At 48.5% G+C, this 70,782-nt stretch overlaps 2 protein-coding genes across 2 annotated transcripts; one reads left to right on the forward strand and one right to left on the reverse strand.

Moving 5' to 3' along the window:
* Nucleotides 1-37,701: 37,701 nt before the first annotated feature.
* Nucleotides 37,702-41,182, forward strand: DLX6 (distal-less homeobox 6; the record flags this gene model as incomplete). Its single annotated transcript, XM_082755059.1, has 3 exons — nt 37,702-38,059; nt 38,904-39,097; nt 40,931-41,182. 3 exons carry the CDS (start codon nt 37,702-37,704, stop codon nt 41,180-41,182), a joined length of 804 nt encoding a protein of 267 aa, XP_082611185.1.
* A 7,555-nt stretch (nt 41,183-48,737) lies between these two features.
* Nucleotides 48,738-52,116, reverse strand: DLX5 (distal-less homeobox 5). Its single transcript, XM_082752307.1, has 3 exons — nt 51,111-52,116; nt 49,655-49,839; nt 48,738-49,445 (listed from the first exon to the last, which is right to left on the reverse strand). Exons 1-3 carry the CDS (start codon nt 51,463-51,465, stop codon nt 49,113-49,115), a joined length of 873 nt encoding a protein of 290 aa, XP_082608433.1. The 5' UTR covers nt 51,466-52,116; the 3' UTR covers nt 48,738-49,112.
* Nucleotides 52,117-70,782: the final 18,666 nt, after the last annotated feature.

The raw sequence follows: 70,782 nt of genomic DNA on the forward strand, positions 1-70,782 counted from the left end.
CTCAGTCACCTGCCCAAGGCTGAACATCATTGTCACAGGACACAGACCTGCAACCCTCCTCCTGCAAGCATTGCACACCAGCACTGAATAACAAGGAGGAATTTCAGTCAGTTATGCCTGAAGAGAAACCCATTCACACAGGCAAAGCCATTCCCCTGCTATTAGTTGGCACAGCTCCTGGACACCCCTCTGCCTGCACATGGGACAAAGCTGGGGGGAAGCACTGAGCGCTGAGTGTACAGATGTTTGGGGTGCCAGGGGGTCGCAGAGCTCTGCCTCAGGGAGCCAGGGGGCTGAAATGTTTCTTGGGATAGAGCTAGCCGAGGGACACCATGAACTCCTCTGGCCTGCTGGAGCTGCTCTTGCGAGAACCAGGGTTTGGCCTCAGTACAGCCGGGAAGCAGAGGTGGTGACAGGGTGCTTTGGGAAATGGCACCGTGCTGTTGCATGGCCCTGAGGACGCAATCAGTGACTTACTTGCAGCCTAGTGAGACAATGACAAGAGACAATACCTGAGCCTGCTCCGCTACAGCTCCAGTGCACGAAAGCCCACTTTTTTAAGATCTGAAGGATTTCTTTTTTTTCCCTTCCCTGCCCTCACTGAGCTCTCTGTGAATTGAGCATTACAGTGGCTTTGACTGTAACCATTATAATCATTTTCCAGTGCTAATGTTGTGGTTTTAATGAAAGGAAACAGCAAATGGGGTATCGACTCATATACACAAATCTGCACTTCATTTGCACAAAATAGCTTCTGGATGGCTTTCCTCCATGTTTTTGGTCAACACCACTCTTTTTGAGAAATGATCAATGTCTACAACTGTTTGCTCTTCCACAGATAAAGCAGATGCTATTCATTACTGCCTTTGCCATGCATATACTGCTCCTTTCCCCAGAGCAGCCACAGTGGGTCATGTGTTTATTTTTCTTTAAATCCTTTTGTTCTTAAATCACTACACTTTTGCTTTCGGGATATGATGAATGATTAATACTGTAGTAGCAGCATTATTGAATTAGGAAAGTCACTGGCAGCTTCCAAAATTATTGAGACACCCAACAAATAAATATAAACCACTTCTTTAGCGCTAGATATAGTGTGACGATGCAGAGATAAGCAGAGGCGATGCTGACATGAGCGCTTTTAGAGCTCACGGGCAGACTTGCAGCTACTGAAATTTAAATCATAACATAATAACAATGCAGATGCCTCAAACAATCCTGCATCAAAGTAACACAACTGCAATGAAAACAACGTCAAGGCAAACTCAGAGCTAACGTGGGCATTTGGAGGGAATTATTTTCTCTAAGTTATACGATCATAAAGAAAACAATTATTGGTGGTTTTATGGTCTGTATGTATTTAAAGAATAGCGATTTGGAGTCAGATGCTGAAAGGTAGGTGTTCAGCACCTCCCAGGGATTAGAGCCAACAGCATGAGCAGCAACACACCAGGAAAGAAGAGAGATTATGGATTGCTGGAGTAACCCTTTGTAGTCATCACTGGAATAGGGCTGGCTTGCAGGCAGAGTTGGCCCACTGTTTGCAGTGCTAGAGGAGCATATAACATGGTAAAAATCCAGTTAGATGAGAGTTTGTGTGAAATGGGAAAGCAGGATTAAGTTGTTTTCCTACATCTGTGCACTGAAGGTTCTCCTCAGGCTTCCTAATGAAGCCCATCAGGTTTATTCTGTGGCCCTGTCCCACGTGTGCTGCTTCTTCACAGCACCTTCATGTTGAGCAGAGAAGGGGGGTAGGGAAGACCAGTAACACCAGGTTCTTGGGTTAACTGGATGTGGCACCTCAATCCTGGTACCAGCCTTGAATTCCCAGGCAGCAATGGCCCTCTAGTTGCACCCCTCACATTAGAGCATCACCAGTGAAGTGATGGAAGCAGAGCCCAGAGCAGCCAACTTCCCACTGCCCCCATCAAAGTGACCATAGACACAGGAGGCATGACCACTCAGTGGCACAAGCAGTTGCCTTTAAACCTCCTGTAAGCAGAATATGCAGAAGTGGATGGCTGAATGGGCTTTGGGACAGTGAGGAACAAGCCCTGTATCTCCAGCTGTCTCAGTTTGTGGTCTGAAGGGAGAAACCTCTGTGGATATGGTACTGCGTGTTGTTTGACAGCAGTAACAATCACAGCTTTCCTCACCTGGGGCTGGCTCCAAGTGCACTGCAAAGCTCCGTCCCTGACTAACTCTTTTCCCTGAGGCTCTGTTTAGCATTTCTACGGGTATCACGAGACTCGGTTACTTAAGCGTACTCCTGAAAATATAGGGCCACTTTATTGAGTGATACAGTGCTATACACTTCCCTGGCCTTATTTATTTTATTTATTTTTTCAGCTACTTGTTCCATGTTAGAGCTGGGTAGAAAAAATGGTTCCTTTGAAGGGGGAAAGTTCTCATGGCTTCAGGAAGGTCCCTGTGCCTGTTCTACTTCAGCGTGCTACCAAGGCCTTTCAAACAAGGCATGCTGCCAGCCATATTTTCTTTTCCTGCTCAGAGCAGTAAACAGCCTGGGATTAAGTCTCACCGGAGCTGTTGGAGAACTGGGTAAAATGATTTCTCTGTAGGAACAAGAATAAAAGGCTGCTGTAGCCCGGGATCAGCTCGGTGTGTTGGAGGAGGGTGTGGTGCTTTGCTCATCTCCCCAGCTGAAGGTGTTTCACTCTGTGCAAGTAATGGCACGTCAGTCTGAGAGGAGACAGGGACTTCCACCTGCTCCTCCCAGCATGCTGAGCTAATTCCTGGACTACCAGCCCAGGCTCTTTCACTCTCTTGCCTAATGTTGTGTTGTTATGTACATGAGCTGGAGCTGCTCCAACCGGAGAAATTCTCCTTTTGAAACAGTCAGCAATGCCAAACCCACCTGGGCTGTGGGGTGCTGACTCTCACCTCCCTGGGTCAACTCAAAGGGACTACAGCCATACATGCAGTGTGCTGTTTGGGATCTGATTATCCCACCCGGGAACTTCTGGCTGCCCTGAGACAGCAAACAAGGGTCTCTTATTTCAACCAGAAACTTACTGAACCAGTGTTCAACTTCCTGTTGAAAGTTACGGGTCTGGCAAATCAGCATTTTCTGATTAGAGGACATTTTTTTCAGAAAGTTCTCAGCCATTTGTGTTCCATCTCACCCTTACTTGCAGATCTCCAGTAGGTTCCTCCACCTGTGCATCTTTGTTTTTCTAAGTTATATATAGGAGACCACTTTGGCCTTTCCACAGCATAAGCTGTCCTTTTATTTTCACCATGTGAAGGGTCAGCTTGTAGCTATGCTAACCGAGCTGTCACCCTAAAGAGAAGGTCTCTCTTCGTTCCCCATCACCAGGAGGAAGCAAATTACTGAAACCATGAGCAGGTGTTACACATATGCTATATCTCACCATCTGAGTGGGGGTACCTGATGTAGTATGGGGAGAAAATTGAAGGTTCCTTCCATCTGATTAAGTGAATCTGAGATGTGGGCAGAGCATGGGAACTATCATGGGAAGGGGTGGTATATGGCCCTACCCCCTCTAAAACCACAAAATCCATAAGAGAATCAATCAAAATCTTGCCCCATAACAGACCCATCTGCCTTTCTTTTATTTCCTCCCTTCACGTGGCAGAGCTTGTCTTTGGAAATCTCTGCTCTTCTGATGCTTGTATCAGAAAGAGGGGGATGGGGGCTGTCAGAGCAGGCAGAGCTCGGCGACGTTCCCTCCTCAGGCTCACTGCTGTTTTGATGCTCCAGCTAAAGAAAATCTCCGCCGATTTTTTTTGTGCTCAGAATGAAGCTTCCCACTGCTAGCCTTGGTAGATACAGAACATCCTGACTGGGCAAGAGCTCTTTATGGATATTTCTAGTGCTCAGAGGGAGAAGAGAGAAAAAAAAAAAAAAAGCAACAAACTACAGCAAGTTTACAGTAATTGCTTTAATGAGGCAAAGCCCTTTAGAATGCAAACACGCTCAACAATACACAAAGAAACAATCAAAAAGCAAGTGTTTTATACAGGCTGTTTTATAAGAAGGTAATAAAAACAATTGTATGGCACACTCAGTTGCATAAACAGGCTCACCATGGAAGGTGTTTGTGTGAGAGCAGGACTATGAATACTTAATTGCTTCCATTATTCTTATTTTCAGTACAAAATACTGCAATCAAAACTTAATCTGCAGCTTGATTTTTAAATAAAAAGGTTATATTCCAGTTCCATTGTTGTAAATATAATAAAACACAGTCTTTCTGTAAATGCTCTTTCATTTCTTACTGCTTCTAAGGAGGTATAAGAGTGGTTAATATCTACATCCCTGTCAATTTTAAGTCATTTTTCAAAGGCAGGATCATTATTTCTCTTCACGTAGAAGGTAGAAGACCAAAACGTTCAAAAGGTCTTCATTAATGACGTGACTAGAAGTCATGGAAGCCTTGGTGAGATCCTTCTGTGGCTGCCAATCCTCTTTGAACCAAGCCCTATAAGCAACACAGAATTCAGATTTATTTTCATTCGCACATCTCTTCTGACAAGCCCAGAGGAATACACAGAAAAACAATATAAGGAAAGGTGTTTGGGGACTTTAGTAAGTAGCAAAGTACAAAACTGAAAAAACGCCACCTGTTTTCTAGTACTTCTCAAGAGGGTAAATTAATCAGACAACAGGTTCATATGAGCTTGAATACAATCCAGTGTGTCTGGAACATTGTATTCTACATCTAGTGATTTTTATTTATTTTTTTTTAACATGTGCTGTTACACTTCTGTTTTAGTAGCATCTAGACCAGAGTAATTTTCAAATACTTAGACATAAGACCTCCTCTTTTTTTTTTTTTTTTTTTTTTTTTCTCTGACTTTTCACTTCAGGAAGAGATGCAGAACAGTCAAAAACCTGTTGTGTACATAAACTGAGTGATACATCTGAAAAGATTTAGGAACCGAGATTTTCTTGTACGATAAAATGAGTATCTGGATTAAAAATATATATATATTCATTAATGACATGTGCTCTCCACACCGAGCACATTGCTGTAAAATAACATAACAGAGTAATACCACAAAGACCAGAGTCATTCTTGTTGCAAACTGCTGTCTCTAGGAAAACAAAGATGGCTTCCGTTTTAAAACTAATAGCAAAGCATGACCTTAAACTTGATATTTGTTACTCAGACACATCTTAATTTACACATTTAGTTAAAAGAATCCTTGATATTAAGAAGTACTGCCAGTAGGCCTACAATAATTTCTAGCTTAGAAATTTTCTGACTGTTGGACTTCTGTTAGTGCTACAGACCATCTGACAAATAGGAAATGTCATTTTTATTTTCACCTTTCTCATCATTACATATAGCATTGTGCTGTCAGGAATCAAACAGCTACCATTGCACATTTCCAGCTCACAATTTCATCATCACACTTCACATCATCACTCTACATTATTAACACACAAAACAAGTTCACATGAAGAAAAAAATAAATAAAAATTAATAACTCAGAAGTTCAGACATACAGTCTGATATTTGGATGGTCCTGTGCAGTCCCAGGAGTTGGACTTGGTGATCCTTGTGGGTCCCTTCGAACTCCAGATATTCTCTGATTCTGTGGTTCTAAGCTCTCATTCTCCCTATCCCAGGGAAAATAAGTATTTTTAACAACCTTTCAACTCACTACAGTAGAGCTACTGCCCAAGAGAACAGAGGACATGTAACTAAGTTGATGAACATTTCAAACTGCCTATGACTTGCATGTGGAATATAGCCCTCTCTATAACCCAAATTTGATCATCTCAGAAGTCTTATGGCAAGATCAGCCTTTCCAGCCACTTATCTTCAGGGTGTCAAGGACACCAAGAACTGCTTGTTGACCTTTCAGCAAGGTACCTTACCCTCTTATTAGACATCAATCATGCTGGCATCCATCAATCTTCAACAATTAAAGGCAAGAGGATATACTAAAGAGGAATGCATGTATATGTATGTGAATGTATATATAAGAAGGAATTTTACATATTTATATGAAGGCATGAATGTACAGATTATAACCATATATATATAAGGAATATATATATATTAGGATGAATGCCTACACATATTTTAATAACAGATATATAGGTGTGTATGTGCATCTGCTGGCCAAAACCGCTTTGATGATTTAAAGCAAATATCTTGATACACTGAACAGCTTTTTTTAAGCAAGGAAAATTACAATTTCTAACTTTCCAGTATGTGTATCTCCTTAGTTTCTTCATGAAAAGAACCAATTGCCAAACAAAAATTATAAGCATACCATGATCCTATTAATCTCATTTCTCCTAACAAACAGTTTAATGATGGTATTCATGACTAAGATTTAAAAATAAATAATAAAATAAAAATAATAATTAGATGGGTGTCTTGGTTTAGATTACATATTATGCAGAAAGATCTAGCACATTAATCAGAAGTTTTCAGAAGCAGTCCAGACCATGCTTTCCTCTTAGTGTCAAATTCTTCATGGTTCAGAAAGCAAATCTGCAATCCAAAATCCAAACATGCCAAGACGATCTATAATGTGCTGCAGAAGTGGAATTGAAAAGACAAGTCATTCAGTCCAATGAGCTAGACGGGTGTCTGGAAGCATGCTGAATGTCATCTGCTAGCAAGAGCCATCAAGATCAAGGAGCCTAGCAGAGGCATATTGAAATGCTTCCAAAGTTACTCATGAGCTAACATCTGCCTACAAGGACAAGTGAAGAACAGCCAGGAACTACAGTGAGGAACTTCCAATACAGAGGTGCAATACTAACCAGCCCCCAAACTAATAAGAGAGGCTTGATGAGATGCCACAGTATGATTATCTGACTGATCCTGAATGCTTTGGCAAATGCTTTGGCTCTAAGGTCCTGATGTAAAACTTTTACTAATGCATATTTTTCATCACAATGGATTTTTCAAGTTTTCCTCTTCAATCCCTTGCCAGAGGTTGCTCATTATAGAAATCAGGCTACAGTGAAAGTAGACCCAGATAAGCCACACACTCTAGCATTGGCCCCCTTCTCTGTGAGGAAGCTGTTTGTATTTGGAGCTCAGCTGAGTTCCTGCACTGGCCTCTCTACAACTGCAGGATATCCACCTCTGTCACAATGCTCCATTATTACTTTGGGAAGGTAATTAGATGGGGAGGTATTACCTGGGGAGGTGTTACTTTGGAGCAGCCTGCTGTGATGCTGAATTTTTATTAAGGGCCTCAGAATGGCAATATTCATGATTTGTCATGCACTTAGAGATTTTAGAGAGGCAGTCTTAGAGATCTTCATGCACTAGTTTGGGCTTGGTTTCCATTGCTGGTAATATACATTAAATAGTAGGTAAAATATCATTTCCTGGAGGGGAACACAAAGTCAAAACAGGGTGCCTGATTTGGCACTGTGTGATATATCATCCTAATGGCTACATCTCAGATCCAGGTAAGAACTCTTCCTTACTGAAAGAGTCTGCACACTGATCAAACCTGTAGTGAGCATTTCACAAAGCATAGTGATCCAAGTCTTTGGAAGGTGTAAATGGGCACAGTACCTATGGTCAATCCCCATTTCCAACATGTAAGGCTCTAGATCTCCATTTCTGTTTTTATAATACCTGCATCAGTGAAGTTGCTTACTGAAGAAAAAAAAAAATGCTTCTAAGGCTGCTTCCTTAGAAGAAATGTTGCCCAAGAGCAGTTTACATCATATGCTATCTGGAAGCTATTCTGTGAAACATTGTACTAATTGCTTTTCCTGGACTCACACACTTATTAGTAGCAGCTAAAGTTAACAGATTGGAAGACTGCCTGAAGATGATGGATGGGTTTTCTCAGATTGTAGATTTCTGGTCATTTTCCATGGCAGCTGTAAATTTTAAAATAATATAAAATTAAGCAGTGGTAGAATAGAATTCACAAATATTACACAGCTACTGACTTGATCATTAATCATCCTAAATTAACATTAAAGTGTTATATATGATGAGTGAGATTCTGCCCTGGGGTGTATACAGAAGTTTCTCATTGATTACAAATGGGAAATGGCACGTGTACATGGACAAAGAATTTAACTAGCTGCTTGTTTGTTTTGATGGATTTATCTTTATTACAATTTAAAGGAGGTGGAGATATTTCTGTTTTACAAATTCCTTTTCATACTAGTGATCTGGAAGAAAATGATCGAGAGCCGTCATCTGATTTGTAGTCAATATCCCAATATCATCCCTGCTTATTTTTGAAGTTGGAAGAGCATCAATGACCTCCAGAGTTCAGGATTCACTTGGTCTGCCTGATGTCCAACTTTGAGATTGCTGCAGTCAAAAAGGAATCTGTTAACAAACAGAGTGAAGATTTTTGTCAACTGATATTCCCTATAGGCTAAAATAGCATATTTTCCTAGACTTTGTCCTAATTTACTCTGTTATTGTTTTAATGAAATCATATCTGTCTTCTTCAAATGACTTACTAGAGAGGAGCTGCCAGAGATATGCATGTAAAAACAAACAAGCAAAAACAAGGTCCATCTCCTTGTCCAGCAACCAAATCAGATTCAGATGAAGTCTTGCACTCAGATATAATGATTCCTCACTCTGAGCAGAATCTGTTATAAAATTCTGTATTAATTACACTGTATGTAGGCATACTTATGTCATACATGCAGTTAGTATTAATATATACTAGCTACAGGACTGAGTTTTCCAGCATTACTTAGTCTGACATTTTATGTCTTTCAGTCTCTATGTACAATACTATGGAGTAGTAACACTGAAAACAACTTATTTGAATGCCAGCTACAGAATACTGTTATCACTAGGTTGTTTTTCAGGGCTGATTTACTTCTGTTTATCTACAGGGTTTGGTAACAAATACATGTATTTTGGGGCTCTAGGTACATTAAACATACTGAATAGTCAAAGCTTGTAGAAGCTAATTTCCCTGTCATTGCATTATAGTTAAACTGGTTACGCACGTCTCGTTCAATTATGTAACTTGAAGAATACCAACAACATAGGTTCCCAATTTCAATAGTACGTATGCTGGTTTTAGCACTTAACAATGGATCAGCTTTTAGCATGAGACACTACGTGCATCATACTTTGAAATTCGGAGCCACAATTTAAAATGTAACATTTACTCTGTGTGTTGTTAATGGCCTTTCTTTTTGTAGTTTCTGGATGTATACTGTAATATTTTGCTCAAATCAAGATGAAGACTGGAAGTTAATTCACAATACATATACACAGGTAAGCATTGACACCACAAGAACCTCTACTGTTACCAGCCTAATCCAGTCAGTATTTAAGCAGGGGAAAAAAATGCTTAATACAAAAATGAACTAATTGCTGTTAATGAACTAATGAAAATGAACTAATTGTTGTTTCCCCCCACACACTTCCACCCCCACCCCCCCAATGTGGGGGAAGTGCCAGCTATACTATGAAGTCTTCTTTAATGGTACTTCTTTAATGATATCTATTATTGTATTAGGCGTATGTGGCAAGATTTTGGTAGCAGGGGGCTGCAGGGATGGCTTCTGAAAGCAGAGCCCAGCAGCTGCCCAATGTTAGATCAGAGCCAGCTCCAGCCAGCTCCAAGAGCGACCTTCTGATGATCAGAGCTGACCAGAGCTGCTACAGCATCTAGGAGAGAGGAGTGAGAAGCAGCCCCGCAGACCCCCAGGTCAATGCAGCAGGAGGGCAGGAGGTGCTCCAGGCACACAGCAGCAGTTCCCCTGTGGCTTGTGGAGAGACCCCTGGTGGAGCAGGCTGTCCCCCTGCAGCCCATGGGTCCCACATGGAGCAGATCTCCACGCTGCAGCCAGTGGAGGAGCCCCCGGTGGAGCATGTGAATTTGGCCTGGAGGAGGCTGCAGCCCATGGAAGGCCTCCACAGAAGCAGGCCCCGGGCCGGAGCTGCAACCCATGGAGAGGAGCCCACGCAGGAGCAGGGGGTCTGGGGGGAGCTGCTGCCCGTGGGGGACCAGTGCTGGAGCAGTTTGCTCCCGGGGGATGGACCCCATGGTACAGAGCCATGTGGGAGCAGTACTTGAAGAGCTGCTGCCTGTGGGCAGCTGCTGTGCAATCACCCCACATGGAGCAGGGGCAGAGAGTGACCGTGAAGAAGCGGCAGAGACAAAGCATCAGGGACTGACCACAGCCCCCGTTCCCCATTCCCCTGAGATGCTCAAGGGGAGGATAGGTAGAAGAGGGTAGATAGAGGGAAGGTGTCTTTACTTCACTGTTAGTTCTCACTGCACTAGTCTGTTATTAGTGAGCAATAAATCACATTAATCTCCTTTATGCTGAGTCTGTCTCAGCTGTGATGGTAACTGGTGAGTGATCTCCCTGTCCTTATCTCAACCCATGAGCCTTTTTTCATAATATTTTCTCCCCCTGTTCAACTGAGGAATGGGAGTGAGAGAGCATGGTGGAGCTGAGCTGCCCATCGGTGTGAAACCACCACAACTCTATGTGGGAGTCACTCTGATACTGCAGTGGTATATAAGGAAAAAGGAGAAAGGAAGGGTTAAATTAATATCCACAGAAACTGACATACTATTATGATTTTAGCATTGTGCAATAGAAATAAAGCACATATCAAATGGATTAAAAACTAGCTGACAGATCTCAAAAAACTAAGCATCAGCTGGGATTTGAGACTGTCTGAATGTTCCCAATGTTCCCTTGGGCTCTGTACAAGGCCTAATATTCTTTAGCAATTTCACCAATGGTCATGTAAACATATCCCTGAATACAATCTGTGAATGACACAAGTTTGGCAGGATAGCATACAGTGATGGAGACTGGGCAGTCAAACAGAAATCAGGGATGGTACAGGAAGGAGCCACAAAAATATTCAAAGGATAATTCCTTGCAGTAAAAATGATAAATAAATACATACATACATACATACATAAGAGTTTCTTCTGGTTTTGTTTGTTTGTTTTGTTTTGTTTTGTTTTGTTTTATCAGAAAGAAGATGGGGAGAGGTGAGTTGTATATATAAGTAACTCACAGGGGGAAACACCAAAAAAAGACTCTTCCATCTAGCCAAATAACCAGCGGCTGGAAACTTAAGCCAGATACACCAAAATTGAAAGTAAGGTGCCTTTTTTATAATAAAAGAGCTTATATTTTGGAAAACATTTTCCACAGATATGCCAGATACACTGTATGATCTCTTAAAAACAAGAGGAAGAAATGCTTTAGCCAAAAATGGTTGTTTTGTTGTTGTTGTTTTAATATAAGAATAACAGGAGATAGTGTAAAGACATCTAGACAGACAAGTTGATCATATTCTGTGTGTATGGTTTTACACAAATTTACCAGAGTCAACATTTCCTCATCTGTATTTAGTATAAAGAATGGAAAATTATCAGAATTTCTTTCCTATCCGTCTATGTAAGAATTCAAGCAAAATTCTGCAAGCTTATTTTACATTTGAATTCTAGCCTTTATTTGTTTCTTAACTCATGTTCAGTTACTTAAGCACTGTCTTCTAAGGAGGCAGGTTATCATTGTTTAGTCTTACCTTCAGGAATTTTATAAAAGAAAAGTTTATGAGACATTTAGAATGTGTAACAAAGTCTACAACACAAATTGTCATGCAACATGGCAAGTTGCTAGAGAGAATAGCCCTTATTTGTTAGCGACAAACCTGAGATAAAATACAGGGAAGAAATGCAACTAATCTTAGTTTAGCAGATATTAATAGACTAAACATGAAAATTCTACAACCACGTATTTTCTGAAATGCATGATGACATTAAATTGTGCCTGTGTTAATTTTAAAATAGTTAGAACTTCAGATATTTTCTGCTTCTATCAAATAACACTAATTAAGAACTGTTAGCATCCTCCCCCCTCTTCCACGTTGTAGTATATTATATCTCCCAGAAACTTGCAGAGCCAGCTACATTAGCAGCAACAGAGAGTAAATCCATTCAAAACAATGTGACTAAAAGCAGATTCTGTGTGTTTGCTTTTACGTGACTAGAACAAAAGGTCCCACTGCTGCTTTTACATCTAGATAGCATTTTAAAATGCATTCTGAAATTTTGGGAAAGTCAGATTACAATGTTTGTTTAACATCAGACCCTCTATTGTTCAGATGTAAGGTCACTGCAATGTCCAATCTGTGAAAACTTCAGTTTTTCTTTAGATATTAAAAAACAAACAAACAACAATAGCAAAAAACGACACTGAAATAATCCAAAAAGAGCTCAGGCTGCAGGAAAGAAGTCTGAAAAACAAACACTGTTAAAGCTTGGTGAGACACGATTATGTGGCTGACAATTACATATGATAACAATTAAAATGATCTGATTCCAACCACATGGCATCTTAATACAGCAAATCTCCAAGCAAATAACGTGTCACATAATAGGTTTTGATTGATGTTGTCAGCAGCCTTTTGAATGTTACAGATACCTTCCCATCAATGCCTCAGGAATCAGTGGAGACTACTGACCTCATCCTAAACTGAAAGTATTTGCATGTACCTAAATAATGTTTCTGGCTTTAACTGTTCCCTAACCTAAAATTCTTGGCTGGATGGATGATTTGATACATGCATACACGGTGTCCAGCTGCTTACTTCCAGTTGCAAATAACTCAGCTAATATACGCATTAGTGGTTTTAGCAAAAACCCTCGATGTTTTCTGAGAGGTCTTTAAGTTACCTGCCAGTATAGCTCTGCTCGGGTAAGTCTGATTACAAGCCAGCTGAAGCACTCCAAACAATTGCTGAAGTCCATGTGTTGGTTGGCAAAGGGGACCTAACCAGAAAGCATAAGGAGCTGCCAAGGAGCTGCCACTGAGCAGCATGAGCCTACTCTACTGCCGACTTTAATTTGCGTTAAAAAAATAGGGATGAGTTAATGATTGCTAAACCAACAAATCATCCTCCTATTGGAGGAGCCCCAGAGGACATTCTGTCTCCAGTGGTGATATAACCAGTAAGCAAACACATTGTCACATTGCCTAGAATGGGCATACAAAAAGCAGAGGGGATCTGACCAGGAATTTGGAGTATTTTCATGGTGCCAGTCTCCACACATGTTCTTGGCTTGGCCTCCTGCTCCTTATTTTCCTCTAGACCAGCATGTGGGCACAGCCCAAAAGCTACTCTTCAGATCTGTGATGCAAGTTTTATTGTTTCCTTCTGTATACTGTTAAGTAGGAAGAGAAACATAATGTCTTGAAAACGAATTGAGGAATAATACCATACATTTGTTAGAAGGATAGTTTTTGCTACCATTGTTGTTAAAAAAAAAAAAAAAAAAAAAAAGCTTTGTGTTTTGGCATCTAAGTCATGATTGCAACATCTCAGCTGGAAAAACAGCTGTCTCTTCTAACCATGGCTGTAATGAATACAGTTGTCCTGCTGTAGGCTGTGGAGATCTAGATTAAGAATGAAGGTTTAGTTAAGATATTGCAACAATTTTTTCAGTATTGTTGGTGGTCAGCAAAAACTTTATGTGCATTTACACCAGTTTCACTCTTCTGACAGAGCATGTTATCCAGTCACAATGCAAGGTCTTGCCTGTGTTTTAAATGTATGGGGTTTTATATCCAGTGCATTGTAACTTTTCCCATTATTTATAAGAGATCACACTAAAAAATCAAGAATTATAACAAATCACCCTAGAGATCAAGAAATAAATGAAGCAATAATCCTCACGGGCAGACTGCAATGCAGCAGTTACTCATGACACCTCAGACATAAATGTATTTCTGTTCTGAGTTAACAGTTCTGCAGAATACAGCACAGCTTTACCTAAATGGCCTTTCCCGTGAGTACTGGTCATTCCAATGCACGATGGAAGTCATCTACTTATGAAGGAAATATATTGGTTTTCCGACAGTAATGAGAGGAATTATCTAGAGCTTCCATGTTAAATTAGAATCACATATTGCTCCTCTGCAAGGAGAATTATGTTCATTCTCTTTACGCACCAGAACTGGCTAGCATCGCAGAAGAACAGATTTTCCAGAACAGTGGTGAAGCATCAGCTCATTCCAACACACTGTAGAAGACAAAAACTCCATACCCATATAGGTCTAAACTTTCAGCATGAATAAAGCAACCACATGCCTTGTCCTCAATTGCAGAGAATTGTCTCAAAAAAAAAAAAAAAATCACTGATGTCAATCAAGTCATGTGATACTTAGATTTTATAGAGGAAAGATCTCAACTTTGTGCAAGAACACATTAGACAGAATGTGCCAGGTCATTAATAGGCCATCACTAGAGCAATCAATAGAGCAGGTAAAAAGTCCAATCTGTATAAATACGCACATATCCATTCATCTGTAGAGATCTAGCCATAGACATATTCTCCAAAGAGAACAGTATGACAGTAAATAGTTCAGCTGATATATAATTTCAATCTCTGATGTCCAACACTGTGCATTCAAAGGCTACTTTGTAACCAAAATGCACCTCTTTGGAAATTATCTGTGTTGCTGAACTCTATGAGACAAGACATGAAATCTCACCAGTCATAAAGGAATGGGCCTCAAGCAGAACAGTATGCCAGCACAACATGGTCAGTGACTTGTCTGCATGCTGCATATCAGTCCATGGACCCTGGCTTGCCATTGTGCAAGTTCTCCTCAATCACTTGAAATGTTTTAGAGAGAACGGGAAAGAAGGAGCATCGTATAGGCTTCACACATTGGTCCAACCGAGAAGGGTGCAAAGGAAATATTTTTGTTCTACATGGCACCGTAGCAACTCATCTTCCCTTGTGCTGCTGAAGCATAAGAGGTGATTAGCATGGGAACAAGGCCTCTCATTTTCTTCATGCAGATTCTAATACAGAGGGACTTTGATCTTTAGGGGGACCTCGACCACAGTGTGAAATAATAATGATGATAACACAACAGTAATAATAGGTACAGATAGCAATAATGAACCTTGAACATGTATCCATTATAGACACATAAATATTCAGCTGTCTACAAGAGAAGAAGAGCACAGGTCATAGACTCTTTAGCTTCATTCCCTTCCTACACAGCCAAAAGTAGACACAGAAATTATTGAAATACATTTATTAATGTATTTCGTTTATTACTGGTAAGTAGTGTCTTTTCAAATTGGTATGATAGGAATGTGGTGAGTCAGGCTGCTAATTTATATCTGGGAGTTTATATAATATTAGGACAAAAACAAAACAAACAAAAAAATGAGCTATGAAAGAATCTACAAAAACAGCCAGAACAGCAAGGACTTTCTTTCAAAATGGGACAATAGAGGTTGTGACACATCTCAGTTTTATGCAGTGCTTAACATGTACCTACAAATCAATTGCAGGCCTCAATTTCTTATTCAACTGATTCTATGTATGACTTTTTTTTTTTTTTATAATAAAGGAGAAATACCCAACAACCATAGGCTGGGTAGCCTCTAGTCCAGCTTCCAAAGGCCACAGTAACTTAACCAGCCAACAGCCACACTTTACTGACACGTCCTTCACTGCTGCCCTCAGTAACAGGGTGGCAATAAATTGCAAGCTGTTAAATTGGCAAAGGGTTGGCCAGCAGCTTAGTCTTAGCATCATTTTTGCACAGCGTCCTATGGCCTCTACACCACTGCAAGATAGGAGTTGCATCCGTCCTAGTCCAGGCATGTCCCTACCACATGATGAAAACAATCCTGTGACAAAAATGTGTGTAAATCTCAGCCTTGTGACAGGCCGTGCTTGAACCTCCTCATCTATTCCCAAAATAATCGTTTTGTGAAGGAAGCACTTGCATTTTGATTAATGGATGTTCTTATCATGCCAGAGGTTATAGTGTATTAATTCCTTCATAAAAGAAGATGTAATCTTCTAGACCAAAGGGCTGGGATTGACACAAGGTATGTGGAGTACATATTTATGGAGTAAACACAATTATAATGTGTTGCCAGATGTAATGCACCAGAACTTGGCTTTGGAGATAAGTAGCAAGTCTAGCATTTTCCTGAACATGAATAGTGCCTTTCTGTCACAATGATTCATTCATGATAGCAAAAACCTATGTGATTCAGGTGTATGCAGGAAAGGAGCAGCCTTGCTTTGGGAAGTCAGCACTCTGAGAACAGAGGGGCAAAAACATGTTTGGGGCTAAAATTTTCAAGGTCATCAACAGTGAGATTTTTTGTAGGCATCATAGGAAGGGAATAGATAGAATGAAAGCAGAGAAGGTAGTGGTCAGGAGAAAGAATTCAGGGAAACTGAAAATTACCAGTGGGACTGCATGGTAGAAGTGAAATATCTCTGTCATTTTCTGATCAAAAGGAATCAGTTGAACTCCAAACTCAGTGAAAAGCAATGAGCTAGTGCTTCCAAGAGGGGTTGAAAACAGGGAGGTGGGGCTACTTGTATAGTTTAGCTTGGCATAATTTCATTTTTCACAAAAACATGGGGAGAATAACAATATCCTAAAACACTTCCAGGCGCTTATTAATTATTTTTCTCCCTTGGATTACAACACACACAAACATAAACAACCCTTTCGGTTATGCTGGTCTGCCGTTCTGTGCCGGCTTCCCGTTTGGAGCTAGTATGGAGCTGTCCCACTCTGTGTGTTGAAAGTCTCTCCCCTTGGAAATGCACTTGGACTGATGCCTCGAAGTGACATTTGAAACCTGCCCATGCTGCTTTGCCTTTTTTTTTTTTTTCCCCATTCTTGTTGTCAGACTCATCATGCTGAGTCATATCTGCAGCTAGATCACAATGATTATACTGAAATGTCAGCAGCTGCTCTTTTCACCCCCATATGGTGCCAGATTTAGGATGAGGTTTCCCTAATGCATAAACAATGACTATAATTGTGGTTTTTGACAATCAAGGTATCACAGAGATGTTATTTTGTTGTAAAAAAAAATGCATTTCCACAGTTGTAATGAAGGGATGGGTCACACTGACCCACATGTTTCTTTGTAGTTCACCCCAAAGAAAGTCTGTGACGTAAGTGAATCCCTGTCAGCATCGCTGTTGGTCATCAGATGTTGTTTGACAGGGAAAACAGCTAAAAGCTTTCTCATTTAATATCTTCCTAACCATGAGAACATGATTTGCTTAATTCCAGAGATGAGTGATGGGAAAAAAACTGGCTTTAACTCCTGTTTAACTGCAATATAATTTCCTTGTGGTCCTCAGATAGCTCTGTCTTCTCCCTTAGTGCTCCTTAAAGTTATCCGCTCTCTTTAAAAGTCAATTAAAAACAGCTGAGGTATCAGAGAAATAATAAACAAACAAACAAACAAACAAATAAGCTGGCAGAAGCTGTCAAAAGTAATGAAAACCCAGGGCTCTGTCTCTTCTTTTATTCATAGATATGCATCAAATATACCTGCACTATCTAGCAATGGTGGAGACAGATGACTGTGGAACTGTTGTCAGTGAGAGGTGAATCCAGTCCCAGCACCTCCAGTCTGTATTTTAATGGCACACAAAGCAATACAGAGATAAACAAAAGATAAACAAGTAGAAAACCCTGTAAGGGCAAAGGCAGGGTGAATATGCTGTATTATTGTTGAGGACTGGGAGAAGAGTCATTGAGGCTGATGGAAGTAACCACCACCCTTCATTTAAGATAACAGAGTCAAGGTAGTTCTTTGATGAGGTAATACAGGTTTCCAAGACAAAGCAGAAGTACACCCTAAATCTTGAACAATGTGGGCAGATGGTACTGCTGGTTACTGCATTGAGTAAGGATGTATTTGTGTGTATGTAGGTGCAAGAGAACAAGCCAGCTGAAACAGAAAGAAATAAAGCTTTAAGCACAGCAGCTGAAAGGAAGCTACCTAGGCATAAACGCCTAAAGGGAAACCTTATCTGGGGTGCTGAATTTAAAAAAAAAAAAAAATATATATATATATTATAAGCAAATATAAGCAAAGTTTGGTGGTTTGATTGCATCTGCAGTCAGAGAAACAGGAGTCTGCATATTGTGTGTAAGTAGGTAGAGCTGCATTCAAGAAAGACCTGACTCTATCAACATCTTAGCTCCCTAACCAGAACAAGGCTTGTGGCCGTCTGCGTCAAAGGACGGAGCATTACAGGTAGTGAAACAGACTAAAATAAAGACTACAGACAAGCCTACGCTGACCTGGGAAAGCTAAGGATGTTGTAATGAATTAAATCTTGTAGTAATGAATTAAATTCATTATGCTGTAATGAATCAAAAGCCACATGTTCAGAAATTATTACAAATGCAAAATGCTTTCACAGATAGCAACACTGACACTAGCAATATTTTTTCAGTAAAAGGAACTGTTCTGAAGGTTAAGCCAGCCCTCAGAAATGAGTCTGGGAAGATGCTAGTACTTTGCAGGATGAGAGGTTCAGGTCCAATGAGGCCAAATTGGGATGCCAGTTCCAGAGCGAGGTCCTTCTGAGATAACCATCTCCAGGCTCACTACGTGGGTGCTTAGGCCTTGTCCTTAAAAGTGGCTCACACAGCTAACACATAACTAGGTGCCTGCAGTCCTATCCTCTTCTTCCCCTAAAACAACCAAGGAGACTGGATTTTATGTACCCAGCGGTACATAAAATAGTAGATGGGTCTGAATATTTTGCTGGTTTCAGCCTTTCCTGGACAAGCCTCTCTTCTGAAACCCTCAGATGAGATGAAAACTAGTTGGACACATGATCACTGTGATGACCTCTGCAGTAACCCAAAGTGTACGTGCCCATGTACACTTATACTGTGTATAAATTACACAGTTATACTGCCCGTGTAGCATCAGGTAGTGCACATCCCCTCCTGGGCAGGAGTTCATCTGGATCTCTGTTGCTAAAACCATACAGCCCTTCTGCAGCTGTTACTGAAAAGCAACATTGCTCTTAATGGAAATTATCCTGATCCTTCAGAGCCTAGGCATGGAAGAAAATATGTAGGATGCCAAACATAAGTCTCAGCTGATTTTATTTATTTATTTTTTTTTACACACCTTTATTTTACCTGTGTGGCTGTTCTCTAGGTATCTTGTTTCATCCACTTGGATAAGATTCATCTGCTTAGATCAAGCTGTCAAAGAGATAGGCATCTAGGATGACTCCGTTTCATAGACTTCCCTTACAGTTATGGAGATACATGCTTATTTCCAGGAAACAACTCACCATATCTGAACAAATAAATCTGTTAGGTATCTCTGATAAATAGTACGGCCCATCTTTCTACCACCATTGACTGCAGTGGGGGCCTAGACTGCGAGTCAGTCTAAATGCTCTTCTTTGGGACAGCAGAAGTCAAGTGACACAAATACTGGTTCCTGTGTACTGGGACATGGTGCACCATCAAACCAGCATCTGTGGTATCCCAGATATGACTTTTCTTTGCCTGCCCACCATCACCTGCTTTTGCATTTGCATCTGTGTCACCATGGCTAGTGCAGACTTGGAGGGCCATTTGTTTGGATGCTGCTTGTGGAACTTTTCTTATGTGTGTCAAAAAGACGCTGCCAAAGGTAGTGAGCTTATAGGAGCAGAACATCGGAGAGCTCTCAGCAATGAGAGTGCTTCAGGGTCTGTTCTGCTTCAGTCTCATCTGCCTCAGTGTTTCATCTGGGGAGCAAACCTCACCTGGCTTCTTTCCATGAAGCAGCACAATGTGTCATTTGGTATTCCTCCACTGCAAAATGTGTCTGGTGGGGAAAAAAAAAATGCACTTGTGTCAGAAAGGTGTGGCTTGTTCTGGAGGTTAGAGTTGAGCACCATGGTTGTCTGAAAGAGGAGAAGTAAAAAATGAGAGCATTTTGAGCTGTCTGCCAGTCTATAAGGGGTAATAGAAGGTTGGTTTATTGTTCCTCCAGCATAATGTGCAAGGACGATTTGTAATGAGGTAGAATCCAGGGTAAATAGCTCTTGCTATAATACTTTGCCTTCAGATATCTTAAGAGGTAATCTGTGGCAGGTATGCCTGCTGCAAATCAGAGTCTATGTCTTTGCATTTAGAAGTCACTATTATTATGCTAAAGGGTGTATGCTTACATAGTTCAAGTATGGCATTTGGAAAGAAGTAATTTCACCTCAGAGTGGAAGTTGCCCTGAGGCACAAATCCTCAACAGTGAAATTTTGTACGTGTACTTTGACAAACGCATGCCCAGGGGGCAGGTGCCAAATTATGCCTTTGAAGCCATGGAAGCCTGGCTGTGGGAACCTAGAACCTTGAAGAGTTTCTCAAGAGAGAGGAAGCAGAGCCAGCTGGACTCATTTTCTATAGACAGAGATTTAATTGCTAGCTAGTAGCTACTGCATCAGAAAAGAAACCGTTTCGGGAACCTGGAACATGCTGCTGTGAAGCTCTTGTTAGAGAAGTCAGGTGGCAGCCTGACTGTGACCCATACATATCCCACTCTTTGCACGTTATTTTTAACACCAATATTTACTGTCACAGTAAAATGTGATCATCATTATAAGAAACAACACATAGCTGTCATTAATCAGCACCTAAGAACAAACTGCAAATATTCTGCTTTTGAGTGCAAGCCAGCTGAGCAAAGAACAATTTCTCTAGAGCTAATGCACATCAATTCAGCAGAATTCCAGAGATGAAATTAAATCTATGTAGTAAAATTGATGTACAGCTTCTTACGCAATAAGTGTTTTTGTATTTGTTTTTGTTTTTCCCAGCCTGGTGGTGGCTGGGCTCCATCCTCCCCATTCTCTGAGAGAGAACCTTGCAACCCCCAAGAGGCTGGCTCCTCTCTGTGGTGCCAGATACCCGTCTTCTGCTCCATAAACTCTTTTTTGACTTCATCCTTCTTCAGTGCTCACAGGTAGGTCCTACAAATTCCTTAACTCACACAGACAATACATGTGTTATTTTGTCTGTACACCAAAAGAGGTAGAAAATTGGACTAAAACATTGACCTAAGAATAGGAAGCATAGTGTGAAATAATAACTCAACATTACCGTGCTACTAAGATAAATGTTTCTGTAGCAAATTCATTACTCTATAAAAATAGCACTTATGATAATAATAAAAAAGTCCTACTGAGGGAAATTAACCTATGAAAGGGGGCTCAGGAGGGGTTGGATTATACCTTTATCACTACTCTGAGGTCAGAGCTAATTGGCAGACAACAAAGCTTATGAACCTGTAGTTGATTGCTGCCTTCTGCCTTTCTCCACTGACAGATGAGCACACCGCTCCCTCTATTACTCTTGTGATTTATTTTTACTTGTATGCAGATAAGATCAGTGCATCATTATGTTGGATTCTGTACCAACATGGAGCAAGAGCACCTCCACTATATAGCTTAGGATCTGGGCAGAGAATAGGGGTGGGGGTGAATAAAGGAAACATTTGTTCCTTCCCTTTTACATGGGGAATAAATGCTTTAATCCATAGAATATGCAGGTGCTTTGCTGATTTGGATCTAATAGATCAGACTCACAACCACGTTAATATATCTTCAAGCAACAGCCCTGCCATTGCATGCCAGACATTTTTTACTTCCCAAAATAACTGTTCCTGCAGAGTGCCCTGCATTGGGGAGCTGGTGATGGTTAAAAGCAATCCAGAAAAAAAGCAAAACCAAAAACCTCCCACATTTTGAATCAGATCAGTTCCCCTGCCAAGGATACAGTCTCATGGCAGCAGAGTTGGTTGTACTGGCTTGGTTTGCTGGTATAACTACGCTTTGGATCACATCGGCCTGTGTTTGCCCTGGGTAAGAGTGCACACAAGGACAGTCACTGCTGTTCAACTGAGACACAATAGCTTGTTAAATTGTCATAAACTGATCATAAGTCTGAGTCCCAACTGGCTTACCCGAGGTCACCCAGCAGTTTGAGACACACCCAGCGACTGAACAACATCTCCGGAGTCCAGCCTAGTGTCAAATACAATGGCACTTTTCCTCTCTAATTGCAACCAATTGTCACTGTCTTCTGGTGGGTGTAACCAGGAGAAAATGGACATGGGAATGAACTGGGACTGTCCAGTGGGACCTTCCAGCTTCAGCAGTGGCATGCTGGCAGAGCTTCACCAGGAAAACTGCCTGGTTCCACCAGGTCCCATCTCCCCAAAGACAACAAGCTGTTAGATATTGGTGAGTAACTCCAAGAAAGCTCCTGCGATCCATACAGGAATTGCTGCCACACCACACATTTCGAGGAGAGCGGACATGAGCTGCAGAAACAAGCAGCGTTTTTCACCCTAGGGAAGCTCACTCAATTCAATGCCTTCCTCTCCCGTGCAGCGGAGGGGCTGCGTGGTTAGCGCTATGCAGCGCGTAGCTCATTGCCATTCTAGAGCCAACATGGGAGATGTAAAAATGAAGTAGTGGGGCAAAGGGATGGAGTGCTGGAGGAACGCTGCTTTCCACAAGCTGTGTAAACCCTAATTAATAGACAAAGGGCTCTATTCTTTTCCTGTGTTTAACTCCACCCCTCTCTTCTCTTCCCTTTAACCATACCCTTTCTCACCCTCCAGTTTACAGTAGCATATACAGGGCCTGACGAAAGCCCACACAAATCAATGCCAACACTCCCATTGACTTCAATGGGCTTTGTAACAAGCAAAGAGAGAAGAGAATAGGTGATTATTTTTCCTTTCCAAATGACAAGTCCCTCCCCAAACAAAACAATCCATATAGTAGTCATAAGGGTTTTATATTGTGCAGTGCATGGGCATAATTACTCCAACCCTTTAAACAGCTAACAGCAGTTGGTCTCTTTTAATGCTTGGAAAATTATTTTAGACTTCATATCTACAAAACCAGATTTTTTTAGACTGTAAGTAGCTCGGGTCAGATCTCAGCAGTTGTTACCACCATACCTGCACTGACTTCCAAAAGGACAGTCAGTTTGCACATATAAAAGAACTGTCCCAGACTAGTACTTGCTGCACAGTCAAAATCATTTTGCTATCCACAAGTGGCTCTCTCAGAGCCATAAACCAACCCTGCTGTAGATGTTCAGCCAGTTATCTAGGCATGATCTTGATTAATGACTCACCTGGCACTTTGAATTCAAGCAGACTTCTGCCTACATAATCCTCATTGAACATGATTGCATGGGCACTGCGAGCACTGGGTGACTGTTCCCACTTCAGCACGTAGGTACCTTGTGGTCTCTGAGCCATGCATCTCTACAACACCCCTCAGAGGAGAGTGTGCCACCCTCCCACCTAGCAGCTGGGGAACCGAGCCATATGATTTCAAAGGTATCACCTCTCGAATCAAGTAACATGAGTCTGAAGGCCTAAGTGACTTCACAAAGTCATGCAAATGGAAAACCCAGTACAGAACCGGCCACTGAGCCCAGATCTCAGTCTTGCCTGGGGACTTCCCAGACTTTCTGTCCGTGTCTCCATAACATCCCCCTTTATCTTCCCTACCCTACAGCAGGGCAAGCAAAGATTTCTCCACCTCTTCTACTTGATTCATTGGTGTAAGGGCTTTACTGTGAAGTATAAAAGTCCTGAGGGTATTTTAAGAGTTATTTTCTTTTCCCTCATAGTTGCCTCCACAGTTTGTCTGCTTAACAAAAGGCTATGATATGGGAAAAAAAATCTAAGTTAGTGTGCTCTGTGCATCCAAATATCCTCATTCCAAAAAGCTGCATACTTCTTTGGCAACACTTGGACAGAAACGATCCAACTGTATTGAAGTTTAGGTAATATGCAAATTGCTCTTATTCAACATGGTGCATGGAATTCTATTTTTCTAATCCTTCAACTAAAATACAATTTGCGGCTGTTCTTCTTCTGTCTGCCTGATTAAACATCCTTGAAAAAACAAGCATGGGACTGCAATAAAGAAAAATAAAAAGGTTTCTTTTAATCAGTAATTAAGTAGCAATTAAGTACAATTATTACAATTTGTATCTAATTTCTAATATCTGTAGAAAGAACAGATGTAATTTATCCTCCAATAGTCAACAGTGTTTGGCTTAAGCAAAGCCACCTTACACTTTCTTTCCCATTTACAACAGGGAAGGACACTGCAGATGGTGAGCTAATGTGCCCTAGCCGAGGGGTGGGAATGTTCAGCTAAGGGGTAGGAGCTGCCCATGAAGATTTAAGTCAGTCGTCTGGGAGCATGTGAAAACACCCACATGGACAACATAAGGTTTTCTGATTGTCTTCAGTAGAGGAACCCTCCCTGTAGGTCAAGTGACAAAATTCTTCAGGATTTTAACTTGAAGTATGAGCTCTCACTTTGGGGTAGTTGGCACAGTAACCGTGTTCCGTGTTGCAAGAGACCTTTGCAGAATGCCCCCCACATGCATTTTGATATAAAATATGAAGAAAATTTGTCATTTTCACTTATGGTTATGGGAGGAGGATTCTTCATTAACAGGCCAGGAAAAATTACTTAGCTTACTGAGCTACTTAGTAAGTCACAGGAAAAAATACTCATCATAGACTCTAGATTAATTTCTTTAACTCCACAGTCTTTACATACTTAGGAAATACAAGCATCAGTTTGGACTGTCTGGAGTCAGCCAAAGCCAACATGACAACTTTCTGCCACAGATGCTTTCAAATAAAACTGTTACAAAATTTTATTTGGTGTCTAACCTTGTTTACAGTTCATCTGAGCCATGCATGACTTGATTGTAAAAAAATCGGTCTTCAGATACAGGCGATTACCACAGAGCTGTGTTCAGGTGATGGATGGCTATAAAAGCACCTTATAAAGTTGGGTGGTTTTTTTTGGAATCACACAGTGTAAAACAGACACTCTAACAGACCAGAAGCTTTACCATTTGTGTAACAATGGCAACTGCATACAACAGGCCTCTTGCAAAGGTAGCCTTGTCAATTTGGGTCAAGGAGAAGTAGTTACTGCACGTGGATGGGTCTAGAATGTCCTTCAAGCTCACCAGGCTGAACGTGTGCCCCGGCCTTATCCTGATGCCATCCCAGGGTAAGAGTCGCTCTTCCAAACATCGCTGCCACCTGGGGAAGGACATACCCAAGGGGATCTGCAATACCTTCCAGACAGGTCCCAGACCCGACAAATGAGGGCCAGGAAGCACTGTGGTGTGCACACAGCCCTCCCTCAATTCATGACCTACAAACACTTTGAAGTTCTACATGGTGCTAGTGTTAGCTCTGACCAGCTGACTCTAGAATGGCTTGGGACTTAAAAGGGCAAAAGAACCTGTTGGGATATTAAAACCTAGCTCGTTCAAGCAAGTGTTACTTCAGAGGACTAAACAGTTCTGTAGTTTCATGGCTGACAGACGCTGCATGCAGTACGTGGGATTAAGATTTCTTGCCCCTTGCATGAACAATGTAAATCTGTTGAAAAAAAATAAAAATGTTATGCAACAAAAGCCTTATGGTTTAAAACTGAAAATGATGGGGTTTGGGTGGAATGTACCACTAAAACCTGCCCATTTTAAAGTGGTAGCAAGGAGACAGATGCATATTCGAATGTTTCTCTTTTTAATTTTTCCAACACCTAATCTCTTAAATGACAGTAATCAGAAAAGAGGCATTCGAATTCTCTTGTGGGGAAGAGAAGGCGCCAGAGATGAAGCGATAACCATGCTGTGTCTCAAGCCGTTCTCATGAGACTTCGGCTATGTGTGAACCCAAATCAGAGAGGAGAATTGTAGGCGCTGAGTCTGCCAGAATCCAAACAGCAGACACACTTCTGCTCTCGTGGCACGAACCCAAACTGTGGACAACCTCAGTTTCAGAAAGCTTTGCACAATGTCGGGCTTGCTTATTCTGCTTTAGTTTACATAAAAAAATCTTTCTCACACACATATCCCTCAAAGCTAAAAGAACAATAAGATTGAGAAGTTAGTCATTCAAAAGGTAGAAAGTGCCAGACATGAGGTTACATATGCAACCCAAATTGAGTTCCTCATATGAGCTCATGATTAGACATGCTTTAATTACATGGACACATACACTTTTTTCCATGAGGACAACGATAACATAGGCTACATTTATTAGAGGAGCAAAGTCATAAGGAACAGCAGAATCGTATCATGTGCTGTGCTGGACAGTCTTAACAAAAGACACTTGGAGCAGTTTGTGTGACTGCTAAAGGAATGGACAGAGCAGCCCAGCTCTGCCCTGGATGCTGTGGAACTGCCCTGCTGAGGTGGCAACAGGTCCCTTCCCTCCACCGTGCAGTGAACTCTTGTACGGGCAGGTGAGGAGGAAAGGAGAAAGGGAAGGCAGCGGGCTGCGGCTGCAGCTGTGTGGTGGGTACCGCACCAAGGGAATCACTGACAAAAAGGGCTAGACTGCAGCCAAGGTTGCTCCCTAGCCTATGACCCGTTTTATTTTCTGTGGCAATCTGGTTCACATTATGAGTACAGTACTGACAAAGTTGGGTGGTTTTTTTTTCCTGATATTTTTGTTGGGGTGGGAGGGGAGGGCTGGTGGCAATTCCGTGGCTTTTGCCACCTCCTCTCTAAATATTTCTTTGTTCAGCCTTGCGCCTTTGAAACTTTACACCCAGGTCTAGCAATCTTTGCTTGTCTAGCCCTCTGAACAACATAGCCACTTGTCAGCCAGCGGGGACTCATCTAGGCCTAAATCTTTCTCCAGCAGAAGCCTCCCAAGCAGTCCTCACGACACCAGCGCCCCGAGTGCCGCAGCCCCTTTGGGCTGAGTTTTGCAGCCGCCCGCTGCCGAGCTCCGGGGCCGGGGCCGGTCGGTGGCGGGGCCAGGCTGAGGCGGGGCGGCCGCGGGCGAGGGAGGCGGCTCCCTCCCTGCCTCCCTGCCTCCCTGCCTCCCTCCTTCCCTGCCTCCTTCCCTGCTTCCCTCCCTCCCTCCCCGCCGCCTTGGCGGGCCGCCGCCGCCCGCCCGGCGCCAGGGGCGCGGGGCCGGGCCGTGCCCCCAGGTGCGCCTCTCGCCCGGCCCCGGCCGCGGGGTGCGGGCGCTGCCTTCCCCCCGGAGCCCTCCGGGAGCCCCCCGGGAGCCCCCCGGGCCGGGCACAGCCCCAGCCCCGGGTTTAAGCTCCTCGCAGCGGGATTAGGCTCTATCGGTGTCCGCCCGGCGGTGCTTTCGGCTGAGGGGGGATTCGTGAATCGATAAGGCGGCCGCACGCCTGGCTGCCCATGGAGAAGCCAAAAAATCCGTCCTCCCCCTCCTGCCCCCGTCCCCTTCGTTTCTCCTCCGTCCCCGGAGTTGTCTCGCCCTCCTCTAGCAAGGTGCCGCCGCGAAACGCATCGTTCCCGAAGCCAAACTGCTAATTGTAGGTTCATAAGGGGTAAAACCCCGTTGAAACGACGCGGTGAAAGAGCCCGAGCTGCCCGAATTTAGCGTGCCACCAAACGCGGCAGGGTCACCCCAAATGCGGTGTCCGGGGCGCGCTGCACAACCTGCCAGCCCCCGGCACTCGCCGGCCCCGGCTCTTCCTCAGCTAAAGTCAGCGAAATTAGGACTCATTTAAAGTTCCTGTGGCTGCCCGGCTCTCGGACCTGGGGGGTGTTGGCGGCCCCGGCCCCGTGTGCCCGATATCTCTGGCCTGACACGGCTGCAGGAGACCGAGGGGCGTGAAATGAGAGCTGGGAGAGCCCCGCACCTCGCATTCCCTCGGGCTGGAGCCGAGGAGCTGAGCGCAGCCTCGAATCACCATTCATTCCGATTTATAAATAATGTTTCTGGCTTTATTTTATTCAACGTTTAATTTTTTAAAAAATAACAATGATTAAAAATTAGGCTACGTGCTGGGTTATAGCCAGGCGCGTTGTCACTTCTCCTCGGGACCCCGGAAATATCTGAATGGACCAGGAGGGAAAATGAAGCGTTGCCCCTCGGTTAGTTAGGACGGCAGGACGGTGCCGTGGCTTCAGCATTTCAGGTTTTTAATTGCTCTGAAACGAGGAGCTGTTTCGCCAGAACCGACGCCTAAATGTTGGGAGCGATCACAGCGAGAGAGGATTTCGTCTGCCTTTTGGTATCCCCTCTGCCTCTCACAAGCACCGCGTTCCTGCGTCTGTCTGCACACACACACACACACACACACACACAAGGAAATTGTAGGTGGCTGCATATCTGCACACACGCGCACGTACATAAATTTCTCTAATATGTTTATATGTTCGGGGGCTGGAACCGCAGCAAAAGAAGTGTTCCCTGATTTAGAACACTTCCCAGGTGCTGCAAACACTGATGAACCAAAATCCTGATGGAGGAAATGAATAGTTCCTCCGCGCATACACACACACACACCCAAAAAAAAGAGGGAGAAAAAGAGAGAGAGAGAGAGGAAGAAAGGAGAGGAAAGGGGAACTCGATTTATTCTCATTTGTTTATCTCTAGATTTTTCCCCCTTTCTGCAAATTCATTTGAATAGCTTTCAAGCTGCAAAATGGAAATGTGGCTCCTGCCCTCTATTTCAGCAGCAGCGTCCTGGCAACAGAGCAATTTTCTATCATCAAGGATAAATGGCATCGAACAGAACATTCTGATAAAAAAGAAAAAAAGCTTTAGCCCAAGAAGCCCATGATTGCTGCCCTTCCTGTCTGTCATCCCTTTACAAAATCCTCTCCTCCAAACCTGAGCTGCATGCTGTCAGAGCTAATAATGTCTTCTAAAGAAAAGGGGAAGAAACAGCATTCATGCACAATGTTCCCATTTATTACATGGAGCGCTTATTTAAAAAAAAAAAAAAAAAAAATTGCAAATATCTTTGTTTGGTTCGCTGCAAATTAAAACCGAGCTGTGGGAAGTTACACGATGCAACAATTATTGGTGTCACAGCAGCGCATCAAACCCCGCGCCTCCATTGGTTGCTGCGCGCCTCTGTGTGTGTGCGTGCCACGCGGGGAATATCCCTGGCTATGGAAATAAATAAAAAATAAAATAATAATAATAAAAAAAATGAAATAAAAATCCCCTCGGCCCTCCAGGTAAGCCGGCGTCGTTCTGTCAGCGCACAGAGCGCGGCGCCACCGTCGGGGGGGGCAGCCCGGGCAGGGGGCCGCAGGTGGCGCGGGCGGCTCCTCGGGGAGGACGTTTCGAGGGGCTTCTTTATCAATTTATTTCATTATTTTTATTTATTTATTTATTTATTTATTTATTTATTTATTTTCCCGCGGGGGGCCGTTGGGGCCGTTAGGGCCGTTGGGGCGGTTGAGGCCCGGCGCCGCGCGCGCATGCCCCGCGCCGCGGTCACGTGCCGCGCGCCAAGGGCCCTGAGGAGAGGAGAGGCAACCGCCGCCCCCCCCCCCCCCCCCCATTCCCTCACACGCACCCCGCCGGGGGGGGGGCTCGCGGCGCTCCCGCTCCGCTCCCTCAGGGCAGGGGCCCCGCAGCCCCGGCCCGGGGCTCACCAAACCCAGCCCCCGAGTACAAACAGCGCCGTGGGGGCCCGGTGTTGTGCCCCCCTCGCTTTGGGCTCGGGGATTTTGAGCCCTCCCCCCCCCAGGCTCAGCCAGGGAGCCCAGCGCGGGGTCTGTGTGAAACTCGCCCTCCTCACGGGCCGTGGGTGAGAAATAGGCGAGGCACAAAGCACCAAGCACACAGACACTCGCTGGAAAGCAGCAGAGCCCTTTAAAACCCGGTTTAAAACCCGGTTTCCTATCGGAAACCACTCGAGCCCCTTACACCTCACCGTCCACGACGCGCTTTTTGCCCCGCTCTGGCACGCAGGCCGTTTGGTTTCCTTTTTCTCTCTTTTATTTTTATTATTTTTTTCTTCCAGAGGAACACAGCGAGCCGTGCCACCAGCAGTGGCACCGTTGCCATCCCCAGCCCGGGAAGCCCCCTTGGAAACAGCCGGCTCCTTCTCCCAGCCCGCTTCCCACCGCCGCTCGGCACTGACTGGAAGATTAATGAGGCTTTTTTAGCAACGCCTGTCATTTTGAGCTGTCGACACAACCAATTAATACTTTTAATTACCCCTACAAGGAAACTAACCAGAGCCTTCCTGATTCGATTTGGCCAACGCGTTTCGCCTCCCGTGAAACGAAGCGGGGGGGGGGGGGCTCCTTTGGGCGCCTTTACCTCGGTTTGGGCTTCCCCTGGAGGACGGGGAGATATTTATTTGGGGAGAGAAAAGAAGGAAATAAATTTGTTTTCGGTCCTTTAGCAACATTCGCCGCTGCCTCGGAGAAGCAGAGCCCCGGCTCGGGGCAGATCTCAGCGCTCCCCAGGTGGAAGTGGCCAAAAGCTGGGGGGGGAGCAGGGCGAAAAGAGGGGTTCAGCCCCAGCCTTCCCCCTCTGCACGAGTTTGCCAGGGCAATAAATGAGCACCCAGCCCCGGCAGCTTCCCCCTGACCCAGCTTCCGTGGGTGTCCCCCCCCTCCCCAGCTCCCAAAGCGGGCGGTGGGACGCAGGGAGCGGGGATTTGGGGTCCCACGGGCACCTCTCCGCCGGGAGAAGCCCCCCGAGCTGTGCCTCCTCTGCTCTCCTTTGTGTTATCTCTCGTGCTGCCCAGGCCTCGCCGAGTTCTGCCATAAAGGCGATGTCCCACATTAAAACAATATGAATTCGCGGATGGATCCTGAATATGAATGAGGTATGTGGTCGTACGGCTGCTTTTAAGCTGTACTTCTCCGAATATGGCTTTAATTAAATGTCTTCCGGCTCTAAAAGATTACATGTTGTGCAAAATATATCCTAGCATGAAATTTACTTCCACGATACGAAATTAGGTTACTTATAAATGTCTTCATTTAAAAAGGAAAATCGCTTCTCCTCGTTCTGGTTTCTGTTTTGTTGAGCAGAGAGCTCCAACGAGGAGAGAGGGCTGGGATAATATATTTATAGAGGCACGTGTAACAAAACCTGCCAGAAGCGGAGTGGGTGAGGGCTGCTCGCTCAAATGCAGACAATTCACAAAACAGGCAAGTTAATCCAGATCTGATTTGTTTCAGATCCAGCTGTCAGAAGCCCGGGATACCTCCCGCGTCTCAGGCTGCCCGTGCTGCCCCCTTCTCCCCCCCGCATGTGTGCAGGGCACCGGGGCTGGGGGCAAGCAGGTGGACGGCGGCGACCATCTCCACCCGCAAAAAAAAAAAAAAAAAAAAAATTAAAAATATAATAATAATAATAATAAATAAAATGAAATCGGTTCTTGGCAGGGCGGAGGTGGAGGGCAGAGCCGTGGTGAGCCTGGGATGAGCAAAGCGGGCTCCGCGGTTTGGCGGTGCCGGGGACATCGCGCTGGGTGCCAGGAGCTCTGCCCCTCCGGCCGCTGGGCGCAGGAGGAATTCAGGGCGCTGGAGGCGATGCTCTCTGCTCGCCTGCTCCTCTTTGCGCCCTCAGATACGGGATCTCGCCTAGATGAGTTTCTACAGGGAGATCAGATAATGGATCCCTCCGGATTACCTCTCTAAATTAACTTTTAGATTTGTTTTTATAGTCTGTTGAGACCCTGACAAAAGAGGCTATAGCTCGATGGAGATAGGAGATAAACATTTAAAGCAATCTCATTACACGGGAACGACTGAGGAACTCTCCTTGCAATCTACTCTAGATAACGAGGCTGCCTGAAGGAACAAGTAAAGCCGAGATATTTACTTCTTTTCCTATTAAATAAACCTCAATAACTGCATTGACTTTGCGCAGTGTTTACTACATTTCTATTCAATGCTTGGGTAAATGCATCCCTAAAGGTAGAGTAAATAATTGCACTGATCTCAACAAGGGAAATGTGTAGGCATCTGAAGTGTACTAAAAATAAACGGAGGCGAAACAGCCTGAAGAGAGGACATCGCGCTCGTTCGCTGCGATTAAAGCCTCTGCTTTCACTCGCCCGCACCGGGGGCTGCCGAGCGCGGCCGGGTGACACCGGGAGCCGGCTGCGGCTCGGCCCGGCACGGCTCGGCTCGGCTCGGCATGGCACGGCTCGGCATGGCACGGCTCGGCATGGCACGGCGTTTGGCTCGGGAGAGAAGGCGGCCGCGACCGCAGGAGAAATTGCAGCCTCTGTCCTGACTTAAAAGAGCCTCGAGTTTCCATCCGCCTCTCAGCCCTTCCAAGATGGGCACTTGAGAGCGGTGTTTTTTTTTTTTTATTTTTTTTCCTCTTTTTATGTTTTTGTTTAACTGGATGGCGTCTTCTTCTTCTGCCAGAAGCAAGGGGTTTTATTGTTGTTGTTGTTTTTTCTTCTTTCATTTGAAAAGAAAACAAAACAACAAAAGTCCCCGCTAAAACCAACATCTCTATTGCAGCAGCGCCCGAGCGGCCGGGGAAGCACGCCAGATAAAAGCCCGGCGGGCAGAGCTCTGCAAACCTGCGGCTGCCTTTAGGGGAGGCTCCCCCCGACCCCAAAAGGGGACGGGCCCCCGGCGGGCCCCGGCTGGCACGGGCAGGGCAGCAGCCCCCCGCGGAGGGGCGCGGAGCTCAAACCCAGCCCCTCGGGCTGCTCCCGGGGACCCCGAGTGAAGGGGACGGGGCTGGCCGTGTGCGCAGGGCGTGTGTAGGGGGACCCTTCCCCAATTTTTGGCTCAGGGATGTGGTTTGGGTGCGCACCTGGCCAGGTGCAGGGGGAGGCGGCCGGCCAGGCCCCCTGCCCCGGCTGCCGGGCTCCCGTCCCCAGCCGAGCAGCCCGAAGCCTAATTGCGTGTCAAGGCAGATATCTGCCCCCCCACCTCACCCCCCAAAACACACAGCTCCCCATCCCATCGGGGCGAGCAACCAACGACAACAACCAAACAAAACATTGCCCAAACAAAAAGCCCCGAGCCCCGGCTCTCCGCAGAGCCACACATTGAATGAATCTGCCTGTAAGGTTTTAATTACAGCGAAGCCTTCGCTACAAATCTGTACAAGAGACAGTGGCTGGTTCCCTCTGGATCCTTCCCCTTCTGACTCCCATTATTTTGACCCACGCTACAGCACAGAGAGCGGCGTGTGTGATCCAGCTGCGGGGCTGGGCTGGGGTTTACCCCCCCGCCCCCGCCTCCCTGCCACTTCCTTCACACTCGCGGTACGGAAAAGCCATCGACGCCTGCCTGTCTGTTATAATCCAGCGGCTGGAAAGCCGGAGGAGCCTCCGCTCCCGCTCTCTGCGCTGGCAGCGCTCTTATTCCCCAGCCTCTCCTCCAAACAGCTCGCTCGCAGCCTGGGGAGGTGCTCTCCTTGTGCTCGCCGCCCGGCTGCTGTCGAGGCGGCGGCGATGCGGCATGCTGGCCGTGTGTTTTGGGGGCAAACAGGCTTGAGAGAGAGGGAAAGGGAGAAAAAAAATCATAATAACCCCATCTGCGGATGCGGGGCGAGGCGTTTGGGTTTGGCCCCTCCGGGCTGCAAAAGACGCGGGGCAGCGCCCGGTGCAGTTCTGCGGGGGGGGGGGGGCGCTCCAAAAACCGGCTCGGCAGAGAAATGCCTCCGGGAGGGATGCTCCCTGGCTTTGCGCCCCTCCAGGGATTTCCCCACCGCCACCGCCACCACTTTACTGGGGACCTCGGCTCCGAGCGCCTCTCGCTCCCTTTGTTCCTTCGGTTCTGGTGCTAAAAAAATCAGGGGGCCAGGCACCCCCCGGCCACGCAGACAACTTTCAGCGTTTCCCCGTCCCTTTGAAAATCGAACAGCAAGGTCTGCCTCAGGCATGTGCGTGGGGTTCCCGCGGAAACAAAAAATAATAATAATAAAAAATAAAGGAAAGAAAAGCAACCGGCCGCGCTAACACCATTCCTGAAATCAGCTTCTCCCGGACTTTCCCGGCCACGCTGGGACAGCAAATGCTCTGCCTGGCTCTGATGTGAGCTGCGGGGGGGTCGGACGGGGGGACACACGCCGAGAGCATCCCTCAGCCCCGCGCACTCCCTGCGCGGCCGGGGACACCCCGAGGAGCGCGCTCCTGGGGAGCCTCGGCTGCTGAACGCCACCAGCCCCCCCCCCCCCCAAACAAACGAGCGGAGCGAGCCGAAAAAGGGGGATCCCCCTGCAGAGCCCCCCCGCACAAACACCAGAGCAGGACTTCGGGGGAAGGAGGGGATGGGAAATGAAAGGGGAATGTTTGTTTTCCCCTGTTGTTATTGTTGAACGCATGAATGAATGGATGAATGAATGAATGGAACAGAAGGTGCTCCGAGGCATATAGGAAGCCTCTGGCCGCTTATATTAACTTCCTATTATACCCTAAAAATAGAACCCCGTTTCCTGTTGTTCGTCAGCTCCTTCTGACTGTTGTGTCTGTTGTGTGACATCTCTCGGCTCACGAACGCGACTCCCAGGCACGCACACGCTCGGGGCTTTCTGCGAGCCTTACCCACAGCCCTGGTCAGGGCGGCGCGGCTCGCACCGCGACACGGGCGGCACGAAGTCACCGCGGCCCGGGGCACGGTGCCACGCGCGGTTCTCCACCCGTGACCGCGGAGCAGAGAGGGGCTGGGGGTGCAGAGGCCTCCGTGTCCTCCGGCTCGCTTTTGGGCACAAGAGGGGCCGGGGTGCGCCCCCCTCTCCCTATTTCACGAGTCACCCCCCAGCTCCGGTGCCTTCCAACCCCGCTGACCGAGGTCTGATTTCTCCAACCTGTGGCCGTCCCCCGACACCTGCTGCCTCCCCAGCAAGGCTTGGGCCTTCCATGGGGCCCCCACACACCCCTCCATCGCCCCCCACACCCCTCCCCGCGTCCCCGACCCCCTTATCCTCCGCCCCGAGGTGCGGTAAGAGAGGGGTGCAGGGCAGCGGAGCCGTGCCGAGCCGTGCTCCCCCTCCTCACAAGCACGGTCCCTTCGTGCCAGAGGCCACGAGGAAAACGGGCGGGGGATATTGGGGGGTGGGGGGGAGAGAAAAAGCAAAGACAACAATAAATATTGACAAGCAGCGTGACTCCTTGCAGCCGAGTCATTAACAGCGACCAATCAACGGCAGCTCCATAGCGGGAGATTTGCCTAATTAAATTGGGGGGAAATGAGAGGGGTGAGGCTGGATGGAGTCAACTGCCCCGCCGAAAGACGAGGATGCCTGAACGCGGCGGGGGACGGGCGCTCCCCGAGCGCATCCCTCCTCCGGTGTCCACCGGGAGGGGTCCGGGGGGGGCTCCCGGGGGACCCCCGCGGCCCCGGTGCGCGCCCCGCAGCGCAGGGAGCGCCCCCGGCACCCGAGCCGGGACCGGGTAGGGATGCGATGCGCTCACTGCCTGCGGCAGGAGCAGCCCCGGCAGGCTGTGCCTGCCTCCTCCTCCCCCTCCTCTCCTTTTTGTTTCCCGTCTCGGCCGCCTTTCTCCCTTCCTAGGTACCGCCGCAAAGCGGTCTCCGGTCGTGCCCAACTTTTCCCGATGCCCGGGTTAGCATCCATTACGCCGAGGGAGCTCTTTGGGAAGCAGAGAGCGACGTGTTGCCAGCACTCCCTAGCCCATTTTCTGACACCTTTTGTTACGCGTGCTCTTGCCGGTGGAGAAAATGCCAGTGTGTGTGCACCTGCGAAAAAACGCCTTCGTGATGTTAACAGCGAGCTGGAGGGTATAAAGCAATAAAACTGCCAAATGTACCTGTTCCCATGGAGCGCGCTACCTCCACCTATGAATAAAGAGTCCCAGTAGGAATTCTCTCCCTTCTCTTCCCCTTTCTCTATATTTTTATTCACTGTAGGTTTGTAAACGCCTGGATCGGGTTACCCTTTCGCGTGTTAAAGTGGAACTCTTGTTAAAAGCCGGAGAACAAGGCAAGACACTTACAACTGCATTCAGAGTTACTGAACCGACTCCAGAGGCTCAAGAAGTGAAACGGCGATGAGAGGGTGGGCGAGAGGGCACAGCGTGCCCGGCAGCCTCGACAAAAGACCCCGCGGATCCCTCTAAAACAAGCGAGCCGAGCTGAGCCCGGCTCCTGCCCCGCACCGCCCAAGGTCGCTTCGCGTCCCCGTCCTCCCCCGGGGACAGCGCGGGGCACCCCCGGGGGGCTGGCACCCACCCGCCCCGCTGGGCTGCGGGGCAGCCAGCAGCAGAAATGGATGAAGGAGAAAAGGAAACGGAGAAAAAATGTTAGTAATTAAAAAATAAAAATAAAACAACAGGCTGATAACAACAACAATAATAAAACCGCCCTAGAAATATTTCCCAAAGCGATGCGTTGGAAAATAATAACAATAATAATAAATAAATAAAAATCAGCGAAATCTAGAAACCAATCCCCTGGGATTGCCGCTGTGAGAGGCAGTGTCAGGACCTGTGAGTGGTCTGGGGGTTGCTCGGGGCTCACGGGGGTTTTGCGAGCGGCGGCTGCTGGTGCCGGTGCCGCTTTTCCGAGCCCGAAGCCTCCAGCCCCATCTCCCCGTCCGCAGAAACTTGCGGGTTTCTCGGGGCTCGGCGGGTTCCGCCGTGCCCTTCCTACCTCAGTCCTCTGCGGTGGGGTCTGCCTCTGGAGTTCATGCTTAGCTGGACGCCAGGAGATTTAAGCGAGGGAAAGGGAAAAAGGAGAGGGAGAGGGAGAGGGGGAGAGAGAGAGAGGGGAGAGAGAGAGGAGAGAGAGATCCTCCGCGGTGCTGGATCAAACTTAATGTCTTTCCCCAGTCCATCTTTGAAAGAGAAGTGGTAATACCACCTGGATGCTCGGATATAAATCCCCTTGCAAATAATAAATGGATTAATAATAACAAGGTATGAAGTTCTTTTTATAGAAAAAAGGAGAGAATTGAAACTAAATGCGGCAGTTAGACAACCATTTTGATAAGAGGATAATTGAGGCGACACTGGTGTATAATTAGAGGATAATTTATGCTATATCCACTTTTATTCCACCTCCCAAAATAAACCCAGTCCATAATCATTACAGGCAAATTGTTCTGAATTTTATAGCAGCAATTTGAACAAAGTACTGCAGTTAATCATGGGAGATTTTTGTGTATTCCTGATTAGAAGTCTAATTGCCTCCTTCCAGAAAGTAAAAATAACTGTAAAACGACTCTATTTTTATCATTAACAATGTTGACAATAAAATAAAATCAACCGGAATTGTAATCTAAAGACAAATTTAGGGCGAAGGCGCTTTTCCTTGGGTCGTTTATATCCTAATCAAGCTTTGCCAAAACCACTAACCGCACGTAGCCATTTGCATATATTTGAAAGCGATTACGGGAGCCGCTGCTTTCAGGCGGAAAAAATGCGCCGCTTCGCCGGAGCGGGCCCGGCCGCCGGCGGCGCGCAGAGCGAAAATACCGCGCAGGGGGGAGAAAAATGGGGGGGGGGCGCGGATTTGGGCTGGAGGGGGAGGAGGAGGGGGGCGAGCGGGGGCGCGCATCCCCTCGGCCCTCCCTCACCTCCCCCCTCCCCCCTTTGCGCGCAGGAGCGCGGGGCGCGCAAAGAGCGCGCAAAAGGAGGGGGGGGGGGTTGTGGCGCGCCCGGGGAGGATGCGCGGCGCGCCCCCGCGCGCAGCGGCGCGCGCCGGCGCGCCGTGTCGGTGACGTCAGGGGGCCGAGTGACCAATGGGGAGGCGCTGCCCTCCGGAGCCGAACCATTCGACTTGTGGCGTCCCTGCCCTGCGCGCCCAGGCGCGCCGGAGCCCAACTTTGGCAGAAGCCACCTTAAAAACCTCCGCCCGGGACTCCGCCAGCCCCCAAAAACACCCGTCGGGGGGAATGAGGAGCGGGGAGGAAAGGCGCCGGGAGTAGCCCTCCCTCCCCCCCCTCCCCGCTCGGCACACACCGCCCTCCCTCCCCTCTCCTCTCCTCTCTCTCCTCTCCTCCCCTCCCTCCCTCCCTCCCTCCCTCGGTTAACAAGGCCCCTCGCACCACGGCGCCTTAAAAAAATAAATCCCCGCCGCCTCCAGCCGTGCCGCGGTGGTGGCCGGGCAGGGCGGCCGCGGGCGGGGGGCGAGCCGGAGAGCGCCGCTCTCTGCCTCCCCGGCGTCGATGATGACCATGACCACGATGGCTGACGGGCTGGACGCGCAGGACTCCTCCAAGTCCGCCTTCATGGAGTTCGGGCAGCAGCAGCCGCCGCCGCAGCCGCCGCCGCCGCCCCACTCCCAGCAGAGCTCGCCGGCCATGGCCGGCGCCCACTACCCGCTGCACTGCCTGCACTCCGCCGCCGGCTCGCACCCGCACCACCAGCACCACCACCACAGCTCGCCCTACTCCGGCACCGCCGGCTCCTACAACCACCGCTCGCTGGCCGCCTACCCCTACGTGAGCCACTCGCAGCACAGCCCTTACCTCCAGTCCTACCACAACAGCAGCGCGGCCGGCCAGACGCGGGCGGACGATGCAGGTGAGCGGGGGGGGCCCGGCTCTCCCGGAGAATCCCCCCCCTGGCGGATCCCCTCCTAACCCCCCCGACCCCCGGGGCGCTCGCAGCAGGACGCGCGGAGCCCCCCGGGGCGTCCCCCTGCCCCCCGACGGCCGCGGTGCCCCCGGTGCGGGGCGGCGGAGCCCACCCGGTCCCCGTCGGGCGCCGGGCTCCGCTCGGCGAGGCTCGGCTGCGGCCGGCTGGAGGCAAAATTCCTGCTAACACCTGAGGAGTGAAAGTTTCCGGGCGAGTGGGTCGCATTCCGCTTTGCTTTGGGGCCGCCTGATTTATGGTGTTCTCTTTTTTTTTTCTTTCTTTTTTTTTTTTTTTTTTTTTCCTTTAAAATAATCCGGGAGCCGATCGTTTGTATGTATTCACCCGAAGGGGCAAGGCAGGGGGGCAGGGGGGGGAAGCATTGTTGGCAGTCTCGGGCTGCTGCTTCCCCGACCACCAAACTGGCGACTCGAAGTCGATGAGCCGGGGGAAAACCTGGATGGCCGGGGAAGCAGCAATCCCCCCGCCAAGCCGGCGCGGCGCTCCGTTGCTTATTTTCCTTACTATTTTTTTCTGATTATTCCTCTTATTTTTTCCCCTGGGAAGGGCGGCGTGCCCACCCTGCAAGGGGACCCCCGCGAGGAGCCGTGCTGATCCCGCAGCAGCCGCAGCGATGCTGCCGAAGCGGCTCCGAGGCAGGCTGCGGGGCTGCTAGGAGCCGTCCCGACCGAAAAAAAAAAAAAAAAAAAAAAAAAAAAACACGATTTTATAGCTAAAGGAGGGTCGTGCGGCTTTCCCGGCCGAGATTTCAACTGCGCTGTTTTGCTTGCAGATCAGCAAAAAACAACGGTGATCGAAAACGGTGAAATCAGATTCAATGGAAAAGGGAAAAAGATTCGGAAGCCTCGAACCATTTACTCTAGTCTACAACTTCAGGCTTTAAATCATCGCTTTCAGCAGACTCAGTACCTGGCACTTCCAGAGCGAGCTGAACTGGCAGCTTCATTAGGACTTACCCAGACACAGGTAATTACTGGGAATCCCAAATCACTGAAATCCGGCTCGAGCAATAAAGGCCAAGCACGGTGCGCTGGTCCCTAGGCGTTTTGGCCTCTGTACAGGAACGGTAGCAAAGGTAACGCACACGGCCCCGTATCTATCGCGATAGGACTTATTTAATGCACGACAGAGAAAACGGTCTTCTGCTGAAGTAACTGAACGTGCCCTTCCTTCCCTCAGCCGCCTGCTGAGCAAACGCTCCCCTTTTGATGTCACAAATAAAATTCTTAAATTGCCTATATTTTTTCGGATGAGACTAATTCCAGCACCGACGTGCAATTGCCCAGCTGTGGAAAGGAGAACAAAACAAAGGCGAGGAAGCCTTGGGCCTGATGTAGAGCTAAAAGAAAAGGAAAGCTGCATCGTAGCAACCTAGAGGTAGAGAGAAAGCAGGAACACGTTAGGAAATACCTGTAAAATCAATAGTTAATTCATCCTGGATGACTAACGCAAATGCAGTGGTTACCCTTGGGCAAAATGTACAGAAGGTGATAATAGATCTGAAGATCAAAGCAGCCGTGTACGAAATTATAGCAGGTTAAGCCATAGTTAAGTGTGGTTGGAGTAGCTGTGCCATTCTGCTAATTTAAGCCTGAAAGACACATGAGGCATTACAGACTTCCCGAGCTGGGGTTTGCGGAGGAGCGCACGGATAGATGGGATCAATTCGGGCAAAATGTAATCATGTGAATGTATGAGCTTAACAAATAACTTCGCTGTTTTATCATTGTCAGTGATAACAGCCGCTTCCAGCCAGCGATTTTTAAATGCTCGGCAAACATTAATCACGGAAATAGAGCTGATGGTCATACAAATGGGATTTTGGTCTATTTAGCAGGCACTCCTCTCCCTCTCTCTCCCTCTCCCTCTCATGTAGATTTACGGGCCCGATCCTGAATATGCAGACAGGCAGGCACCCCTGCCTATGCCCTACCATTACATCTGCAAAGTTTGCAAGGTCGAGAGACAACACATTCGGGAGTTGTCTTTGTTTGTTTGATTTCGGGACGTGTATTTATATATCTATACGTATGGCTCACATCTATAGCATCCCTAGCATAATAATCCTGACCTGCCACAGCGGGCCCGATCCTGGCACGCCTCTGTGAGGGCTGACTCCTTCCTCGGCACTTTTGCTGGGGTGGGAGCAGGATGGGACCCAGAGCAACCCTGATAGCCGATGGCTCTCTGAGAAAAGAGAATTTTCTTTCCCTTAAAACCGACTTTTAAAATAAAGCTGCAGTCCCGGCTCTGTTGTGCCTCCTCCCCTGTCACCTAAGCGAGGACGGTTTGGCCGTGCATGCTTTCGGATGCGCGGTTTCCGCGTCCAGATGCCCTTTGTCTCTTGGCTCCCCTCTCCTGGCACAAACCCGCACGAGTGCCTGTGGTTGACAACAGCGTGCCCAAACGAGCGAGTGACCCCCCCAAAACCCTGACCGGGGCACCCACGGGAAGGCATTAACACACGCGGGCACATGTAAAGCAGGAGGGCTCAGAGCACGGCCCCTACTCCAGCCTGATCAATCTGGCCTGCCCAGGCAAAATCACGCTCCGGCTTAAAACCTGCGTCCACCTCGCTTTCCAGCTCCGCTCTTCCTCTGCTGTTCTCTCCGGTCACATCCAGAGCCCAAGAGCAGCAGTAGCTCACCCTCCTCTCCCACTGCCCACCCCCAGCCTGACACCCGGATGGCGTGGACTCTCCAGACCCTCTCTCGGAGCAAAAACCACAGCCCCCGGGATCTTCCCTGCCGGGCCCTGGGTGCTCACGGCAGCCTAATATTTGCTGCGTTTTGCTTACAGGTGAAGATCTGGTTTCAGAACAAACGCTCCAAATTTAAGAAGCTGCTGAAGCAGGGCAGCAACCCCCACGAGAGCGACCCTCTGCCCGGCTCCGCTGCCCTGTCCCCTCGCTCGCCAGCCCTGCCTCCAGTCTGGGACGTTTCAGCTTCTGCCAAGGGAGTCAATATGCCTCCCAACAGCTACATGCCTGGCTATTCTCACTGGTATTCTTCTCCACATCAAGACACAATGCAGAGACCACAAATGATGTGAATTGTCCAAGAGAAATAATCTCCCAAGAACGCCTCGTCTCGACATGGCAAAAAGTTCCCCTGCTTTGCCAAGCCGTGCCAGCTAGCAGGCTCTGTGTGAACTTGTAGATGCGGCAAAGAGACAGAGTGGCTTTATTTTCTTTTTTTTTTTTTTTCCTTTTTTTTTTTTTTTTTAAAGTAACCTCAGCGATTGATCTCGACCAGAAAGACACAATTTTCATCCTGGCGCACAGAAGACACTTCTCTTTAGGATATTTTCATTTGGACTCCAAGGCACCAGCCTCTTTCTCTGTGGAGTATACGTCAAAACAAACTTTTTACTGACTTTGCCCACAAGAAGAACCTGAATCTACAGCGGCAGCCGTTTTTACTTGTTTAATGAGCTAAAGACATTACACGATGAAAGAGAGACTAGTCAAAGCTCCTTCATTTTTATTCACCAAATGTGGACTGGGGAAAAAGATGAAAAGAGAGAAGAAGGGATAAAAAAGAAAAAAAAAAAAAAAAAAAAGCGAAGAGGGGAAAAGAAGGAGAACTGCTTGACGATGAAAATAACGCTGCAAGCCCCGAACATTGCCACGCAGCGAAACCTGCATGCTTTCCCGCAGCGGAGCGGGCTGCGGCTTGGAGGCGAGCACCGGCTCCGCCGCCCAGAGCCCCTCGCACACGCGTGGGGCCACGGGGCCACGGGTGACACGGGCAGGAGGTGACACGGCCCCCCAGGTCCCCGGTCCCCAGCCCCGGGCAGCGGCAGGACAGACGGAGCCAGGGGCGGCTCAGCGCCGGCGTCCCCCCCCGCTCGTGAAGCCAGAGGGACCTTTCTCCCGAGCAACCTTTTTCTGTATATATTGTTGAATTTTAGTTGTACATATACTTTGTATGGTTTTGTCTTCTTTCATATATAGAGAGTAAAAGCCACAAAACGCCCGCCCGCCTCGCGTGTCTCTGCCGCGGCCCCGCGCAGCGCGGCAGCGCCCCGACCCCAATCCCAAACCGATCCTGACCCCAATCCCAAACCAATCGTGACCCCAATCCCAATCCCGACCCCAAAGCCGGTCCCGGTGCAGGCAGGGACCAGCCCAGCCCGCAGAAACCCCCGGCCGGTGCTGCGATCGCGCCGCTCCCTCCCGCTGCGCTTCCCCCCCGAGGACAGCTCTGCCTCGGAAGGTCGGAGAAGCAAAATTATTAGGAAAGGAGGCGCCCTCCTTTGTGTTTTTTTTTTTTTTTTCCTTTTCCTTTTTTTTTTTTTTTTTTTTTTTTCTTTTCGACAGCAGACAATGAAAGCCGAGGAATGCTTTGCAAAGCCTCGAAAGGTGCCTAGGCACACGCCACGCTGGCCAGCGAGCTCCAGCCCTCCTGGCTGGTGGCAAGCACGGCGACCACCGCAAATGCAAAGCCCTTTCCTCATCCGAGCTGGGTGCCCCATACTGCGAGAATTAATGGCTAGAGACCTGGGCATCCTGCAAATTATGAACCTTGAAACCACTGAGCCATTTATCAGAAGTCAATAGAGATCCTCAGAGTGCTCCGTATAATGACAGCTACACACAGTCGTGCAAAAGGACAGTCACTATAATTAGACACAAAGCAAAGACTACTTACCAATATACCAGTTTTTTGGGGGGTGTTTTTTTGTTTTTTTTTGAGCAACTTCCACGCTCAGTCAGTCTTCAGAGTGGTTTAAAACCGATCAGTCTTGTCATTTTCTACCATTCGTATTGTTACATTAGGAAAAATGTTTTCTTTTCTTTTTTTCCCCTTCCCACTGTGAAACTTTGGGTTCAGAGCTCCCCAGGATCAATTCTGAACAAAGCCTCCAGCTGCAGTGCCATCCAATTTGAAGCAGACATTGGGGACAATTTAAGGTTTTTATCCACAAGAAGGTTTTTTTCCATTCTCTTAAATGCAGCCATAATTAGAGTAATTTTTCATGTAGCCCGCTGATTACAGCGTTTTTACCGTCAAAGATAATTACCTGTAATTTTCTTCCACTTTTAATACTAAAAAGCCATCTTTATTTAGATTCAGGAACAGGAAAGGCGAAACAAAAGAGGAAAATTATTCTGTTATTCATACACAAATTGCAGAGACGTAGGGCCTAAAATTGAAAATTAACCAAAATTATAATGCTGAAAAGAATGGAAGAGGCTTCAGAAGTACAGCTGCTAGTGGGGCTCACTGAATTATTCAAATGACACTGGAGAGAAAGCTACCATACATTTAAACCAACAGCATCCTGCGCGGGGATGTGCGGGCGGGTGCGAGCGCCCTGCTCGCTCCGCATCAGCCCCGTTTACACGCGCACGCGGGCGCTGCCTTCGCGCCGGTTCCCCGGGCTCCCGCAGAACGGGGCTGGGGCTCGGGGGAGCCCCGGGGGCCGGTACCCGGGCCGAGCCGGGCCGAGCCGAGCCGAGCCGAGCCTGTTTGGCCCCCCGGCCCCCCCCCACCCCCCCACCCGCTCCGCTTTAACCCTTTCGGCACCGAGCAGGGGCTGGGGGAGGCCGAGGAGGGGCTCGCTGCTCCCCGTGGGCTGCCGCGGGGCAGCCCCCGGGTGCGTGGCGCCCACCCCACGCGCGATTCGGAGGGCAGGCTCAGGCGCTGCCCCGACAGCGAGCGAGCGAGCGAGCAGCTAATAAAGCAGCCCAATTAGCGTAGCGCAGTGGGAGAAGGTGACACGGGCGCCGGCGGGATGGGGAGCGAATGACAGCGGAGGCAGAGCCATCTCCCCCCCTCGCCCAGGGAGACTCTCATGAAACAGCGGCATCTATGGATGGAGCGGCGGCAGCTCCCCGCGCCTGCCTGCCAGCCGTGCCCAGCCGTGCCGAGCCGTGCCGAGCCGTGCCGGGGGCGCGGAGCACCGCAGGGCTGGGCGAGGCCGCCTCCCTGCCGCCGCTGCCCCCGCGGCACGGCTCGGCACGGCTCGGCACGGCTCGGCACGGCTCGGCACGGCTCGGTGCGCTGTCCCCGCCCCGCTGCGGGGCCAGCGCGTTTTTTCCGCCGGGCGCGGAGCCCCCGCGCAGCCCCTGCGGGAGCCCGGCCCGGCCCGGGGCCGCCCCCGCCGCCCCCCCGAGCCCCCCGCCGCCGCCCGAGGGGAGCGGAGCCGCGGAGCCGCCCGGCCCCGGCGGGGGAAAGGAGCAGGGAGGCAGCGACGCAAGAGAAAAAGCCGGAGCGTGCCTCGAAGGGAGGCGAGAAGCAGCCGCCAAGCAGCCCCAACCCGAGCCGAACCCCCAAACTTACCCCCTGCGCCAATCGGTTAGGCAAGGATCGGGGTCTAGGAACCTATACCGACCAGAAGCGGTGTAGGATATTTTTCTGAGTCTCAGGGCAGAAGCTCTTTCTCTATATTCTTGGTTGAGTGAGCACATCCAGGTGTGAAATTGTTTGCACACCCCAGCACCTCTTATATTGCCAGCAAAATTAGCTGTTATTACTGTCACTGTTTAGTGATGGTTAGCTTGATAAAAAAAAACTGCTGTAATCAAGACCTGGCGCATCTTTGCAAATTACAGATAATTGTAAACGTCCAGATTATGATAATAGCATCCTAATCCAGCCTGCAATATAATTATTACAGAGTGTTACATCTGAAACTGTCCAGTAGGGCTAATTCAGCCATTATTTAGACCCTATTTTTGCACTGCAAATGGGTTGCTGAGTTGAAAATGTACGATTGTAATTTCACGGGGCACTCAATGAGTAATGGTATAGGGAGAGAAAAATACAAAAGTGAAATGCGAACAGTAGCGATCAAATCAAACTCCGAAGGACAAAAGGCTGTTTGATTCATAGGGAACGAGAAGAGCGGGAATTAAGAAAAGAGCAAATCAGTGGTCTGCGGCGTTACGTGCCCAAACCTCGAGGAGTGCGAGGCTGCTGGCAGCCGGGGACTGATGCTCCGGGCTCCTGCCGGGACCATCCCGCCTGGCAGCGCGGATCTTCCCGGCCCAAGGCTCCCCGAAGGCTCCCCCAGCCCCAAACGCGGCCTCGCTCCTGCCCTGGACCCCCTCCCAGGTGCCCCAAGGCTCGGAACAGGCCCCGGGGGGAGCCCCAGGGCTGCTGCCGGGCGCGGGGGGCCGGTGCCGGGCACCCTCCGCGGAGAGGCGCGGAGCCTCTGCGCGCCCGCTGGCCCGGTCGTCAGGGGTCCTTAAGGAAATTAGCGCAGCCCCGGCTTAATTGGAATTAATTAGCCAAAAGAGCCTGGCTAACAGGACTACCTGCGGCTAGCGAGGTTAACTCCTTGGGCTGGTTCCCTCCTGATTAGCTTCCCTTAACCCCGGGCGCGGAGCGCGCAGACCCGCTCGGCGGGTGCATGCGAGGGGCTGCGCGCTGCTGCCCGAGGAGGGGGCGCAAGGGGGGACCGACCCCGGCCCCCTCTCCTCTCCCCGGGCAGCAGCAGCCCCTGGCAATCGATAAAAACGGTGCCGAGAAAGGGAAAGGGAAGCTCGGTGGGGAGCGCGAGGAGAAAGCCCTATGAAGGCGCGGCACGGTGCGCACGGAGGGGCTCCTGCAAAAGGCTCCCGGGGCGCAGGGAGGGCAGGGCACGGAGTCAGGGCAGGATCCGGCCCGGCGAGGCTCGCTGCTGCTGCTGCTCAGAGCCCGGGCTGAGGTTTAGGCAACCTCTCCGGGACTGCCGGCGGGAGGAGAGCGAGGAGCCACCGCCAGGCTCCTCCTTGCCAAGTGCTGAATCAGGCGCAGCTACTGGCCGGGACCGGCTCCCCGGGCCCTCACCTGGAGGGGAATAGGGAGGCCGAGGGGGCTCGGGAGTTTTTCCTGCGGCCTTAAAGGTCGAGTGCGTGGGGGATGTACACGCAGCCACCCGTGGCGTGGGCGTCGGGGTTTATCGGGTCGGTGTTTCTGGCAGATAAAACCATCGCTCAGCCTCCTAACTCGCGTGTAAATAGACGCACCGCAGAACAAAGAGCAGAAACATTTAATTGATGGAAGACAGATTCTCCCTAAAAAAAAAAAAAAAAAAAGGAGAGAGAGACAGAAAAGGAGGCTTAATGTAAACTCCTCAGTTCCTATTTTCACGGCTCTTGTCTGACCTATAAAACAGGTTATTATATTACTGCAGGCGACCGCTGAAACGCCCGAAAGCGAGAAGAGGGGTTTCTCCCCACCCCCCAGCCCGACTTTCCCCCAGCAATAGATCCCCTTTCCGTAATCCACAGCCGAACCACCTAAAAGTCTGTCAGTCGCAAAATTGCGTGGCAGAAAATCCCTAATGGATGCCACATGGGCGATGCTGCGATGCTCCCGCCGGCCGCGCCGTGGAGCGCCCGGAGCCCCGCGCAGGCACCGCGCACCGCGGGGGGAGCCGGAGGGGAGGGAGAGGGCGAAAGAAAAGCCCTAAAAAAAAGCGAGGAGGGCTGCTCGACGCCGTGACAGGTTGGAGGGGGTGGGTTTTTATCCCCGGGGATGGAGGGGGAGGGAAAGGGAACGGCTTCCCGAGGAGGCAGCACTCCCCCGGGTGGAGGCTCCTCCGTGCCGGGGGATGCGGAGATGCCCGGGCAGGGTACGGTGGGGGTCCCCTGGGGTTTATTCCCCTCTGTCCTCGGCTGGGTCAGCTCTGGGTGCGTGTGTTGGGGGGTCTGCCGAGGGTGGGAGAGCTCCAGGGGTGCGGGCAGTGTCAGGAGGCCTCGGGCCGGGGCAGCCGGGGCTGCAGTGTGTGTGTGTGCATGTGTGTGTGTGTGTGCGTGTGTCAGGCCCTGCGGCTCAGCCCTGGAGCCGCTCGGCACCCACAGGAATGTGGCTCCTCTCGGCTCCCCGAGCTGCCCCGGCTCCACATGGAAGTAGCCGCCAGGAAAAGAGAAGGGAGGGGAAGAGAGAGAGGGGGAAAAAAAAAGAAAAGAAAGAAAAAAAAAAAAAAAAAAAAAGCCCCGAGCCAGCAATCCGCCGAGCCCAAACCCAGCGTCAGACAAAGGACAGTTCATCCCATCCCCTTCCCGGGGAGGCCCGGACAAGCCAGGCTCCCTCCGGCCGCCGCCGGAGCCCCGGGGTGCGCCCGGCCGGGGGCAGGAGCCGGGGGGAGCGGGGCTGGCGGGGCCCGGAGCATCCCCGGGGGCTGGCGGCCGGACACCTCGCGTGTGCTCACCGGGTCTGGCTGCCCTCCCCCGGGACGCCGTGCCAGGCTCCTGCCCCTCTATATGAGAAGAAATATGAGGTGGAGAGGGGGCCACGGGGAAACCGAGCCGAGGCTGGAAGGGGGCGAGGGGAGCGGTGCCGGAGCCGGGGCTCCCCGGAGGGGCAAATCCCCAGCTCTGGCCGCATCCCGCTGCCCCGCAGCCCTTCCTGCGCTCCCTGCCCCTGCAGGTTACAAGAGCCCGGCAGCTCTTCAAAGGAAAGGGGCTGGGGGGGGTGGACCGACCTGGGGAAGAGACTTCCACCTCCTGTGTCCGAGCCTTTCCGCGAAGGGAAGGAATCGCAGGGAGGGGGGGAAGCTCTTACTGCAGGTTAAAAAAAAAAATAATAATAAATAAATTAATGCTTGGCTAGAGCGAAATGAAGAGAAGAACAGGAGAAAATGAAAAGGTCGAGCATTATTTTTTTTTTTCTTCTTCTTTTCGGGAGGTGGAAATTATAGCAGCAGAGACAAAGCCGAGCGTTTCGGCACCTCCACGGCCGCGGAAACTCCCCGCAACCTGGCGGGGGAAACGAGCAGGAGCCGCTGCCCGGAGCCGCCGTGGGGCTGCGGGAGAGGCCCCGGCTCCCCCCGGCTCCCCCCGGCTCCCCCCGGCAGGGCTGCCCGCTGCCCGGCACCGTGCCCGGCGGCACCCCCGCACCCTCCCCGGCTTTCAGGGCGAAGCTTTTAGCGAGCAGCCCGGTCTATTGTATTGCAAGGCGTTTAGCAACCCCCAGACCTGTTACAAAACAGCACCCCCGGGCTGCTTGCCTTGGGGGGGAGCGCACCGCACGCAGCACGGCGGCGGGAGCAAGCCCCCCGCAGGTAAGCGCACCGGGAGGGGGGACACACACATTTTCGGGTCCCCTCCAAGCCCTGAGGGCTCTGTCCCCGCCGAGCCCCGGTGGCCGGGAGCAGCTCGGAGCCCGGGCATCCTTCTCCGGGTGTTTTGTGCGTGCGGAGCCGGCCAAGTCCCTCCGCCAAGTCCCTCCTTCAGACGGACCCGCTGCGAGCGCCCCAGTCCGGCTTTTAATGGGAACGGGGGGAGCGGAGCCCTCGGTTTTCTCCTTTTCTCGTATTCAGCGGCTCCCTCGGACGGAGAGGCAATTTGTGTAATTAGCCGGGCTGTGGAGTGCGCGGCTCTCGACGCTAATTGCTCTCGGGGCGGCTGGAGGAGAGAGCCCCGCTTCCAGCTTCGCTTCGGCAGCACCCGCGACCCCATAAAAAACCCCACGGGCTGCGGGGAGCCGCGCCGCAACCCCTCGGTGGCGGGGGCCGCATCCTGCCCAGCCCCCGCGCCCTGCTCAGCACCCGCCGGCCTCGTCCCTCTCCGCAAAAACCCGGCCTTCTTTTTCCCTTTTTCCTCTTTTTTTTTTTTTTTTTGGTGTCCTTTCTCACCGGCAGAAGAAGGGGGGGAATTTGGAAACGCTTCTCGTGGTCGAAATAATTTTATTTTATTCAGAATATACAGTTTAATTCCTCTATCTACAATTATTTACAGGGTTAAAATAACATTGAAAAAAAGTCTCTGGAAAAGTTGAGGTCATAGATTTCAAGGCACCATTGATAGTGTCCACAGCTGAGCCAAAAAATGTCCGTATCGTATAAAAAAGGGTTTCCTTTGAAATGCAATAAGTTACATGCACAAGCTTTACACATTTTAATCTTTTGTTTGTTTGTTTGTTTGTTTCGTTTCCCTTTAAAAATTCCCCATATGCATTCCTTTCGTTATTATTCCTTAACAGTAAAACACAGGAGTCCAAGGAACAAATAATAATAATAATAATTAATAATAATAAAGGGTCAGGCTCTAATAAATTGTCCCAGAGGCCAGCGCTAACGGGTGCTGTAGGGAGCCGTGGGGTTGGAGGTGGGAGTTGATGGCGTTGGCACCGGGGTACCAGGAAGAGGAGCTCTCCAGGTAGCTGGATGCAGGGGACGGGTTGGAGTTTGGAGGGTGAGCGTGTGCGTGGGCATGGTGGCTGAGGGAGCGGGACGAGCCCTGAGGTTCCCAAACCGCAGGCGACTGGGGCGAGTTGCAGGCCATGGGGTCGCTGGAGCTGGGGCTGTGCTCCGGTGGCATCTCCCCGTTCTTCATGATCTTCTTGATCTTGGACCGCTTGTTCTGGAACCAGATTTTCACCTGGGAACGGGGGGGATGGGAGGAGAGAGGAGAGGGAGGAAAGCGACACCGTTACTGCCAGCCCGAGGATGGGAGCGCCGGGGGAGACCCTGCAGCCCCCTGGCCCCTCGACCCTGTCCTTCCCAGCTCCCCATCCCACCGTGCCGAGCCGTGCCAAGCCGTGTCAGACCGTGCTGAGCCGTGCCGAGCCGTGCCGAGCCGTGCCGTACCTGTGTCTGCGTGAGTCCCAGCGAGGCGGCCAGCTCGGCCCGCTCGGGCAGGGCGAGGTACTGAGTCTTCTGGAACCTCCTCTGCAACGCCGCCAGCTGAAAGCTGGAATAAATAGTCCGGGGTTTGCGCACTTTCTTTGGTTTGCCGTTCACCATCCTCACCTCGGGCTCCGCCACCTCCTTCTCTGCACGGGCGCAAGGGCGGGAGGGAGACAGACAGACAGACACACAGACAGACAAGACAGACACGCAGACGTTAAGGCGCGGGGCCCGGACACGACGGCGGCGGGGTCCCGCCCGCGGGCCGAGCCGAGCCGAGCCGGGCCAGGCCGGGCCGGGCAGCGGCGCCGGCCCGACGGGGCCCCCGCGGCTCCCCCCCGGGCTCCTCCCGCCGGGGCTCCGCCGGGGGGGGGCCGCTCCCTGCCCTCCGGGACCGACCCCCCCGGGGCTCCTCCGCCTCCTGCGGCCGCGCCGGGCGCCGGGGCTCCTCCGGGCCGGGCAGCCCCGGGCGGCGGCGGCGCCGAGCGGCCGGGAGCGCGGGGCCTCGCCCCCCACGCGTGGGGTTTGCGCGGATCCGGCCCCCGCAGCCCGGCCCCCGGCGGCGATCGCTTCCCCCGCACCTCCCCGAAGCCGCTCTGGTCCCCAGCCGAGCCCCCCCCCTCCCTCCATGCGCTCGGCTGGGGGCTCGCCGGTTTTATTAATTCCTCCCCCCTCCTTTATCTATTCCCTCCCCATCTCACAAAGCAGCAAAACGCTAAAAACGCGGTAAAAAAAAAGACTAAAAAACTTTAAAAAATCCTCCGGCTCTGCAGCCCTGCCGCCGCGGGGCTCCCCCCTCCCACTCTCCTCCCCCGCCCCTCGGAGCGCAGGGGGAAGGAAAAACTTTCTTTGCCACCGCGAAGCCGAGGCGGAGGCACACAACAAGGCTCGGCTCTTTTCCCCCTCTTCCTGCGGGGGGAAGGAGGAGGGAGGCAGCCGGGTTAGGGGGGGGCGGGCCGGGGCCGCTGCCCGACGGCTGCTTTCCCGGAGCACCACCAGCAGCAGCCCTTCCCGACGGGCTTCGTGCGCTTCGCATCGCGCGGGGTGGGCAGGAAAACTACACCCAGCCTTCCCCCTTTTAAAAAAATAGCATTTACTTTCTTTCTTTCTTTTTTTTTTTTTTTCTTTATTTCTTGTTCTTTCTTTCTTTTTTTTTTTCTCTATCTTTTTATTTCCTTTTTTTTTTTTCTTTCTATTTTACTTCTTTTTTCTTTCTTTCTTTCTTTTTTCATTTTCCTTTCTTTTTTCCCTTTTCCTTTCTTTTTCTTTTTATTTTTTCCCTTTTCTTTCTTTTTCTTTTTTTTTTTTTCCCTTCCCTCTCCTTGCAGCTGCATCCCCACCATCCCCAGGGCAAGGACGGGACGCTCTCCCCCCCCGGTGCTCCCCTCCGGCCGCCCCCCCGGAGCCCAGCTCTCACCTGGCTGGCTGCCGGAGCCCTGGACGCGGTTGTAAGCCCCGCTGTACTGGTGGTAGGGGCTGGCGTAGCTGTAGTCTGCATAGGCTTTGGCAGGATAGTTCCCGGCGGATCCGTTCATGCCGTGGTACTGGTACTGGTAGGGGTTGAGCGCTTTGCCGTAGGAAGCCGAGGTAGGCGAGCAGTAGCCGTGCGGGGCTCCCCCCGTCGGGCTGTAGTAGTCGGAATCCGTCGCCGAGGACTCGGGCAAAGTGGGAGACTCCTGGGACGGGTGGTGCATGGCTGCGGCGCTCTGGAAAGGAGCCTGGAAGTCGCCGGACCTGACGGTGGGGACCCTTCTGTCAAATACTCCTGTCATAGCTCGGAGCCGGCTGCGGGCTGGGGCTGCTGCTGGGGCTGCTCGGGGCTAAGCAGCCATGGCTGGGGGAGGAGGCTGCGGCGCTGTGTCTGTCTCCGGCAGACTGCTGGCTGGGGCGCAGCATAGGCTTGGTTAAATCCTTAATTGCGCTCTTACGCACAGCAGGGTGGATCGGGTTCCATTGGCCAGAGCAATCGGGAGCAGCGACACCCTAACTCGTCCAACTAGTTTAGCACAACAAAGCTTCGGCTTAAAAAAAAAAAAAAAAAAAAAGGAAAAAAAAAAAAAAAAGAAAAAAAAAAAGTCCCATTCAAGCTCTTTTAAAGTGAATACCAACAGCAACATCCGAGGCAGAGCGATGGGGAGGTTTCCGTCCCGTTCCCCCCCCCCCTCCCAGCACCGTGCAGCCTCCGAGGGGGCTCGGCCGGCCCCCGGCGCCCCCAGCCCGCAGCACCGGAGGGGGGGGAGAGTGGAGAAGCCCCCCCGGGCTGTGCTGCCTCGCTCCTCCCGGCCTCGCCGGTGGCTCGGGAGCAACCCGCCGGTCCCCGCTGCGATTTCGGCTCCGGTGGCGGTAATGGTTAGCGTCTAGCCTCAGCCGGCTTGCTCTTCCCCTCCTGGGGGACGTGGTCCGGAGTGTGTGCGTTAAGCGAAATAAACCCTCTAATAAACCCTCTTACCCCCCCCCCCCCCAAATAAATAAATAATAAAAAAAAAAAATCGGATTTTGGTTGCATCATTTCCTGCATCCCCACCGCCCCGGGCCGCCTGCAGGCAGGTCCGGCTCCGGTGGAGCCCAAATCCCCCATCGCACCTCCGCCACCGCCGTCGCAAGAGCTCGTTTGGGGGGTGGCAGCCCCCCAGAGAGGGGGGCAAGGGGGTCGCCCCCCTTTCCCTCGCCCCCCAAGCACCCCAAAACCCGTCCCGAGCAGCCGCAGCCGCCTCCTCCGAGCCCCGGCACCGGGGAGCGGCCGGGACGGCGCGAGCCGCGCTCCGGCTGTGCCCGGCCGCGGTGATTTCTATGGCAAAAAAAAAAAAAAAAAGGTTCGGATTTTACAAGACACTAAGGAAAACAAATAAAAGGCTGTTTTCAGTGACCTGGAGTTGTAGATTTTTTTTTTTTTTTTTTTCTGAAGCTGTTTACCCTCCAGATTTAGCCTGTTTGCTCACCGAAGATCTCGTAGCCAGCTGGGTAACACTTGTAACACAACCGTGCATGTTGTACTTGAACTCATTGTTTGCTTTGGAAATGTCCACAGCTCATATAAAATCACATTAAACAAATCCCTGAGCATTTCATTATATGATTCACTTAGGTCTATGGAAATACCCCCCCCCCCCTTTTCTTTTTTTTTTTTTTTTTTTCTCTAAAGAGAGGAACCGGAGCGGGACACGTTTACAACTGGGGAGGGGGGGAAGCGGGTTTATTAAAGCTCCCGATTTGCATCCAGTCGGAGAGATTTTGAGCAGATGAAGAGGGGGAGAGCGGGGGGAAGCCCATCGGTGCCATAAATTCCAGGGCACTGCTCTCCAACACGCCCGGGCAGGAAGGTGCCGCCTGAGCGCCGGGGAGAGGAGCGGGGCCGGCGGCAGCCGCTGCACCCAGCCCCGGGAAACGGGGGAATAATGAGGAATAAGGGGGAATGAGGGGGAATAATGGGGGATAATGGGGAATAAGGGAGAATGAGGGGAGAAGGGGTGCCCGCCGCGGCAGCTGGTGCTCTGCCTTTATTCAGAAGCAAAGGGAAAAAAAGTTTGGATGTTAAAAAGCAAGCGTGTGAGAGGGGGGAATCCGCCAGGTATACCCACAGCAGCCCCACGCGGATTTATTTTTTCGGAAGGCATCCGCAAGCCGCTGCCGTCCCCGCTCCCGCAACCCCTCGCGCCTTGCGGGACTCCTGCCCCCCGCCTCCGGCGCCCCGCACCCGATTTTCTGGACTTTCCGCCTGCTCTGTTTTTGCTGTTTTTCAGCTTTTTTTCCCCCAGCGGTTTTTATTTAACACATCCGGTGGGGCGAGCGCCTTCGCGGGGCAGGAGCCGGCGCCTGCCTTCCACCCCACAATACGCCCATTGTTTACCCGCACATGCTCGCCGCGCCGCCCCGGGCCCCCCCTTCCCCGTTCCGGGCCGAACCCCGGGGCCGAAACGGGCGGAGAAGGAGGGGGACACGGCGTGGGGGGGGGGGGACCTCGGAGCCTCCCCGTGGCCGTGCCAAGAGCGCCACGCCGCGGTCACGCGTGGGAGCGGCTCGGCAGCGCTACCTGCGGTGTGTGTCCCCCCCCCCCTCCGCCTTCCACCCCTCCGCCACCTCCCCAAAGCTCCGCCGCCGCCGCCGCCCCCTCGGGGCCCAGACTGAGCGGCGGCGGCGGGCGCGGAGCCGGGCGGCCCCGCCAGCGCCGGCCCCGGCGGGCACGGGCACCGGGGAGCGGGCCGGGGCGGCGGACAAGGCGGCGATTGTTCCCGGGGAGCCGAGCGGGGGCGGCCCCGGGAGGGGGGCGCCGAGCTGCCGCCGCCGGGAGGAGCGGGAGCACCCAGCCGGGCCGGCCCCGTGGGTTTTGGGGGGGTTTAAAAGGGGTTTTGGGGGGTTGGCTGCAAAGGAACGGGGCACCCCCGACGCCAGCCCTGCGTGGGGTGCCGTGAGACACCCAGCTCGGGAGCCCCGAGGGTTCGGGGTGGGTTTTGGGGAGGGTTTTACGGGGTGGGTTCCGTCCCCTCTCGCCCCTGGGAGCTTTGTCTCTCTCCAGCCGACGGGCGAAGTATTTCGGAGAAGACTCTCAGAGTTTTGGATGAAGTCTTCTCAATTGTTCAGAGAAAATCTTTTCGCTTTCTGGATAAAATATTCTAGGTTGGGCACCGAGTGTGTTTTTTTTTTTTTTTTTTTTTTTTTTTTTTTTTTTTTTCTGGAAACTGTATTTCCATGGAAATTGCTGGCAAAGAATGAAAGGAATTCTCCCTCCCCCCCCCCCCCCATTTTTCTTAAAAAAAAAAAAAAATAGCACACACACACAACCTCCACAGTGGGAATATGGATTAACTCTTGTTTTACAGCATCAGAAAATTGTGATTTCCGAAGAGCTTGGACAACCTGAGGGCTTTCCTGGAGCATTGGTTTAGGGCTTGCTAGGCTCGGGGAGATTGTTCAGAAAGGAAAGGTGAAGGGTCTGAGAGTCCTCGTGTTCAGCCTAAGGCTGGTAAAAAATTGCATCTGCTTCAAAGTAAAAATCTTGGTGTGTTCAGTATGGGGGAAAGGTAGATGGAGGCCAATGGCAAGAGCTAGCGGGCTGCCCAGAAGGATGTTCACAGGACAATGATAGAAGGGAAACATGCAGGAAGGGGTTTGGAATTAAAAGAATTGGGAGTGGGAGAAGAGAAATAAACCCAAAAGAAAATCCGGGCAGAGACCCTGGGACTTTCTGGTCAGATTTCAGTAGGTTTCTGCAGACCCTTGCTGGGTCAGGAGGCAGAAGAGGGGCATTTCCCCCCCGGCATGACGCACACTGCTCTGGGGAACTTGTGGCCCTTCAAAAAACAGGATTTTGGGGGCGCCCCGTTGAATGTCACCATTCATGCTGACGGAAGGATGCACATGTGAGCCTGGGCTCACAGTCCATGAGGTCTCCCAGGTGTTTTTGGGTGGACATTATTCCTGCCCTCCCATTAGAGCACTTGCCAGGCTCTGATGGCAGCCGCCGTGAGTGCCCAGGAGGCGCCGGGCCTGCAGCTGACCAGGCCGCGGGGCTCAGCCTGGCCTGCAAAGCACACCCCGCAGAAAGACCGCCACCTAAAATGTGTTAGGGATTGAATTTGCCCTTTAACAAACTCAGGGCGAATTGGGGCTGTCTCTTTTACTTGCCAAGGAGCTTATGCTTCCACTTATTTTTGCCCAAACTGCACCCCTGAATGGAGGAGCTGGGGCTCCATGTTAGCCTCAGCTGTATGGACTGTGTGGGGCAAGCTGATACTGAGGAGATGCAAGACCCCTGTCCCTCCTCTCCGGGGTCACTGAGGGGCTGCTTAGACATTTCTTGACATATCACAACCTTCCCAAGGCAGGGCATTGCCTTGCCACCATGGCCCAGCCCACGGCCTCCGCCTCCAGAATGGGAAATAGTTGGCAACCTCACCCACTGCCCGGCCTTTCTGACCTCCGTCCCTGTGACCTGGTGACATGGGAGCTCTCGCTCGATTCATCTTGGCACATACACGACCCATCTTTACAGGAAAGGAGACCTGCCCTGGGCTGGGCGGTGAGGAAAAGACCCTTGCAGGGCTTCTTCCTATTTCCAGCCCATGTGCTTCCACCGCGGTGTAACGCCACCGGCCTCTCTGAGGTCATGGAGGACAGCAGGGAAACGCTCCCAAGAAAATATTTGCACTAGCTGCCCTTCCTGAGCGGCTGCGGTGCCACGGGCAGGTCTGGCATGGCTGTGACAGCGGCACGAGGGGAAGGGCAGATGGGGAAAGGACAAGGAGCTGAGGAGGAAAGGATCTTGGCCACCGAGGGTGCTGCCCTGCAGGCATGGGGCAGGCAGGAGGGGCAGGAGGAATGGCTTCAGGAAACCCGGCGTCCTGCGTGACTGGGCAGCTGGGCTGGATGACTGTAATGATCTTTTCAGGCCTTAAAATTTATTGCTGTAGCTTTCAGCTCCAAGTAGCCACAGGCGGTTGCTCCTCAAGGAAGAGGGCTGATTCATCTCCAGTACGGCAGCTCTCTCTGCTTATTCTCTCCCGCCTGTCACATCTCCTTCAGCCATAACTCACTTCTCGGTCCCTCAGATAGGAGCAGGGCTGCCTCTCTGCGGGACTTCAGATATTTAGATAAGTCTCTTTGCATCCTGATGCAGTAGGAATGCTTTCCCAGATCGCTGACATCCCTGTTAAAAGATGACTGACTGATCAAAGAATTTGAGGCGTAGCTTTCCAGGGCTGTAGTTTCCCTTTGGTCTGTTGTGGCTGGGGCAGAGCCGGGCAGGTTTGCTGGCAGAGAGGCTCATGAAAGCCCATGCACAACACGGCGTGTGGATCTTCCCTTGCAAGCCTCAGGAGTGTAGCTTACCACCTTGGTTTTGCTCATTTCATAATTATTTAATACTGTGTTATCCTACAGAGGTCAGCCAAACTTTCATAATTTAGACCTTGACAGATCTGCGGATGATGGCAGTGTTGGGAAAAGCTCTCAGAAAATCCTGTTCAGCTAATTCCGCATTTGGTGTGAGGTTCGAATGCCTGTGCAATCAGCACAAATCAGGCAACGTTAAAGCATACAAATCAATGCAGTAATAAACCGCAGCAATTAGGCTGCTCAGGCAGCGAAGACAAAAAGTGACATTCACAAGGGGCCAGGACACCTTGCAGGTTAAAGATCAAGCTAGAAAAAACACATCTCTTTTCGTACCGTTCTGTCTTCAGTACTCCCATCACATGACCTACCGGCCTCTCCTGTTCAGTTTATCAAAGTGTACTCATGTACACATATCTAGTAGATAATACGTATAATAAGTTTTACTAACTTGTGACTGTCATACAAAATATACTTCCTGTTCAGTTCCTTAGTACAGCTTTGCCTTTATTTATTTATTTATTTTAAAATAAATACACGCTAGACTTTCCCTGACTGCAATTTCAGGGCTGTATTATTTTATCTCCTTCCTTAACTTTTACGTCCTTCGCTGAAAAGCACGCTGCCATGTTCCAAACTTTGTCTCTTAAAAACATTCCTGTGCAGCACAGGGGAACCTTCTCCTCCTTCATCTTTCGCAGCCCGGGCTGCAGCTGCAGGCAGCCCTGCAGGGAAGCAGGACGTCAGTGGCTGTGTTGTCGTGCCGGCTGTTCAAGGGGCTCCATAAGGTCACCATCATGGTCATAAGCGTAGAGGAAAAGACTTTCCTTTCTCTGGTCTCCATGTTTGAATTACATCTTTGTCCCTGAAAGAGGCCCTGCTGGAAGAAGCATCAAGATGCTCTGCTTTAACACTCATTTTACATTCCTGTGAAGATCTTCATTTATTGGGAAAATGGAGGTTATTTTCTTCTTCAGCTCAGATTTCTTCATCACGATGTTCTCTAGTCAGTGACTGAAAAATAGCTCTTGGGGCTTTATCTTTTGTGCTTCCGTGAGCCTGCTAGTTCTTTTATTATTAGGAAAATGCCTTGATATGGGACTGAGAAATAAGGTGTTTTTCTTAAGAATCACTCACTATTTTGAGGCAGGCGAGTACTGTGAGGTAAAGTACTGCCTGGATGAACACCTACAGAAGGAAACAGATTTTCATTAAAGATCTTTAGCTGAAAATGCATTTGGACAAGGAACAAGATGCATTTGATTGATTAATTTATTTTTTATTTCTTCTTACAAAGAGGGTAAATTAATCTTTGGAAAAAACAAAAGGCCATGGTGGCTTCTTCATGACTTGTACTTTTTCATGAAGATGGACTCCCCTTCCAAGTGGGACCTTTCAGTCAAGCAGAGAATGAAAGAATGGCGCAGAAATTACTAAATAGAGTTGTATGACTTGTACTGTGCAGGAAATCAGAGCAAATGATTCCTGTGGTTCCTTCTTGCCTTCAAACCTGTATATTTTTAGTAATATTTTTGCCGGTTTTATATATATATTTTTTTTCTCATGTGCTGCCAAAAGAAGTATTCATGTGACATCCCTCTGATTTCAGACTCCCTCTGTATTAGAAATGATGGGCACATGATGATGCCCACGTTTGGATTTGGGACTTTTCATCTCTTGAAGGACCGGCAGTGAACCCAAGGGCTCTCTGCAACAAGGTGTGCGTGGCTTCCTCTTCCTTTTCCCTGCCTTCATGGGAGCCTACCTGTTGGTGAGGCTTACCTGGTATGAAACACAGACTTCATCCAGGTCCTGTTAACACCAGTAGAAAGGGTTTCAGTGGGGGTGGATGGATGTTTTGTGTGCCGATGCTCCTTCTGTCTCATCAACAGCTGGAAGCACATTGCTGTAGCTTCTGCCTTAGCCTCCCCATTTTGGTTCCTGAGCTTTAGACACCCATCAGCCTCCTGCCAGGGCTCCTCGCTTGCCGGCTCATTCTTCCCAGTCCTGCTGCTGTGATGGGTTTGGCATAAAATCTTTTATTCCTCTTGCACTTCTTACTGCTTGTAGGCAGACCAGAAATCCTCATTGTGCCTGCTGCTGCTCTGTGTCTCAAGGCACTTCAGGTCCAGAGGAGGTATCAGGAGGCTGGAGAGTAGAGAAAGCCATTTCTCCAATGCCTGTCCCAGGCTTTTTTGTGGTGGAGTACAAAAGCTGGCTATTACCCTTTCTGGCTTTGGAAAAAGAAGTTAGATAAAATGCAGAGATTACAGAGGGAGACAGTCATCTTGCAACAATTCTGGGCAACAAAATAATAGCTCTGGGCTGAGTGAAAGGATGGTGCAGTGTGATCCAAAGGTGCGCTGGTGCCAGCGTGAGGCTTTCCAGCCACATTCAAAAGAACTTCATGAAGCCCTTTGTGTTCTTACACATGTTGATGTAAAAGATGAAAACTTTCATAGTCCAAAGTGGCCAGGACCTCATTGCTGTGATCTTACGCAGGGTTTCGGGGGGGATAGCTATGGGTTTTTGCAGTCAGAATTTGCACTGAGGATCTCTGTCGAAGTCTGGCTCTTCTTCTAGTGAAAAGCTGGTTGGGAATGGCTACAGGTTGGAGTAGAGCAGAACTTCTTGACTGTTTAACATTTCATCTTTCCCCACTAGGACTTCAGAGAGTAACAGAGTGCCAAAATAAAAATGACAATCACATATTTCTGCAGGTTTTGTTTTCATAATTATGACATTATAGTGCTGTTTACTCAACCAATACAAGCCCCGTGCTCTTGGCAAATACTTACAATGTGTGTGCTCTGAATTTATTCTTTGCAAAGCAGACTTTACACGCCACAGATGAAAACACTTCAGCCTCATTTGAATAGGAAATAAAAGGGATTGCATTACTCTATTTCTTTGCAAGCTGGAAAAATAAATAAATAAGAGGCATTGTCCTCTTTCAGAGTTCAGATTTCATTTTCTTCAAATGAAGTTGTGGTGGTTAGATTTACAAAACCTCTATTCTTTTATTTTTATTTTATTTTATTTTTTACAGATCTGCAAATTTCCTATCTTTAAAGAGTTTGCACAGAGTCAAAAAGAAAACAATAGAAACAAAAATCTTCAAGCCGGAAATTCCAAGCTGGCATGAAAATGGCAAGAACGAGATGTGAACACTTCTTAGTACCAGCACAACCACCAGATTATTTCTAAATTCCTTTTCTCTGAAATTCTGTATTTTAGTTATCATGGCAAAACAGAGTATAAGGCAGAAAAGACAGTTGTAAATATTATCTTGAACTGCTTAAAGCTATATCTGAGGACATATAGACTATAATAGAAACACACAGAATTATTATTGTGTTTTACATTTTGGCATTTTTGCTAACTTCTATAATTATGTCATTTTGGTACATTAAAACAAACAGCAAGGAAATAGAAAATACTTCTTCCACAGCTGTGTTTACTACCTTAAATGTGTTTTTTTCTCAACTAGGCAACCAGTCTGAGATAAGAGGTTTCCCTGCTGTGTAACACAGCATAATCAGGAGCACACACAGTACCCACCTGGAGTATTCCAATGTACAAGAGTAGTGGAAAATTAAAGCAATAGAATGGAAAAGTCAATAGCTTTTTCCAGTGAGACACATTTGACATAGTAATAGACTTACTTTTTAAATATATGAACGTACAGAAGACCTCGGAGAGTTCCTTTCAGTGAAAATCCTGTTTATAGACAGAAAACAAGAATATCAAACCTCCTTTAAACAAATTCAAGTTTTATTTGAAAGACTTTAAAATGCATTTAACTATAATGTGAAACATTATTTTGCACTTTCTTTACTACTTTGGGGAGCATATTTCACACAAATGAAAGCTTAATCATTTATTCTACTCAAATGAAAATATTTTGTCAAAATTGCAAATATCTGAAAAATATTATCTAGTCAAAATTGACAGCATCTTCCAAGATCTCCTGAGGAGTTTTAATCTGCTTGAATATCCTCTTAGAAATTAATTGAACTTTTTCCTGGCACCATTTCTAGAACAGAACTAAGTTGCAAAATCATTGTAGGAAAATGTCTTTCAATTGGAATTAGCAATATTGCTTCCAATTTTCGGCCATTGGTGACATGAGGCAGCTACTTTTGATAAAATCTGGGCAATTTAGGTAGGACTTTATTTCACCGGAAAGACTGGTGGATCTTTTATAAACTTGCTTTGAATGATCAGTCATTATTTACTCTGAATGTTGCAGAAATAAAAAAAATCTGATAATTTTTTTCAGGTCATGTAAAACACATGTTTTGCTTGACCTGAAATTAAATGTTTTACTTCAGCTTTGAGTGTTTCTTTATGGCCCTTAGCTCCATATAAAGGAAATTAAAGAAATTTTTCAATCACAGAATGAAAATGTGTTTAAAAACATCAGTGTGGGATTTTTAAATTTCCACATTATTTTGTCTGTTTTCAGCATGGATTGTTGGAGAAAAAAAAATCTGAAATGAAGTCTCAGGATATTTCTGAGTAACCAAATGTACAGTTTTTGCTAGAAGACAACTTTGGCTGAAAGGAAGACATCTGAACCCACTCTGTTGTTTATACTTAATTGCTGAAAAGGGAGCGTCAGCCCCTAAAGTAGGTGCTTGGAAATATTCTTCTCACCAGATGAAATTTTAGGCAACCTCTTTTGTCTTTTCTGAGGGTTTTATATCTGAGTGTCAATGCAATCTGTTATGGCTGGTCAGGAAATTTCATTTACATGGGATGCAGCTCACCTAGGTGGCTTTGCTGCCTGTGCACACCCCATCAGTTCAGTGTGTGAGTCCTCACACTTAGGTAACCAAAGCATTCCCTGGCAAGCCTGCCACTCCGAGCAGTATGCCTGCATTCTCCCTGTGCTTCAGCCATGGTCCCAGCCCTTGGAAATCCCCAGTTTACCATGATGTGCTGCAGTCCAGCTGTTAAATGGGGCAGGGACAGGAGCCACCAGCTGAAGTTCCATGTCTCTATGCTGCAGCAGGTCCCACTGGCTGCTTGCCCTCATAGCATGCTGTTTCACACTTTACTATGTCCTTTGCAGCACTTGGCTTTAAATTGCACTTCAGAAGTGTTGTGCCCTGAGTTGCTAGCCAAGTCATGTCCTTGGTATTCTGCATGTGCACCTCTGGTGGGTTGGTCCCAGCCAGCAGCTAAGCATCCCCACAGCCCCCCCAGTGAGTGTGGCAGGGGCAAAATTGGAAGAGCAAAGCAAGAAAACTCATGGGTGAAGACAGAGACAGTTTGACAGGAGAAGGAAAGAGAAAAAAACAGCAAGTGAAGCAAAGGCAATCGCTCATCATGTCCTGCAGGCAGCCCGATGCCCAGCCAGGCTCCATGCAAAGGCCACTTTGGAAGACAACAGTCCCTGTGAGGTTGTTCCCTGACGTGCTTGAGAACTTCAAATTCCTGAGAAATTTCCTGCCAACTATTCAATTTGGATGTGACCAAGTTGCAAAATACACATCCTTCCTCAAAGGCTGTCAGAACTTCTTGGGACTTGTAGCCACCAGAAAGTAAAAAAATATAGAACAGATTTTTCTGACCTGTGATGCTGACAGCCCTTTCTTTAGGAGGGTGTGACAGGCACCATGATGTGGGTTTCCTCAAGGAGAGTAACTGAGTGAGAGTTTTTTTTTTCCTTTTCCTTCTCTTGGAAGAACCATGCCCATTTATTTAAGTGAACAATGATATGAGCCTTCCCATTCCATTTCAGAAGAAATGTGGAGTTATGATTACTTAAAAAAACACATTTTCTACAACACAAAGCGCTGTTCTGCTCATGGAGATATTTATAGAAGAAATTAACACAACTTCTTGATAAATCTGTTGGATTACAAAGTGATGTGGCTGGCAAATGCAGGTTCCCTTTTAAGCTGTTTGAGGATTTCTGTCATAACAAACATTGTCCCCAAATGCTGGCACCCTTTCCTCTAGCAAATTTTTGAGCAGTGCTGGAACACACTCTGATATGATTCCCTTTCATTTCTGACACCGTTATGTCATTTCGTGGATTCGCGCTGACAGCATTTCATTTCGACATCATTATAGCATCTCAACTGACTTTCCACACTGAGCACACCAAGCGAGTTTTGTGATGATACTATACTAAGAACAGTTAGAATAAATAGGTTATTAACACAATTGCTGGGAAAAAAAATGCTGAAAATAACTATTGTGAATGTGAGTGGGTTTCCTTTTTTTTTTTTTTTTTTCCCCAGCCATTGCAAATTTTGATGCTTTCTTTTTATTTTTAATTAGCTGAATATTCTGGGTAAGGTGAAGGTAGCCATGAGCTTCAGGTTGTAGTGTGTTGTTGGTGCACAGCAGTGCACCAAGTGAGCAGCACGCCCAGCACCCCAGCATCCCCTGTGACAGGGGGAAATACCATGGCGAAAGAAAAAAAAAAAAAAAGAAGCAAAAATCCCAAACCAAAAAATCCACAAACCAGCACATCTCTTTTTATGCCTCTCAGTGCTGTAGCTTACAGATTGATCACCTTGCAAGTCATGATATGATGTGGGGACACCAGTCCCACCTGTGGTGCTCTTGCAGTGACATTCAGCTCCCAATGCAGTGAACCTTGGGTGTATCAAAACGTACAGAGTTCAGAAAGTCTCCATGTGTTAGATCATACTTCCATAAGGGAGATGCTTTAATTCCATCGTCACACTTTTATAAACATCATCACACACAATTTTTTTTTTTTTTCTAATTGGAACATTTGTGTTGGCGAGAATATCCAGAGCATGCTTAAGAAGTGAGATAGATCAGCATATTCCCTGCCATTTTAAAATAGCCATCCTCTGCCTTGGTTACTGCATTTGGCACAACAAGCAGGGTCGGTCACTTCTTCACAATCTTTTGCAGGAGTGTGAACTGCCTGATATCTGTAGTATGTAAATACCTTGGTAGCATTTTTCCTCTGGTTAAACGAGGTAATGAATAGTATTACCTCCCCTGACTGAGATGGAGGGATGAAACAGAGCAGACTTGCTGGAGTCCAGATGCATGTCAGCTCCCTGGGCTCCCTCACCCATCCCACCAGTGCCTCTGCCTCTTTGTGGGTGTCCACACCTTCCCTTTGCTTATATGTGCCTGCTTGACAGTATCACGCTGTAATAAAGTTGCTGGTGGCCTGAAAATAGGGTGTAATTGAGAGTCAAAAAGTTCCTGATGTGGCAGGCAGGTGGGTCAGGGAGCAGGAGTGAGAGGAATCAGGTGGGCAAGCAGGGAGCTGGAATACTGCATCTCAAGACTGTGGCTGCATGTTTCTTTTCATATTTTAGTGAATCAAAAAGTCATCTGAGGGCAACTCTAAATCCTCTCGCTGAGATGAGCAATCCCAGCTAAATGCGTGGGTCTGGAGGTGCAGCAGACCAGGCCCGGTCTCAGCTGGGCAGGGCAGGGCCTTCAGGCATCCTTCAGACAGCGAGAGGCACCCGTGTGTGACAGGAACGTGGCAGATGTAGGGAAATATAACATCCCCTGCCACTTGGCTGGTGGGCAATCACATATTTTGTCATATGTGTTTCATGTTGAGCATCCTTCTGCTTGCCCAGGGATAAGACTTGGTGATCTGGACAGCCAAAGAGGTCCTCAGGCCTGAAAAGGGTTTTGGTGTTTCCACAAGCAAACAAGTGGGCAAACCTCTCTTCTTGCATCTCCCTTAGGCAAGGGAAGAACATCATTAATTACCGCATAATCTCAGGGTTTTCCCGTGGTAGCAAAGCTTGAGCAAGGAGAGATTCACGGGATGGAGCCCATCCTTTCCACCCCACGCAGGCTCCTCTCAGCTGCCTCACCCCAATGCAGCTGTGCAGCGCCCAGCCTCCAGAAAACCTGATTCATGGCTTTACCCACAGCCTGCTGCCAGCAAGCACAAGATTTCCATTGACTTCACTCCCTCAGAGGCCGGCCTCAGGGACTCAGAGCACGCTGCCAAAGGCCAGGTCTCTGCTGAAGCTCTCCAGGGTGTCCCATGTCACCAGGACTGGCGTCACGTTGCTGGTTGCCACCAGCGAGGATCCAGGCCCTCTGTGCAGTTTCGGGTGTGATGCCGTGAGCTGAATTCACCCCCGGTTCATCTTGGGCTTGTTCTCTAACTGGAAAAATGAGATTCTGTAATCGAGACTGTAGCTTTGTAGATACCAAAGGCAGTTTAAATTAATTAAGTTTGTGAAAAGATGGTTAAAAATAGCACCTAAAATGGTGTCTCAGGAGCTTTTGCTGATAAAAAATATGTCAGACTTTCCGGGAAACCCTACCTCTGGGATGGATGCCAAGAGAGGCTCGATTGCTACCATATTTTGACCTCGGATGGAACTTTCTAATTACATCACAAATATTATTATATCATGCAAATTAGGAAGCTGTTAACGTAGTCCAGGATGAAATAGCTGCAAAATAAAAGGCCGCAGTGACTTTTCGGAAAGTCTGAAAAGTTTTGAAGTGTAACTCCTCAATCCCGTCTCTTCAAATACCGAAGAGCAGATTCCCCACGGCAAAGAAAGCTGATTCCTTAAAGAAGCTGGCTCATCCAGGAGACATAATTTCTGCCCTCCTCTGCTGGCATCTTTTGTCATAATCTATTAACAATGATTTGTGTCCTGCTGAGAAAGCTGTGTTTGTATAATGCCATTGGCACTATCTTGGCTGAGACCAAGGGTGTTCTGGCTAGTTAGTCACAGCTATCAAATGCTTGAACTTCATTTTCACTCTTTTCTGGCTAAGCATCTTTAACAAATATTTTGCCTCGGGCTAGAAAAAGTCCTAAATAGTCAACAGCATTGTTTGCAGGACTGGACACGCATTTGCAGCCAGACGAATATGCCTGACGTGCTCTTGTGGTGGAAACACAATGACATCTGCTGGCCGCTTCGGATGGCTGTAGGAGTGCTTGCATGAGGCTTACAAAACAATCTGTGCAGATTCGCCTCTGCGAGGAAAGGGGATGTCATCACTCTGGGAGGCAGGATAATAAATCAGAAGAATATCTGTAAATACTCCAAGTCAAACAATGGAAACTGTGCAAGACATAAAATACAAGGTATTTTACTCATGCATTGTTTGTTTACTGTTATTTAAAAACAACAACCACCAAACAAACAAAACATTGGCCAAATCCTCAGATGGTGCAGGGTTTCTCTATTGTCTTTGGAATTGGCTGTCAGATGAAAAAAAGGAGTTAAAGCAACTTACACTGGGTGTAACCACAAGAAATCCACCAAGAACGTCCAAAATGCACACACGCACCTCCTCCACTGCTCTTGAACAAGAGATACGTGCAAGCACAGGTCTCTGATATCCCCAAATGACACAGTCCTGGTTTCTGCACCGCACTGCTATTACCGTGTTTTTCTCTTACCGTGACGCAATCTTTGTAAGTCTTGTGCAGAAAATTATACATAATATACCACAAACATACGGTTCTCCAGCAGTAAGGTGTTTCTCTTGCAAATAATGTTATTAAAATAAATAAAGGAGGCAACCAAAACATGTCTGTTTCTGAAAACGTGAATGCTAATGATAGGAGAGAGAATAGATTTCCCACCAGCTCACACTTTGTATGTTCGAAGTGTATTATTTTGAAATCCCTTGTCTTCCATCAGCCCTGCTCCTATAATTTTAGTTCTGTTGCCTCACCAAGATGATGCAGTTCAGCAGAACTGGCACCTTAGAAAATCATCATATTTGCTTTCTAAAACTGGTAGGCTGTGCCAATTTACCCAGCGAGAGGCACTAGGGTGGAAATATGACACAGCTAGGGTATCGGCATAGCATCCAGAAGAGGAGCATACTGTGCAGAAAGGAAGCTTTGGTTCCACTGGAAGTAGGCAAATCAATCCAGAGTTGAGGGGTGCAGCATGGACTAGACTCAGTCCAGGACTGTACAGGCTTCTAGGTGGTGAGAAGAAAATCTAAGCTGTCCAAAAAATGGCCAAATATTGTACCCTGGAGCAAGGTCAGCAAAGATGAGCTGTTACAAAGCTCTGCATTAAAAGCAGCCACCCTAACCCAGGATGACTGGAGGACAAGTTACATATAGATTTCACCAGGAAACAAGAACAGGCTCAAAATGGAGCATCACCTTGTTGGCTCCATTTATGATACAGGCAAGAAGTCTAAAGCTCTACAATTTTATATGTTTTTCTCTCACTTATATCCCTTACAGAGCAGAAAAGGGAATGTGAGCAAAGGGGTAGGGAACTGACCCTAATGTCACAACCCTACTGCTCAACAATGAGCTTTTCACAGTGCTGTTTTCAAGGAAAAAAAAAAAAAAAAAAGTGAAGGGAAGTGGAAGAAAAGACAAGGGGGTGTGAGAATAAAAGTCAAAATTCAGAAAGGAAAAAAATGATAAGGTGTAAGTAGTCCACTCTGTTGTTATAAAGAGTTGGTATTCCTCTGAGCAATAAAAAAAAAAATCAATGATAAAATAAAAATCTGACATTTCAGATATTACAGAAAGTTCTTACCAGACTATATACAGCATATTTATCCCTCTGTACATCAGAATTAGATATCTCCTGCTTGTCCCATTACAGGACTGCTTGTAATGGGACAACTGTGGGCTGAATTTCCCTCCTCAGACAATTTCAGTGTCAGAATGTGGCATTTGGTCCCTGACAAGCAGCATTCAGGATGCAGGACGAAACAGGAATGCGTGTATCTGCTAGGCTGCTCATCTGAATATGCCATCCTGGGTCTCGGTTCTGAATGGCGATATTGTACTGAGAGAAAAAAAATCAAGAGCTAGAAAATGTTTTCCATATTTTCTGATATGTGTAAGTTCTTTAAACAGAGCTATTATGGTTGGCGAACTTTCGTGTTAAGCACAGTGACACCTAATAATGAATAAAACAATAAATCAGATGCAGATTTCTGGTCTGCTGTCCTAAGCTACCACAGCACCCATGCCCTCTGTAAGTGTTCATGCATGTTACTGATTTTCTTGCTGCAGTAACCAAGATGTGGCCTGAATATGTGACACTGGTGTCCCGGGTTGGTGCTAACACAAACCTTAAGATGGCCTCTGCCTTTTACGTTTGCAGGTGGGCGTACATCTGTATGTCACTGAGGTCCACCTGATTATTGTCTTCCAGTGTTTGACCTCCACTTGCATTTCCCATGTACTTGGTTACATACAAAGTATTAAGAAAAAATATCTGGTCAGAGAATAAAGGTGTTTTTTTTTTTTTTTTTTTTTTTTTTTTTTTTTTTTTTTTTTTTTCTATTCAAACAAACAAAAAATAAAGTCTGCTGAATCTCTTGACCAGCAAGAGGCCAGTCAGTGGTAACTTTCGTTCTCCCTCTGAGATGCATTGCAGTGCCCGGGTTATTTGTTTTAAGGGATGCTGTGACGTCAAGCTGGGAGCTAAAGATAGTAATCGTAAACACATTTTTTTAACAAACCAAAGACTTGTGGAGATATGTCTATGTTTATCATTTTCGGTGGACAGAGGGGATTTTGGTGTCTCTTTATTACAAATAAACATCTTCCTCTAGGCCAGTGCATCTCAGACAATGCAGCCTTATGCTAGTGCATGGGAGTAGGGTGAGAAAATGATGAGAAATTCATTTCTTATCTGTGCTGTGCCTGTGTTGTGAGAATGATGAAATATGGAAAAGCAGATTAATACTCAAAAAATGTTCATGAATTCTCAGAAAATAAGTTGGAAGGGCTAAGCACCCTGATTAAAAATACAGATGGAAAAGCATTTGTCCTTAGGTGTGCCAGATGACGCTATGGGTATTTAGACAGAGTGGGGAAGAGACCTTTACATTATTATTTTTTTTTCTCTTGTTTTCAGTATGGAGGTCTGCTTGCATGTGGCTGTATAAATAGGCATTTTCTTCACATACGTGTGTACAGCTCAGCCAGAGAGCTCTGCATGCGTAGAGCTGCAGTCTCCATCTGGAGACGTTTTATGGGCAAGTTTTGGTTCTTCACCTTTGGGTGCCCACTTTGAGACACCCTGGAAGAACCCACTTTTCAGGAGCACAGAGACTTTAGGACGTCGAACTCAGCCAGCAGAAGCGATGAGCATCCTCTTTCCAGCCTTACAGCAACTTCTGGGAAGAGCGGAGACAAAACTCCTCTTGGACAGACAAACCATGGGAACTGAGAGCTCTGCTTTTGCAACTGACCTCTCCTTGGCCCTGGGTAAATGTCTTCATTTTCTTCAGCAAGCAGGCAAAACGGAGACACTTACCCACTGAGGAAGGGAAGATTACTAGGTAGTGAATGAACAAACTGTGGAACGGGTAAACAGCACAGCCATGCTAATTATTCTTAGCAGCTTTTAGTCCTTAAACATGCTTTTTCACCCTGTGGCAATGCTCGGCTGTCTTCCTCTGGTCCTGCAGCGTGGCGCAGTGCCGAGATGTGATTTACCACTGTCTGGAGTTGAAACGGATGGAAAACAAAGCTTTTTTGCTAAATGACCGACCACAAACAGCCATCTTTGACCCTTTCTCGTCCTCCTCCACCCTGAAAAGACCAACCAGAGAAAGGAATACGATGCATGTAAAATATCCCCAGACCTGTAAGCATCTCCCGGTAGGTGGTGTTCAAATGGCTTTTGACTATTTCAGCATATCTTTAGTTCTCTTTGATTCTTCTGAGGTTAAATGGGTGGTTACTGGCAGAATTATACAAATACAGCGTTCACAGCTCAGCAATCCTTGGATCCAGATTTGGAGTTCAATGTGGGTGGCATAGGAGTAAATGCCAATAAGAAGTCTAGGACAGGGTTTTTACTTACAGAAACTAAATGACTTGCTATAGAGCCTTTGCAAGCTGCTATTAAAGACGCAGAAGTATAGTTTGTAACTGCTAGAGTGTAAGAGGGAAACCTCATTTTTTGTAATGCTGTTTTATTTCCCCCCTTTAATGAACGTTTTAATCTTGCCTTAAGACATATTTCTGTTACTCAACGTCAGTCAGAGGCAATCAGCATCTTTCAAGTCTTTTTGCTGCTAGGGCTCTGCTGCTGGAACTTCTTTCAATTCATTTTAGGGTTAAGACTTCAAACCTCAATAACTACGTGCTCTCTTCATTGGGAGAACCTCGAGAGTGTCTGTACATAGATTTTACGAAGCTTGCCATATACTTTACACTGGTCTCGTGGGTAACTTATCACGCGATGACAAGGCATTGTCCGAAAAGTTTTTAATAAAAAGCCATCACTTTGACACAGCGTGGATTAATACAAAGTTAAGCAAAACCTCAAAAACAATACGAGCTATTGGCTAGAGCACTGAACTGAGAACCAGGAATGCCTGAAGTTATTGTCCTGTCTCTGCCACTGTCTTACTGGATGATGGGCGTGCAGTACGTCTCGGTTTCTCAAGTTTCCCATCCGTTGAACGGGGATGTAGGACCGGCAGGCAATCCTCACGTAGCTGAAGGCGCATTTTGAAATGCAAGCATGTAAAGCACTCGGTGAGCATCAAGTATACAAGTACAGGGTACAGTTTATATTGTGGGAACTACTGGCATGAGTTACCAGAAAGAAAGAAAGAAAAAAAAAATCACCAAATTATAAACCTTACAAAAATCTGATTACAAAGTAGAACAGGGAAGTATGGTTTCGGGGCGTTACTTCAGACCGCTACAATAACACAACAGTTTTATGTGCATTCATGCGTGCGTGTGCGTGTGCGTGTGTGGGCAAATGTGTGTGTGCTTGGAGGGATGTGGGGGTGTATGTATATGTGTATATGTATATATAAAAATAGGTGTATGCACATATAGGCACACGCTAACGGATCATGGTGCATCTCTTTTGCTTGCACAACAGCCATGTATCATACAGACAATAGCTGAGAGGAATCTACAGCACTTTCGGGCAGCAGGAAAAGGGATTTGTGTTCTAGAATCACAAAAGCAAATCTGGACTTTGCTTTATACTTTTTCCAATTAATCAGTAGTGTTAAGTATTTCCTAGTTCGGTAAGTAGAAGAGCTGAGCTCAGGATGAGACCATCATGTATATATATATACACGACAGATATATACAGGACAGTTGCAAACTGTCCTGCAGTCATTGCCATGACTGAGTTTTCAGGACAGTCATATCCCAGTGGATTTCACAGCAACTTGCGTACTAAACGCAGTCCTTCCCATGAAGGCTGAAAAGAAGGGGTATTATCCAAAGACCTGCTAAACCAAAGGACTTCAGACTTGCATGGATAATTTTGCCCCGGGCTCTGATGAGGTATAAC

Source organism: Aythya marila (assembly GCF_965140915.1).
Source record: "Aythya marila genome assembly, chromosome: 2".
Taxonomy (NCBI): Eukaryota; Metazoa; Chordata; class Aves; order Anseriformes; family Anatidae; genus Aythya; species Aythya marila.

What these genes read in the sequence shown, in the direction of transcription:
- DLX5 (XM_082752307.1), bottom strand. Translation starts at nt 51,465, where the DNA reads ATGACAGGAGTATTTGACAGAAGGGTCCCCACCGTCAGGTCCGGCGAC. An exon ending in GGGCTCCGGCAGCCAGCCAG is followed by an intron (nt 49,840 to 51,110) that starts GTGAGAGCTGGG and finishes GCGCCCGTGCAG; the next exon opens with AGAAGGAGGTGGCGGAGCCC. An exon ending in TGGGACTCACGCAGACACAG is followed by an intron (nt 49,446 to 49,654) that starts GTACGGCACGGC and finishes CCCCGTTCCCAG; the next exon opens with GTGAAAATCTGGTTCCAGAA.